The sequence below is a fragment of the Lepidochelys kempii genome, chromosome 10, assembly GCF_965140285.1.
Source record: "Lepidochelys kempii isolate rLepKem1 chromosome 10, rLepKem1.hap1, whole genome shotgun sequence".
Lineage (NCBI taxonomy): Eukaryota > Metazoa > Chordata > Testudines > Cheloniidae > Lepidochelys > Lepidochelys kempii.
The window spans coordinates 33150439-33221232 of record NC_136389.1 but is presented as its reverse complement, the minus strand read 5'-3'; the positions used below and the strand labels follow the sequence as shown (position 1 = coordinate 33221232).

General features: G+C 46.4%; 2 protein-coding genes and 1 long non-coding RNA gene across 7 annotated transcripts in view; 2 read left to right on the top strand and 1 right to left on the bottom strand.

Annotated features, from left to right (window-relative positions):
- TRAP1 (TNF receptor associated protein 1) overlaps positions 1–16299 on the top strand; it is a 79826-nt gene extending 63527 nt beyond the window's left edge. Inside the window, exons 12-18 of one of the 2 annotated variants that reach the window (XM_073362771.2) lie at positions 796–943; positions 4449–4634; positions 6276–6414; positions 7441–7526; positions 14175–14320; positions 14739–14811; positions 15441–16299. In XM_073362771.2, coding sequence (XP_073218872.2) covers positions 796–943; positions 4449–4634; positions 6276–6414; positions 7441–7526; positions 14175–14320; positions 14739–14811; positions 15441–15542 — 880 coding nt within the window. In that variant the 3' untranslated portion in view covers positions 15543–16299. Of the gene's footprint in view, positions 1–795; positions 944–4448; positions 4635–6275; positions 6415–7440; positions 7527–9415; positions 9636–10436; positions 11017–14174; positions 14321–14738; positions 14812–15440 lie in introns of those variants that run through there. The other variant, XR_012161182.2, reaches the window with a different exon arrangement.
- Positions 16300–29617: 13318 nt separating this feature from the next.
- On the top strand, positions 29618–69578 carry SLX4 (SLX4 structure-specific endonuclease subunit). 4 transcript variants are annotated; one of them, XM_073362752.2, is made up of 16 exons: positions 29618–29717; positions 38938–39570; positions 41192–41893; positions 42778–43026; positions 44831–45008; positions 45888–46103; positions 47414–47631; positions 48636–48949; positions 50591–50813; positions 53127–53215; positions 56563–56709; positions 58858–59027; positions 60667–63176; positions 64666–64768; positions 65065–65565; positions 66250–69577. In XM_073362752.2, exons 3-16 carry the CDS (start codon positions 41524–41526, stop codon positions 66581–66583), a joined length of 5622 nt encoding a protein of 1873 aa, XP_073218853.2. In that variant the 5' UTR covers positions 29618–29717; positions 38938–39570; positions 41192–41523; the 3' UTR covers positions 66584–69577. The 4 variants fall into 4 exon arrangements, with proteins under 4 accessions (XP_073218853.2, XP_073218854.2, XP_073218852.2 ...); XM_073362753.2 differs by lacking the exon at positions 38938–39570 and having other exon boundaries at positions 50594–50813; XM_073362751.2 differs by lacking the exon at positions 38938–39570.
- On the bottom strand, positions 44506–49088 carry LOC140918419 (uncharacterized). The gene is made up of 3 exons (XR_012161181.2): positions 48933–49088; positions 47206–47543; positions 44506–46341 (listed from the first exon to the last, which is right to left on the bottom strand). It is a non-coding gene; the product is annotated as an uncharacterized LOC140918419 (long non-coding RNA).
- Positions 69579–70794: the final 1216 nt, after the last annotated feature.

Sequence of the window (70794 nt, the reverse complement as noted above, 5' to 3'; positions counted from 1 at the left end):
AAAGGTCTGACCAAATAGATCGGCTTTTACACCATGCCCTGAGGGTCAACAGAGCCAAGCACTGTAAGGCCGGCCTTCTCTAAGAGTGCCCTTGAATTTGGAATTCACTCCTCTTTACAATGTGTCCAAAAGGACAACAGACCAAGGCTCCTGTCATGGCTGAGTGTTGCCAGAGAGAGGTCAGGGTGTTATTTTGTATTCTATTGCCTGAGGTGGGGTTGTTGCCTTTGGTGTTGCAGCTGCATCATGTATTCTACTGTTGTTGAAGTGCTTTGAGATTTAGAATAGGTGCTTTTTTACAGTAATCAGAATAATTCTCCTTAATTGGAAGATAAGAAGCCTCCATCATTGTATATGTTCTTAATTAGGTAAGAACACCCCACCCCCCAAAAATGACTACATTATAGCCACCTCCTCACTGCATTTGATTTTGGCAGGTGTGGGGTGAGTTGCCTATTGGGAGAGTGCACTAAACCTCTTGTGCAGTGCAGAATGGTGGAGTCTTCTAGGTCAGTTGGAGCCAGGCTCCAGCAGTAGGTTTGGGATACTACCTCACCCCGTCTCTAGCACCAAGAGCTGCCCCTACCTGAGATGAGAGTGGAAACCGATTTCAGATCCCATGTGAAGATGGGGTGAGAGGAGGAAGGCTGTGGCTTGGTAGTTCTCCTTTGTTCTTTATGAGCCAACCCTTGTGTAGGAAACCCATGACTGTATACAGGGAAAGGGACATTAACCTAAAACCATTGAACATTTTGGCCTATCGACTGCTTTTAACAATACTTATTCTCCCTGCAGGAAACTCCGGGATGTTTTGCAGAAGAGGCTGATCAAGTTTTTCATTGACCAAAGCAAGAAGGACCCTGAGAAATATGCCAAGTTCTTTGAAGACTACGGGCTGTTCATGAGAGAGGGGATTGTGACGATAGCAGAGCAGGACGTCAAGGTACATACCATACTAAGTGTCTGGCTGGTGTGAAAGAGTGCAGACTACTACCCAGACTGGGGATAAAGCAGTGGTGCGGGAAGGTGATTCTCTTCTGGGGATCCTACCATTTGCTCGTGGCCTTTTGTGCCTGGTCCTTTGGAATTTTACAGATCCTCCAAAATATTCTGACCTCCACAGTGTCCTACAAGCTTTTAGAAAGGGGGATGTGTACAGGTGCCATTCCCCATCCCTTCTCAGACACAGCCCACACACTATACAGAGTAAACATGCCCTCGCTCTGGGGCTTGGTTTTATTAATATGAATATTAATACTCCCACTTCCCTAATTATAGGTCTGTCAGTCTGACATCGATCCTGGGCAAGGTAATAGAGCAGCTGATACGGGACCCGATTAATCAAGAATTAACGGAGGGTGATATAATCAATGCCAATCAACATGGGTTTATGGAAAATAGCTCCTGTCAAACTAACTTGATATCTTTTTTTGGTGAGATTGCAGGTTTGGCTGATAATAGTGATGATGTAATAGACTTCTGTAAAGCATTTGACTTGGTACTGAATGACATTTTGATTTAAAAACTAGAAAGATATAAAATGAATGTGGCACATGATTAAAAGCTGGCTAACTGACAGCACTCAAAATGTAGTTGTAAATAGGAATCCTCATTGAGTGGGTGTGTCCCTAGTAGGGTTCTGCAGAGATTGGTTCTTGGCCCTGTGTTGTTCAACATTTTTATCAATGACCTGGAAGAAAACATAAATCATCACTGATAAAATTTGCAGGTGACACAAAAATTGGGGGAGTGCTAACTAATGAAGAGAACAGGTCACTGACACAGAGCGATCTGGATGGGTTGGTAAGCTGGGCTCAAGCAAACAATACATGTAGAGCCCTGTGCGGATACAAAATTTGTATCTGCATCCGATCTACAAAGATGGTCCACGTATGTGGATATCCGTGAATATAAAGCAGATATCTGCAGATTTGCAGGGCTCTCAATATGTGTGTTTTATATGGTTAAATGTATACATCTAAGAACAAAGAATGGAGGCCCTACTTACAGGATGGGAGAGTCTATCCTGGGAAGCAGCCACTCAGAAAAAGATTTGGGGCTCGTGGTGGATAATTAGTTGTATATGGGCTTCCAGTGCAAAGCTGTAGCCTAAAGGGCTAATGCAATCTTTGGATTTATAAGCAGGAAAATCTTGAGTAGAAATAGAGAGGTGATTTTTACCTCTGTATTTGGCACTGGTTTGAATGCTGCTGGAATTTTGTGTCCAGTTCTGGTGTCCACAATTCAAAAAGGATGTTGATATATTGGAGTGAGTTCAGAGAAGAGCCACAAGAATGATTAAAGGATTAGAAAACATGCCTTGCAGTGATAGAGTCAGAGTTCAATCTAGTTAGCCGAGCAAAGAGAAGGTTATGGCGTGATTTGATTTCAGTCTATAAGTAGCTACACGGGGAACAAATATTTACTAATGGGCTCTTCAGTCTAGCAGAGAAGGGTCCAAAACAGGGGTGGGCAAACTTTTTGGCCCGAGGGCCACATCTGGATATGGAAATTGTATGGTGGGCCATGAATGCTCACAAAATTGGGAGTTGGGGTGCAGGAGGGGGTGAGGGCTCCGGTTGGGGGTGCAGGCTCTGGGGTGAGGCTGGGGATGAGGGGTTGGGGGTGCAGGAGGGTGCTCCGGGACCGAAGGGTTTGGAGGGTGGGAGGGGGATCAGGGCTGGGGCAGGGGGTTGGGGTGCAGGCAGGGGGGCAGGCTCCAGGCAGTGCTTACCTCAAGCAGCTCCCAGAAGCAACAGCATGTCCCCACTCCAGCTCCTACGCAGAGGTGCGGCCAGGCAGCTCTGCGCGCTGCCCCGTCCGCAGGCGCTGCCCTTGCAGCTCCCATTAGCTGCAGTTCCCGACCAATGGGAGCTGCGGGGACAGTGCTTGGGGTGGTGGCAACATGCGGAGCCCCCTGATTGCCCTTTTGCGTAGGAGCCAGAAGGGGGACATGCCACTGCTTCCAGGAGCCGTATGCACTGGGCAAGCCCCTGACCCCGCTCCCTGGTTGGAGCACCAGAGCAGGGCAAGCTCTGGACCCTGCTCCCTGGCAGGAGTTCGAGAGCCAGTTTAAAACTTCTGGAGGGCCAGATTTGGCCTCTGGGCCATAGTTTGCTCATCCCAGTGGCTGGAAGTTGAAGCAAGACAAATATAGACTGGAAGTGAAGCATATTTTTTTAATAGTGAGAATAGAGAACCATTGGAACAATTTACCAAGGGTTATGGTGGATTCTCCATCGGTGACCATTTTAAATCGAGATTGGATGTTTTTCTAAAAGCTCTGCTCTAAGAATTATTGTGGGGCAGGTCTCAGGCCTGTGTTACACAGGTGGTCAGACTTCATTATGAGAGTGGTCCCTTCTTGCCTTGGAATCTATATGTAAACAAGAACAGAACATAATGTTCAGCTCAGCCTTTCTCCCCAGGCTTTGCTTCTCCCAGGATTCCTCACTCAGGACTGCTTAGCCCACACTCAAGGGCCATTCCCACATCCTTTGTATCCAGGAAGGGCAGCGAGTCAGCAGAACCCACTTAACCCTTTTGTAGCAGGATCAGCGCCTGCTAACAGGGCTGGGTGTTTATGGCAAATGTTGCCAGTCTTTTGCTGACATGTATATACCATATTAGGAGCTATAGTTACCCATACACCCACCTTGCATAGTGGCTAAGGCAGTTGCTCATATTAGGCTTTGTTGGTCCCTGTGGGTTACAGTATGAGATGGCTGGGCGTAGCCTCAAACTGCTATAATCACTTGGATTTGTAAAGTGCAGAGGAGAGTTTCCTCCTCTTCCTCCTCGGTCCTTGGACTGAGCTCCCTTCTGTCTGCTCGTGGGAGGGCTGAAGCCCTATGGCATGGTGGATTATCTTGGTGTCCTGGCCAGCACCCCTCTCTCCCACATTAGTAAAACAGCTACTGACAGCCCATGCTTGTTCTGAGTGCAGAGTGGCTTCACTGCCCCAGAATGGCCTGCTGGCTAAGGTAGTTCAGAGACCTGTGCAGAACCCTAAGGCGCTCAACTACTGCGGGGACAAGTGCCATAAAAACGCCCTCTAAAGAAACCAAATTTCCCTCTGTGCTATGGGGGAGAAGCTCCTCCAGCTTCACTGATGACCCTTCTGCCCCCAGGGAGCTGCTCTGTACTGTCTGGCACTGCAGGAGACCTGGGCAGAAACCAAAGCAGGTTTCCAGCCCCTTGCAAGGGAGATCACACCTCTAACAAGTTTCAGAGTAGCTCACCTTACCTGATCACTCTCATTACAGTGTGTATGGTAACACCCATTGTTTCATGTTCTCTGTGTATATAAAATCTCCCCACTTTATTTTCCACTGAATGCATCCGATGAAGTGAGCTGTAGCTCATGAAAGCTTATGCTCAAACAAATTTGTTAGTCTCTAAGGTGCCACAAGTACTCCACCTCTAACAAGGTAAATCTCCTCTCCCAGGAGGACATAGCGAAGCTGCTGCGTTACGAGTCCTCGGCACTGCCTGCAGGCCAGCTGACCAGCCTGACAGAGTACGCCAGCCGCATGCAGGCAGGGAGCCGAAATATCTACTACTTGTGTGCGCCCAGTCGACACCTGGCTGAGCACTCGCCATACTTCGAGGCCATGAAGAAAAAGGATATGGAGGTGGGTGAGCAATGCACTGTGTCTCAGCAGGATGCAGTGGTGTGCTGCCCTCTGCTGCTGCCAATTGGCATCAGCACCACAGAGTGCTGTCTCTGCTGCCAGGCCTAGCTTCCTCTCTGTAGGGTCCCCTGTGTCTGGTGTATTTTATGGGCTTGCTGGCTACAGCAGATCTGCTGCAAAGGAGAGACAACCTTTGAGATACGTTGCTCCCTGCCCTCTGCATATGTTACGTCCTCTTCAGTTATTCTGTGGGGCCGGTGCAGCTTAGCAGCCCTCTGCCTCCTCTTGGCCTCAGATATTCACCCTGCGGTAGGGAGGGGATTATTAGAGCTGTCCCTTTATTCAGAAGCGAAGGGCAGTGGGAGCCTCACAAACGTATGAGTTAGTATTGGTCTGTACTGAGGAAAATCCGTTAGCTCTTGCCCTTCTCTCAGCTTAACACCACAGCAGTAAAGCTGCTTTGCCTCAGAGCCCAGCCATTGGTTTGCAATGCCTGTACCAGGGTGATGAGTGAGGAGCAGGTCAGTGTCTGGGCCTTTGGTCTTTTCCAGGTGTCCTAGGATGGTCCTCCTCACCTTTCACAGTTCCTCCCCAGGGCAGCAAGAATTCTCCATCTGCAGGCCCCTCCAGGCTACTTTGGGATCCTTCACATTTGGGGCAGGAGGGAATTTCACCTTACGCGTATTAGCAGAACCCTGTGGGATGTTCAGTTTCTCCTGGGCACTGAGCAGGGATCTGATAGGATCAGGTGGGCATATTCCACACAGTCCATTTCCTGGGACTGCTAGGGATCTGTGGTAGAGGGTAGGGATGAAATCTGGAGAACACTGAAGTACGAGAAGATGTATCTATAATCAGCAGTTTCTTGACTCAGCACTGCCCCTGCAAAGAGGAGACCTTTTCACAGAAGGCTGTTTTGTGCATGCTGAGACATTGTACGTCATGGCAGGGTGGATATTGCAAGGCAGGGATTCCCATGCTTTTTGCCGGCATGACCCCATTTTAATGAACCATTTCCTCCTGGGGTCACAGACTGTATGGAGGGTGCCACTTTGCAAAGCAAAATGGCATCCTCCCCCCTTGTATGACTGCACATGCACCAGACACGTGAGGTCTCACCACACAGAGGACACCATTTTGCTCTACAAAGTGGCATCCTCCGCACAGCATTACCTCATACGTATGGTGCGTGCAAAGTCATGCTGTGCGGAGGATGCCACTTTGTAGAGCAAAATGATATCCTCCATGCATTATAACCTTGCAAGCACCATGCATGTGAGGTCACGCTGTGCAGAGCAGAATGATGTCCTCTGCGCACTAGGGACAGCCGTGACCCCATCTGCTTGTGGCACGACCCCATTTGGGAACTGCTGCTGCAAGGGGAAGGGTTTGCACAGAGCTCAGCAATGTCGATCAACAAACCTGTTGGCCTGTTCAGTTGCTGTGTGTGTCTGGGGAGCCAGGGTGTCGAGGGGCGGGCAGTGGTGGATCTGCCAGCATTCACTTGTGATGCTCTTGCTGGCTAGCACAGCTTTGCACCCTGGGAAAGGGAAGAGGCTATTGTCCCTGCAGCTCTGATGAGCTGCTGGCAATCCTGTTCATCACTGGACACCGTGTTGCTTACTGTCCTTCCCAATACAGGTGCTGTTCTGCTATGAGCAGTTTGATGAGCTGACACTCTTGCACCTTCGGGAGTTTGACAAGAAGAAGCTGATCTCAGTAGAGACTGACATCGTTGTTGACCACTATAAGGAAGAGAAGTTTGAGGAGAGCCGCCCAGGTAGAGCATCCCTTCCCCCAGCACGTCCAGTGCGTGGCCTTGAGCTCAGCACCTACATTCTCCAGCTCAGCAGCCAGGTGGAGCTGAGCCTCCCACATGGCAGCCAAGATGGTAGCCAGTGAGAATACCCTATTTTTGTGCCCTCCCTCAAGAAAGCATTGCCTTTGTTAGGCATGTGAGCAAACTCTCTCTAGTTAGCATCCTGCCTCTGCAGTGCTCAGAGGCCCCCGTGGCAGCTCTGCCCCTGACCTGGGCAGCTGTCTGTTTGTATAGTGCCTGCTCTTGGTTTGTAAGCTGCTGAGCACCAGTTCTTGCAAGTTCCTTTCCTGTTACTTCCCCACCCTCCCTGAAGAAGGAGTGGGTGGGGATGCAGTGTCCCTTCCCCAACCAGTGCTGCAGGCCCACTCTGGGAGGCCTTTTAGCCAGCCTGCATTGTCCTACAAAGCTCCGTGGGCCACTGAGGATTCATGAGGCCAGTGACTGTAAAGGGCTATGAAGTGTTGATTATATTCTCAATAATAACACCGAGAACCATGAAGCAGGAGCATTATAGCATAGATGTAAATTCTTCTCTTTAAAATAAAAGAAATCTAACGTTGTCCTGTCTACACTGGGGTCAAAACCCTGTCTGGTAAGAGAGCAGGCCCTGGTGTGGACAGGACCCAAGCAGTTTTCTAGTTTAAAACAGTGATTAAAATATTGCATAGTGAGTTCATGGGCACCTCTGATCTATCGTAGTTTTAAAGCCAGCTTCATTTTAAAAGCAGAAACTCCTGATCCCAGGGGTGATATTGCAGCGTGGGGATTGGGGTGGAATAAGCTTGCCCTCTTTATGTATGAGGTGGTCTCTGGAATGATGCAGGCTGAGGTTGTGCGTTTGGCATGGTGCCGTATCTCTGCATCTCTGTTTGGTAAGAGAGCAGATGGATGGATATGAGAAAGGACAAAGCTGCTTTTCAGGAGCAAAGCACAGTGCTGCCCAGTGACAGACAGTACTGTAATGTAACCCATCCTCCTCCTCCCCAGCTGCAGAACGCCTGACGGAGAAAGAGGCTGAGGAGCTGATGGCCTGGATGAGGAATGCATTGGGCTCTCGAGTCACCAGTGTTAAGGTACATGTGCTATAGGATTCTAGTAGCTAAAGGTAGAAAAGACCTGTATAGATCATAACCTCTGAAAAGAGGAAGAATGGTTTTGTGGTCAAGGCGCTGAACTAGGGTCCAGAAGATGTGGGTTCAGCCACAGATTTTCAATGTGACCTTGGGCAAATCATTTAATCTCTCCGTGCCTCAATTCCCTACCTGTAAAATGGGTGTAAGAACCATTCCTTTGTCTGTCTTGTCTAGTTAGCCGTGTAGGTGCAACCAAAGGGCTAATGCAGACTGTCTGTCTGTCTGCTCAGCCTGAGCTGATTGGCAGCCCCACGGCAGCTGGGAGTATTAAAGGGCTGTATGGCAGGAGGGCAGGGTGGCTGCTAGAGAGACAGAGGTACTGGAGAGAGAAACTCCTGATAACAAAATGGTAAGAAGAGAAGCCAACACTCCAAAGAGAGAGAGGAGCAGAACAAGAGGCTGTAAAGCCCAAAGAGGTAGGGAACAGCAAGTGTCTTGAGAAGGGTTAACTCTGCCTGTGCCAAACAAAGGTCCTGAGCTGGAGCCCAGTAGAGTGGGGGGGCCTGGGTCCTCCTACCTCCTACCCAGACTAAGAAGGGAGATGGAAAATAGTCAAGGACAGTGAGCGTTAGTCAAGGTCAGAGGAGTGAGTCCAAGACCGCTGGACTTCGAGTTCCTTATATTTGGACCTTTCTGCTTGCTACAAAAGGAGACAGACTGAGCAGTGACTTAGCTAGAGAACTAGGCTGCATAAGATGACAGATTCTCTTGACACCAGAAGGGCTGGAGGGTTTGTTAGATTGAAAGGACCACTGCAGCACCACTCCAGGACACAGGAAAGCGCTCTAGAGGCCAGGATGTGCTCCTACAGACACCAGTTCTTTGGCTTGGCTCAGAGGTGTGATTGTAGTCGGATTGTTCAGGTACATTTGGGTTACCAAGGAGTAGTTAGGCTAGTAGTGAACATGCTGAGTGATCAATAATGTTTGCTGGTAGAATAATTCTTCAAGTTCTCACTCTGTGAACAGTAGAGTGAACTGATACAGCGCTTCATCTTCAGAGTGCTTCACAAACATATACACCCCTCTGGGTAGAGGATCTTAATTGTTCTGCCTCTGTACAGTGTAGGTAGGTGACTGGCTTGAGGTCAGAGAAAAGGAGTCAGTGGAGCACTTACATACTGTGGGGGGGGGGCAATGTAGCAACTCTTAGGCCTGGCCTACACTACGGGGTTAGGTCGAATTTAGCCGCATTAGATCGATTTTAAAATTAATGCATCCATACAACCAACCCCGTTCCATCAACTTTAAAGGGCTCTTAAAATCGACTTCTGTACTTCTCCTTGGAGGAGAGTAGCACTAGGAATAGCACTAAAATCGACCTTGCTGGGTCGAATTTGGGTTAGTGCAGATGCAAATCGACGGTATTGGCCTCCGGGAGCTATCCCAGAGTGCTCCATTGTGACTGCTCTGGACAGCACTTTGAACTCCAATGCACTAGCCAGGTACACAGGAAAAGCCCCAGGAATTTTTGAATTTCATCTCCTGTTTGGTCAGCATGGCGAACTCAGCAGCACAGGTGACCATGCAGTCCTCCTAGAATCGCAAACGAGTTCCAGCATGGACCGAAAGAGAGACACTGGATCTGATTCCTGTATGGGGAGAAGCATCTATGCGGGCAGAACTCCGATAAAAAAAAAGAAATGCAAATATATTTGCCAAAATCGCACAGGGCATGTTGAAGAGAGGCTACAACAGGGACACAAAGCAGTGCCGCGTGAAAGTTAAGGAGCTGAGGCAAGCCTACCAAAAAGACAAAGGAGGCAAACGGTAGCTCAGGGTCAGAGCCCCAGACATGCCGCTTCTATGATCAGTTGCACGGCATTCTAGGAGGGGACCCTGTCACCACTGTCTGTGGACACCTGAAAGGAGGGAGTCTCGCACAACAGGGAGGAGGATTTTGTGGATGAGGAAGAGGAGGAGGAGGAGAATGCGCCGCAGGCAAGCGGTGAATCCATTCTTCCCAGCAGCCAGGACCTTTTCATCACCCTGGAGCCAATACCCTCCAAAGGTGGGATCCCCGACCCTGAAGCTGGAGAAGGCACCTCTGGTGAGTGCACATTTGTAACTACAGTACAGGGTTTAAAAGCAATAGTGTTTAATGTTTGATTTGCCCTGAAGAATTGGGATGCATTTGTGGCCAGTACAGCTACTGGAAAAGTCTGTTCACATGTCTGGGGATGGAGCGGGAATCCTCCAGGGACATCTCCATGAACCTCTTCTGGAGGTACTCTGGAAGTATTCTGGAATCACTGCAGCACAAAGCATGGCAGCAAATGGTCCTGGGTTTTGGTCACATTCAAGCAACATTCGGTCTATATCTTTCTGTGTTAGCCTCAGGAGAGTGATATCATTCATGGTCACCTGGTTGAAATAGGTGAATTTTTGTAAGGGAACAGTAAAAGGACCCTGTTCATGCTGGGCTCTTTGCGCTTGGCTAAAAGGAATCATCCTGGAGAATAGCCACGCGGGGGGGTTGAGGGAGGTGTATGCTGCACATCCACCCTAAAACTGCAGCTCCTCCTTTTAAATGTGAAACCCAATCCATTGCTTGCTATGGGAAGGGATGGCGCTGCAGTTTGAAACCATTCCCATGTGTTATGCGTAAGAAGCCAATCCTGCGTACCCTTTGCCTTACCATGGCTGAATGGAAACCAGATTCTGTTGCCCAGCCGTGTGTGATGTGTCCCCATACCGGCAGGTGCGCAATATAAAAGGCAAAATGCGACCTTGTACCTAAAGCACATGTGCTGTCTGCTGTGAATTGCTTGATTCACTGTTAAAGAGTCTCCCTTTTGTTCTCAGAAATGTATCATCGTAAATTTTACTCTTCCTTTTTATCTCTTCCCAGGTGCAAATGTTTCTAGGCTCCCCTATCATCTCTGTCCCTGAAGTTATCGCAGATTAGAAGGTGAAAAAAATGCAATCGCAATGACATGTTTTCCGAGCTCATGCAGTCCTCCCGCACTGATAGGGCACAGCTGAATGCATGGAGGCATTCAGTGTTAGAGACTAGGAAAGCATTAAGTGAGCGCTAAGAGCATAGGCAGGAGAGTGGAGACAGGAGGCGATGCTAAGGCTAATGGGGGAGCAAACGAACATGATGAAGCATCTGGTGCAGCTACAGGAAAGCCAACAAGAGCACAGACCCCCGCTGCATCCATTGTACAACCGCCTGACTTCCTCCCCAAGTTCCATATCCTCCTTACCCAGACACCCAGGAACGTGGGGTGGGGAAGCTCCAGGCACCCAGCCACTCCACTCCAGAGGATGGCCCAAGCAACAGAAGACTGTCATTCAAACAGTTTGATTTGTAGTGGCTACAATAAGCAATGTGGACTTGTCCTTCCCTCCCCCACCCCCAACCCGGTCTATCTTGTCAGTTATCTCCCTTTTTTTTAATTAATAAAGAATGCATGGTTTCAAAACAATAGTTACTTTATTTCGAAGGGGGGAGGGTGGTTGGCTTACAGGGAATTAAAACCAACAAAGGGGGCAGGTTTGCATCAAGGAGAAATACACACAATTGTCACACCGAAGCCTGGTCAGTCATGAAACTGGTTTTCAAAGCTTCCCTGATGCGCAGTGTGCCTTGCTATGCTCTTCTAATCGCCCTGGTGTCTGGCTGCTCAAAATTGGATGCCAGGCGATTTGCCTCAACCGCCCACCCCGCCATAAAAGTCTCTCCCTTACTCTCACAGATATTATGGAGCACACAGCAAGCAGCAATAACAATGGGAATGTTGGTTGCGCTAAGGTCTGACCTAGTCAGCAAACAGCACCAGCAAGCTTTTAAATGTCCAAAGGCACATTCTACCACCATTCTGCACTTGCTCAGCCTATAGTTGAACTGCTCCTTACTACTGTCCAGGCTGCCTGTGTATGGCTTCATGAGCCATGGGAGCAAGGGGTAGGCTGGGTCCCCAAGGGTCACTATTGGTATTTTAACATCCCCAACAGTAATTTTCTGGTCTGGGAGTTAAGTCCCTTCTTGCAGCTGCTCGAACAGCCCGGAGTTCCTAAAAATGCGAGCATCATGTACCTTTCCCGGCCATCCCACATTGATGTCGGTGAAACCTCTCTTGTGATCCACCAGTGCTTTCAGCACCATTGAGAAGTACCCCTTGCGGTATACGTACTGGTTGGCAAGGTGGTCTGGTGCCAAGATAGCATCCTGTCTGTCACCCCACCACAGTTAGGGAAACCCATTGCAGCAAAGCCATCCAGTATGACCTGCACATTTCCCAGTCTCTATCCTTGATAACAGAACGTCAATGATTGCATTGGCTACTTGGATCACAGCAGCCCCCACAGTAGATTTGCCCACTCCAAATTGATTCCTGACTGACCGGTAGCAGTCAGGCGTAGCAAGCTTCCACAGGGCTATCGCCACTCGCTTCTCAACTGTCAGGGCAACTCTCATCTTGGTATTCCTGCGCTTCAGGGCAGGGGAAAGCAACTCACAGAGTTCCAGGAAAGTGGCCTTACGCATGCAAAAGTTTCGCAGCCACTGTGAATCATCCCATACCCGCAACACTATGCGGTCCCACCGGTCTGTGCTTGTTTGCCGGGCCCAGAATCAGCGTTCCACAGTATCAGTCAGCCCCACTGCCACCATGATGTTCCAATTGCCACAGCTCATGCTTTCAGGAACGTCTGTTTCCATGTCTTCATCAAGATCGTCCTCGTGCTGGCGTCTCTTAGCCCTGTTCTGCATATGCTCCAGGATAGTGCGTGAGGTGTTTAGAATGCTCACAACAGCAGCGGTGAGCTGAGCAGGCTCCATGCTTGCCGTGGTATGGCGTCTGCAGGAGAGCAGAGTTGCAGCAGAAGCGATGGATGATGACGGATGCCACAAGAATAGATATTTATATAGAACGACAAGAGGACCTGCGAGGTGGATTCATGGCACCAGGAGAGTAGTGTTGCAGCGGAAGCGGTGGATGACGATAACATGGAGAGATTTGCTATTGAGATTGAGCTCATTTACAAGAGCAGGAGAGCAGAGTTGCAACGGAAGCGGTGGATGATGACAGTTAGCAGTCGTACGCACCGTCTGCTGACAGCAGCACCCAGGACACAATAGCAGCGGTGACACTGAGCTGAGCGGGCTCCATGCTTGCCGAGGTATGGTGTCTGTCATAAACATACAGCTATGGGTAGCATAAAATCCCTCCTTTGCCTGTCAAGGGTCAAGAAGCTCAGATAACCTGGTTGGCACCTGACCAAAAGGACCAATAAGGGGAGAAGATACTTTCAAATCTATGGGGGAAGGTTTTTGTTTTGTTTTTCTTTGTGTTCTCTCCGGGTCAGCGAGGAAGCAGGGCAGGGAAAATACATCTCCTAAAGCCATACCTGAACTAAGCATCTAAGATTACAAATTGTAAGTAATAGGAAGGAAAATGCGTTTTTAGCTTGTGAATTTTCCCTAGGCTAAGAGGGAGGTTTATTCCTGGTTTTTTTGTGTGGTTTTTTTTTGTAACTTTAAAGTTTTGCCTAGAGGGGGAATCCTCTGTGTTTTGAATTTGATTACCCTGTAAAATTACCTTTCATCCTGATTTTACAAAGGTGCTTCTTTTATTTTGTTTTTATAATAAAGTTCTGTTTTTAAGAACCTGATTAGTTTTTAGTGTCCTAAAAACCCAAAGGGCTGGTCTGTGCTCACTTTGTTAACCTATTTGGTCGGTATATTATTCTCAAGCCTCCTCAGGAAAGGGGGTGAAGGGGGTAGGGGAGATATTTTAGGGAAAGAGGAACTCCAAGTGGTCCTTTTCCTGAATCTTTGTCTAACTCACTTGGTGGTGGCAGTAGTACCCATCCAAGGACAAGGAAGTATTTGTACCTGGGGGAAGTTTTTAACCTAAGCTGGTAGAAATAAGCTTAGGGGATCTTTCATGCAGGTCCCCACATCTGTACCCTAGAGTTCAGAGTGGGGAGGGAACCCTGACAGCGTCTGCACAGAAAAAAGGCGCGAAACGATTGTCTGCCATTGCTTTCACAGAGGGAGGGGCGATTGACGACGTACCCAAAATCACCCGCAACAATGTTTTTGCGCCATCAGGTATTGGGAGCTTAATCTAGAATTCCAATGGGTGGCGGAGACTGCGGGAACTGTGGGATAGCCACCCACAGTGCACCACTCTGTAAATCAATGCTAGCCACGGTAGTGAGGATGCATTCTGCCAACTTAATGCACTTAATGTGGACATATGAAATCGATTTCTAAAAATGGACTTCTATAAAATCGACCTAATTTCATAGTGCAGACATACCCTTAGGTAGGGAGATAACGGCAGAGGCAGAATTAGACCCATATCATCCAAGCTTCCCGCCCTGTGCTCAGTGTCTGTCTGTCTCTCTCACTCACACACACGCACTCAAAAAGGTACTGTTCAGGCCGTGGGCTTTCACCCCGTTGTAGGCAGTTTCTTGAGTGTGGGTGTCAGTTCTCTTGGAGTTTTGTGTAGTTTCTGCACTGAGGAGACATCCTCCTCCTTGGCCGAAAACCAGCCTTTGAGCCCTTCGTTATCCCTGACTTCTGAGCTGCCTGCATTTCCCATCCCATCACTGTTTGTTGTTCCTCTGACAGGTGACTCCACGACTGGACACCCACCCGGCCATGATCACTGTGCTTGAGATGGGGGCTGCCCGCCACTTTCTGCGCATGCAGCAGCTGGCCAAGACCAACGAGGAGCGTGCCCAGATCCTGCAGCCCACACTGGAGATAAACACGGGGTGAGGTGGGGCAGAGCCAGAGCGCTTCAGCTTGGATGTTGTGCAAAGGCAGACACCGGCTGGCATGGCGAACTTGAACCAGCTGGGATCCTCCATTCTCTTAAGTGCTGCAATTATGTTGCTGTGTCTTGGCCTGTGGAGCTGTGCACAGTGACGGATGCAAGCTCACATGATGTCCAGCCTCATGGGGGTCCCACATCAGCTACCCTCTGCATTATCCACCCCACAGGTTATGGGGCTGGGATGTGGAAGGAGGTAGGAAGAAGATCACAGGTAAAGAGGCAGAGAAGGGAACTTTTGACCATAAGGGAGGCATTTTGCTATTCCTCCATAGCGCCTTGCTCCTCTTGTGATCAGTGGTGTTGTCATGCGTCCAAGGGGCACTGCGACGCTGTGTTGATCTCTCATTCTGTTGCAGGCATGCGCTGATCAAGAAACTCAGTCAGCTGAGGGTCAGCCAGCCCGACCTGGCCCAGCTGCTGCTCGATCAGGTGAGAGCCATGTCTGCACCACCATGCTCCCTGGGCAGGCTGCCATATCAATGGGCAGTAAGGGAGTGGGCCAAGGCTGTGCTCCTGACCAGCTGGAACCAAACACCCAATGGTCCCCATTCTAGGTATTTTTAGTCCTGCATGGCCCAGGGTCCATTTTTTCGAGAATGTTGTGATGTCATCCAGGAACGTGGCTCAGTGTTACCCACTCTGACCCTACTGCAACTCATGTCTGGTGCAGAGCTAGGAGCTATGCTGTTCACGCTGCGGGGTGGACTGGGCTTGGGAAAAAAGGGCAGGGAGGGAAAAAGCAGAGAGAATTCATAGGCTTGTCTGTTGGAAGCACCTGGCATTTAAGATGGGTCTTACCATCCCCTCCCCACTTCAAAAGTCTGTCTGAAACCGACCAAGACTCCAAATGGCACGTCACACTCACATGCACTCCGGGGCATGGGGTGCTGGAGAGAATCCCTGGGCAGCACCTCTTCCTATCATATGATCCCCCCAGATGTGTCTTGATGTGTATCCCATGATCTTCTACAGAGGAGCTGCACTTCTCCATTTCATACCAAGGTGGCTCCTGCTGCTAATAACATTCCTTCTCTTCTCTGTGCCCTTGTCTGTCTCAGATTTATGAGAACGCCATGATAGCAGCAGGACTGAATGATGACCCCAGACCTATGGTGAGCCGTCTGAATGAACTCCTTACCAAAGCCCTGGAAAAACACTGAGCCCAAACTGATCGAAAGGGCAAGCTCTGTGCCAGATGCCAATCACTGTTTCCTCCAGCACAACTGCTTTTGTTGTTGACAGTTGGAACATCGGTCTGTTCCCAGACTCTGCTGCATGGGGTAGAATATCTGCATCTCTGCGTGACATCTAAATATGCTTCCAAGTTTCACTTTATAGGGAGGTTGCAGTTGTAATTACTGGACTGCGTGCCCACACAGAGTCCCATCGTCCTGCTGAGACAAAACCTGGAGATTACTGCTAAAATGGTTTGCCAGGATTTCTACGTTTGGCCCAAAAGTCTTAATTTCATATTGATTTTAGAAACAGCCTTTCCCAACAGAGCAGTTGACACCAGGAGTCCAGATTAGCTCCCCATATGCCCACCCAGGAATTAGCCCTTGGGCTCAGAACACCAGCCTTCAGCACTAGCAAAATGCATTAGCTTGTCAGGAAACCTCCACCTCTGCCTGGCACCTAGGGCTTAGCAGGCACAAGGGTAGACTGTTGCCATTAGCAAACACAGGTACTACTAATGCAACAATGATCTGTCAACAGAGTAGTGTAGCGGGTAAGGCAGCTCAGCTGCTGGATAACTAAACTCATCCCTGCAGCTGGGGAAATATTTGACAAGACCACTTGACTTTTTGGACAGTTTCCAGGGTTTTTGCTTCCCTTGTGGTATAATTTGCATGCCCCTGGTAATCTCTGTTGTTTATTTATGTTAAATAAATTCCTCTTCATTTCAAGGTACCTTCATCATGGGATTTTGCCTCATTTTGTTCTATGCTGTGTCCCAGGTCTGATAGAATGATAGTTCTTAACCCTTCAGACAGTCCCCAGTTCTGAGAGGCAGCAGGATCCTAGAATGGTGGACGAGGGTTCCCTCTGCTGGTGGGAACATGAGTGGATTAGGGGAGGCAGCATAGAGGGAAATGGAAGGAAGATAGGAGGCACTTTAAGTTCTTTGCTATGAACCCTTATTCTTGTCCTTAAGGGTATAAGAGCTGAACTCCAGATTTCTAATGTGTGCTTGCTACCCAGCAGAAAGGGCCTGAGATAGACGAGTCATCATGGTCTTCCAAGTTTGTTTCTCAGTTACACATGGACAAATCAGTGTACAAGATTTTTTTTAATAACTGAAAACTCTGCAAACTCAGCATGGGCTCTGAGAGTCAGGCCAGGGTCTTTCTGGTTCATCCTTAAATCTCCAGTAATAAGATTCTGTAAGTAGAACTTGGTTAATGATTCTGGTGCTATGTGAGCCAGAATAGATGTCAGCTCTCTCCCAGAGCTATGTGAGCTCGGCAGGTGAACACAAATAAGTAGTAAAAACTAGTCACTAAATCAGCATTTATGATGCTGACCAGATAAGATCCAAGAGTAATGTAGTGTCATTTTTACATACTTACCTTAGCCTTCAGTTTTACTCACATGAGGAAGAGTAGTAACTAATGGCTGATTGGTCTGGGGACTGATAATGAGAGTAGAAACTTTCACCTCTACATCTCCAGGATTAACCCAGACCAGATAAATGATGACCAGTGTCATCACTGACTGAAGTCTGTTCAGTGGCTTATATGAAATGAGTGGTGGGTCATGGTCCAGCTCCCAGTAAGATACATGTGGTATCTTGTCACTGTTTGTGATGGAATTCCTTAGTCATTTAAATGAGAAGTATCCAGTAAACTATTTTACACCTAATCTGCGTTATATTGTGTATAACAGTAAGAGTGCAAATGAGCTGGCATATATAGGCCTCTACATTTGCAGCCAGTAGTTAATCTGTCATTAAATGCCTCCTTCCATGAACTGAACCAAGACTGCACCGTTGTTTAAAATATATTCCTTAAAGAGAGGCAACCTTCTATGCAGAGTCCGTTAATAGATATATTGGATCATTCTACCAACAAATCAGTGCAAGTATATAGCAATGACAGGTTATTACTAGATGCTACATGTATATCCAGGGCTTGTTAGAACTCTGTATGATCACTGGAGAAATAGTATGCTGTCCTGTACTGCTGGAGAAATAATATGCATCCATGGAACTAGACTGTATTGTAATGTGTTGCTATAGCTTTTTATGGAAACAGAGTGAAGAAATGGAAATTTCTGGTGAATTCCTGATAAGTACTCACCTGCACTCTGGCCATTCAGAGTTTGCTGACAATTGCTGATAGTGGTCGGGGAAGGTGTTGCATAGTGGAATGAATCCTTTTGGCTAAGTTGAAGTTCAGTGTTGGTTTACAAAACCTATGTGTTCTATCAGGAACTAAATCCTCCCCTGGGAGGGGCATAAACTCTTATCTAACAGGCTATGATCCCATGAATCCTGTTCACCAACCAGCCTTTAGGGCCCTAACTTTGTGGTTGAGAGGTGACTGACTAAAAGATAGAGCAAAGTAACAATTGTTCAGATGAAAACCTGCCCCCTAGCCTTTGTTGTGTCAGTATGAGAAGGGGCAATAAACGGTGTGTGAAGGCAGTACCAGCAGCATGCAGCAGAGGGTCAGACTTTAATCAGAAAGTCACATTTATGATCATGCTATATCAAAGCAGGAGATGTATCACGTATTCCTTATTCCTGACCCATCCCATCCTTCTGCATTAATGATGGCTGATACCAGAGCCCTGAAGAAGGGGAACAGAGACTGCCCATGCAGCAAGAGAAGGGAAACAACTGAGTCATGATGTGATAGAATTAAAATGATCTATTGACGTATCCTTTTGATGCAGGACCCATATGTTTGCAAAGGTAAAGCTGTGCCTGACAGGAGAGGCAATGAGTAGCTGAGGCAGGCAGGCTTTGTGAACATTTTATGCACTGTTAGCATTACAAAGCATAGGTGGGAAAATGAGATGTAGCACCATTAGGGGATGAACAAAAACTACTGACCCGTTGGCACTGCCATGCTATGGATGCAAAGGATTTGCTTGACAACTGGTCTGCAAATTACTTTGAGTCTGAGGGGGGCTCTTCATAGTGAACAACAGAGGCTCCTTCATTAACAAAAGTGGTGTAAAGGATGAGCTGCTCCAAACATATAGGTAAAAAAAGAGGCACTTGAGCTAGGAATAGACAGCCTAGTTTCCTACTTCCACTCCATATGGGAACACTCTATGCAGAAAAAAAAACCATTGTATGGAACATGCACATTACAGCAGAAGTTCAATATGGAGGGTGGCAGCAAACCAGCGTTGTCAATTGTTGTCTTCTGACCACATTCCTTTCATGCAGAGGTACTAAATTATTCATCCTCCTTTGCATTTGCACCAGCAAACTCTTTCCATCCAAGCAGGTATTTTTTCTGGACTTTGCAGACAGAGCAGAGCAGCCTCTGTGATTCCTCTAGCAAGCAAAAATCAAACCTCCCAATAACATTTAACATCCTGCAATGTTGGTGGGTAGTTTTGATGGATGGGCCACTTGGTTCATCCTTCCTGATGTATTCTGCTTTCAACTGTGCTGCTTAATTCCATGTCAGATTTCACCAGGACCCAAGGTGGGACAGCATTAGGGTCCTCTGAAATGCTCAGACCCCATCCATGTTGTTTTGATTCATGGCTACAAGCAGTAGTAAGTCCGGGCCTACACACCATTATATTGATAAGGTGTGATTTTATTCCAAGTTAGTTAAACCACTGCAACTTGTGTGTGTGGGCAATCTATTGATTCAAAACTGGTTAAGATTGTTAGATTGTGCTTTAAGCTCCACTGATCTAAGCACTGGTTTAACTACATTGGAATAAGTTTAAACCAGTTCAGATTCTGTGTACAGATGAGCCCTAAGTGTTTATGTAGTTCACAGAGGTAATAAATTGGGCTCTCAAGCCTCCTCCTTTTTCTGAGGCTGGTCAGCTGACCCACAGGCAGCACTGAGGAGTCACATACATCCTCAACACAGGAGACGTAAAATGTTTATGGGCAGTGAAATCCAGTTTGGAAGGATGTGTCTGAGACCCTGTGCTTTAAGACTTGGACAGAATCCCTTGCAGGTCTAGCTGGGACCTGGAAACTGGACCAGCTCATAAAGTAGTTCACTGGGCCACATAACTGAGAACAGAGCTTTCTTCATCCAGACTTCCTGCTGAAACATTCAAGAGAGAGTCTTGGGTAGAGTCCAGCTTTGTGATTTACAGACAAACCACAAGCCAGGAATCTGCAGTCTAAGCTCCTCCACCAGCAACTGTTTAACACATTAAGGGAAGAAGTGGCCATTGTTTCCAAAAGCAGAGAACTCAGGAGACATTAATACTACTTAGCACTTCTGTCTTGCTTTACAAACACTAATTCTCCCAACCTCTTGTGAAGTAGGTCAGTATTGTCTGCAGGTAGCCATTTCAGAGATCTAAAACTATCCAGAGTTTCTGGCCTAGGTTGGGTAGACAGCAGCCCAGGAGCCTGTTTCCTAAGAGAATTCCTACCCATTCTCCAGTTCAGTTTAATGTTTGAAAGCTGTCTTTAGGGGCAATTCTGAGGTCTGCTATGTGATCGTCAACCCATAGGGATTGTGTGTGCTTTCTGAGGAAACAGGTTTTGTTTAATAGGAATGTCTTAAGGGTCCCAGAATGCCTGGCACTTTAAAGCATTGTTGTAGCCATGGTGGTACCAGTATATGAGAGAGACAAGGTGGGTGAGGTAATAGTTTTTATTGGACAAACTTCTGTTGGTGAAAGAGACAACCTTTAGAGCTACACAGAACTCTGTCTACTTCAGGTCTAAAAGGTAATCAGTGTGTCACAGCTAAATACAAGGTGTAACAGATTGTTAAGCAGAAGGAGTTAACATGTATGACAAGAAACCATTCAAGATGAAGTGGGCAGTTAACACCTCTGCAATTGTTACCTGGGGTTTTCTGAATCTGAAACTATGGTAACTAGTCTGTGTTTTCCATGCCCTGTCAGGACATAAATCAATAGGGACACAGTTCCTCTGTCTGATGAATGATTGGTATGCACAAGTGCTTTCACCCCAAAATCCTTGTTTTTATTGAGTCTACAGCACACATCTAAAATAGCAATAATCTAGAGCCCCTACATACAGTTACCCAAAGTCTGAGATGGTGTTGAATGCTCAGTATCAGGGTTCCAGTGCCCAGCCTTCCTCCTAGCCACCGGGAAGTTAGATATCAGTCTTCCGGCTTGTAGAAATCCTCTCCGAACTTCTCCCAACTATCTCCAAATTGAAAAGGAGTACTTGTGGCACCTTAGAGATGAACCAATTATTTGAGCATAAGCTTTCTTTTTCTTTTTGCAAATACAGACTAACACGGCTGTTACTCTGAAACCTATCTCCAAATAGCACACACTTAACTAATCCTTATAGGTTGCTCAAAACAAAGCCCACAACTCATAGTAACCCCTAATGGGCTGACAATTTCCCTAGCAACAACAAAGAACTCATCATTTCTACTTATCAGCAAAAGCAACTCCCAGCAAGAAATTCAGACACCCACATCCAAGGTCAGCTATCCACACTCCCTTTCATTCTCATGAGTCTGTCACTTTATCTGTCCTTATTCATGACAAAGCAGCTGTGCAGGTCTTTTATCTGCCTCAGAAAAAGCCAAATTATTCCCGATTATGCGGTGTCTTGCTTCCAGTTAATGGTATCTGAACACACAAAATGGCTGTTGTTATGTCAAGTCCCATTCTCTCATAACACAGGCATAGAACAAAGAGGGGGGAGGTCTAGTGGGTTACAGATTGTTGTAATGCAGTGGTCTCCAACCTTTTTAATCACAAGATCACTTTTTTAATTTAAGTGCAACCCAGGATCTACCTCAAAGAAAATGTAGAAATAAGCTGAGATCAAGTGCTTAATATACATAATTATACATTTTCCCTACTTACCGAGTCTCAATGTGACACTTGTGACTACACATTATCTGCCAGTGTCTCAAAATTCAGGTTGTAATTTGAAATAGCTAGTCACATGCAGTCCTGCAGATGAGCATCTGTGAGACAGGTGTGATACTTGGACTTGATCATCTTCATTTGTGAGAACACCATCTCATACAGATGGGTGGAACAAAAGTAAGCTTCCACTTTTAAAGCAAGACAATAGAAGGGGGTACTTTTCTCAGTTTACGAGTCCCCAAAATTTGCTGTCCCTTGATCTGGCTTTCAGCTCAATGTCACTTTGCATGGTAATTTTCTCTGTATCAATTCCACTACTTTGTAAATCAAACACCTGATGGAATGTCACAGCCAACGCACCAATGTCTGCTGGAAGGAATGGATTTGAGATACACATGACGACTGGCTCCATCATGTCTAATTCTTGAAATCGCCTGTTGAATTCCTCTGCTAATTTGGTCAGCTATGCACAGAACATTTCTGGATGGAAGCATTTTTCTTTGTCTTAAATTTTTTCTAGTATTTTCTCCAGACTCAGGAAGTGTTGCAGCATATTATCCTTTAACTGGGAGGACCACATGTGACGTTGCACTCCATATGTTTTATGGAAATATGCTTATGAGTGTGAATGTGATGTAACTGGAATATGCTTTATGCAAAAGGTCTATTGTAAGGTATCATAGCAAAGGTTATAACCTACTGAATATATTCCTCCTATTTGTATGTATGTATCATTCTTGTATCTGAAGCTAGAAATATGAAGTATAACTCTGAGGTCCTATTGTAATTATGCAAAGTGTGGGCCATTAATGGTGGTTTAGAATCTTGATGGCTCCCATTGACTCGGACAATTGGTTGTAAATGGCTCTGTTTACTTTCAAACCTTCCTGTGTGCTTGTGGGCCAGCCCAGGAAGAATGGAGTCTGGGGACTCACAGGACATGTGATCATGACACCTGATACTGGAATCCATCTTAAATCTGTTACTTTTCCATTTAAAAGGGGGAGGGTGGTGGGAGGGACCCAGAGAGACAAAAGAGTCCCACCTTGTGCCAAAGCTATGAAAGGGGGTGGAACAGAACAAAGAGGGTTCCAAGTCATGAGAAAACCCCTGCTTTCCACCTAAGATGTCTGCTGGAACTAACAAGGACTGTACCAGGGGAAAGGATTAGGCCCAGACTAGGAAGGAGTCTAGTCTGTGAAAGAAGCTTATTGGAACATCTCTGAGGGTGAGATTTACCTGTAATCAGTTTCTTAAGGTACTAGGCTTAGACTTCCGTGTTTTTGCTTTATTTTGCTTGGTGACTTACTTTGTTCTATCTGTTATTGAAACTACTTAAATCCTACTTTTTGTACTTAATAAAATCACCTTTCTTTATTAATGAACCCAGAGTAAGTGATTAATACCTGGGGGAGAAAATAGCTGTGCATATCTCTCTATCAGTGTTATGGAGGGCGGACGATTTATGAGTTTACCCTGTATAATATAGAGTAAAACAGATTTGTTTGGGGTTTGGATCCAACTGGGAGGTGGGTGTCTGGGTGCTGGAGACAGGTAAACCTGCTGAGCTGTTTTCAGTTTAGTCTGCAGGTTTGGGGGCATGGCCAAGACCCTGGGTCTGTGTTGCAGCAGGCTAGCATGTCTGGCTCAACAAGACAGGGTTCTGGAGTCCCGAACTGGCAGGGAAAATGGGCTCAGAGGTAATCTCAGCACATCATGTGACAGTCCCAGGAGGGTCTTTGTGACTGAACCCATCACACTACCGACCCAGTATCAATTTGAATGTATTCACTGCACTGATCATATGTGATAGGTCTCTGTCCTTTCTCAACAGTTCACTGTTCAGCTCGTTCAGTTAGGATGTTATGTCAGTAAGGCGGAACCTGAACTCTAGCAGCCATGCATTGTCTGATGGCTCATTGCACACTTCGTTCCTTGATTTTAGAAAAGTGATGATTTCAGGCATTAGATCCAAAATTCGATCCTGCTTAATCACCTCACATCCACATAGAGGAGCAGCTCACCATAAGCAGAATCCACTTCTTCAAGTAAAAACAACGAGGAGTCCGGTGGCACCTTAAAGATTTAACAGATTTATTTAGGCGTAAGCTTTCGTGGGTAAAAAACCCACTTCAGATGCATGGAGTGAAAATTACAGATGCAGTCATAAAATACTGACACATGAAGAGAAGGGAGTTACCTTACAAGTGGAGAACCAGTGTTGACAGGGCCAATTCAATCAGGGTGGATGTGGTCCACTCCCAATAATTGATGAGGAGATGTCAATATCAAGAGAAGGAAAATTGCTTTTGTAAGGATTTAAACAAGCGGTGCTGGAGGGCTCTTGCTCAAATTGAGTTTACAGTTCTGACAATGATTTTCATTACATGTGAAAAATCCGTTAACTTCACTCGCTAGTGCTTGCTGGTGGATTACACAGTGGTAATCCACAAATGAAGGAAAATCTGGATCATGTCAGCATGTGTGTCAAGCATGGGGGGTGCACCATCTGTTGTGATCGAAACAAGTTTCTTGACTGGAATGATTTTCTCAAGCATGTACTTTTTGAATTTGTCATAGATATCTTCACCTTTTGTTCTTTCTTTAAGGGTCAAAACAGTCAGAAGGTCCTCTTTAGTTGTCACATCCTTAAAAACCATTTGAACAAAAACAATTACCTGGGCTGTGTCGGTCATGTCGGCTCATTCATTGAACTGCAGTGAAAAGCATTCGCAGTCATTCAAATCCTCTTGTAGTTGCAGAAGAATGTCTTCAGACAAAGATTCCATCCGTCTGGCTACTGTGGAAGCACCGAGTGATATGCTCTGGATTGCTGTCTTTATTTCCTCTTTGTTTTTAAAGTCTTTAAATAAGGAGTGCCACAGTCATTGCTTCTTTAAATACTTCTCCATCTGTAAACGATTTCTTGTGTTTTGCCAGCAGATGGCAAACATGTAACGATGCTTCAGCAGAGACCTTCCCTTTTGCTGCTGGTTTAGTAAAAAATGACAGTTGAGTTTTCAAAGCAGCCTTCAATTAATTAACTTTATTTGTATGAAGTGCGCTGTTCAAGGGGAAACTGTTCTTGAATTTGCTATGCATTGTTTGTGATGTCTTTCTAAATTCCCCTTTTTACTTCTGGATATACTTGTGTGACAGAGAAGACATACACACTTACCTTTTACTGTTGCAAACAGAAATTCATTTTCCCATTCCGAATGGAAAGTTGTAGGTTTTTGGTTTCTTTTTAGATGGCTCGGGTTCATCACTCTTTGTTAGCTAGGTATGTATTTTTTATTATAAAAAGAGAAAACAGGAGAGCACTAGCTACGACTGTAGTCTATAGGAAGCGCTTCTGAGCGGTAGACATGCATGCCACGCACGATAAGCTTTTTTTCTTTTCTTTTTTTTCAATTCTGCATTTGCAAACAATAATAAGTGCTGGTTTCAGAGTAACAGCCGTGTTAGTCTGTATTCGCAAAAAGAAAAGGAGTACTTGTGGCACCTTAGAGACTAACAAATTTATTTGAGCATGAGCTTTCGTGAGCTACAGCATCCGATGAAGTGAGCTGTAGCTCACAAAAGCTCATGCTCAAACAAATTGGTTAGTCTCTAAGGTGCCACAAGTACTCCTTTTCTTTTTGCGAATAATAAGTGCTGTTTTAAAAGTAGTTACAAAGCTGTTTCAAATTAATAACTTGTCATGTTGAGGGGATCAATTCATCATCCCTAGCTATCATGGGCAGTAGGTAAAGCTTCCCAGCGGGGAACCTAGCTCCCTGTCCCACCTCTTCTGTCCATGGCCAGCCCACACTCAACCCCAGCCCCGCCTCCGGCCCCACTCACTGCATCTTGCCACAAGACCTCCCCACCCAGTCCCTCCTCATCCCCCGCCTGCTGCAAGACCCCCCTTCCCGTGTCCAGACCCCCTCTCTCCTGATGCTAGTCTCTTCACCCAGCTGCCATGAGATACCTTCCCCACTGTCTGCTGCTCACTTCCTCACCCCCCTAGCCTGCTCCCAGATCCAACCCATCTGCCGCGAGAAACTCTCCCCGCCTGCCACAATACCCCCCACTGCCTTCCACTTGCCTCCTCACCTCCCTGGCCCGCTGCCGGATCCCCCCTGCCTGCTACTGGCCTGCTGCTCACCTCCTTCCCCCCTCCCCTCCGGCCTGCCGCCAGATCCCCCTCACCTGGTCACTCGCTTCCTCCCCCGCCCACCACAAGACCCCTCCCCCGCCTGTTGCTTGTCTCCTCACCTGCCCACCACAAGACCCCCTCCCCTTGCCTGTTGCTCGCCTCCTCAGTCCCTGGTCCACTGCCAGGTACCCAGCACTTGCCACTCACCTTTTCACCTGCCTGCCGCTTGCCTCCTTGCCCCCCGCCCCGCCTCCAGATCCCCCTACCTCCCACTCACCTCCTCACTTGCCTGCCGCTCACCTCCTCATCCCCTGGCCTGTCGCCAGATCCTCCCGCCTGCTGCTTGCCTCCTCACCCACCAACCACAGGATCCCTCCCTTGCCTGCTGCTTGCTTCCTCACCCCCCGGGCCTGCTGCCAGATCCTCCCTGCCTGCCACTAACCTACTGCTCACCTCCTCACCTGCCCACCACAAGATCGCATACCCACCTGCCCACCGCAAGGCCCATCCCCCACCTGCCACTTGCCCGTGGCCTGCCACCAGATCCCTCCCACCTGCCGCTCACCTGGACACCCAGCTGCCGTTCACCTCCTCACCTGCCTGCCACAAAACCCCCATGCCTGCCACTTGCCTCCCCAGCCCACTGCCAGACCCCTCCCCCCCGCCTGCCGCTCACCACCTCACTTCCCTGGCCTGCCACCAGATCCCCCCCACACCTGCCACTCTTCTCCTCACCGCCTCCCTGCTGGATCCCCCACACCTGCCCCTGGCCTCCTCACCCCCAGCCCGCTGCCAGATCCCCCCTGCCTGCTGCTCACCTCCTCACCCTCTGGCCCGCCACCAGATCCCCCCGCCTACCACTCACCTGCTGCTTCCTCCTTAGCCACCCAGCACAAGACACCCCCACCTGCCACTCACCTCCTCACCCCCTTGGCCCGCTGCCAGATCCCCCCTGCCTGCTGCTCACCTCCTCACCCTCTGGCCCGCCACCAGATCCCCCTGCCTACCACTCACCTGCTGCTTGCCTCCTTAGCCACCCAGCACAAGACACCCCCACCTGCCACTCACCTCCTCACCCCTTTGGCCCGCTCCCAGATCCCCCCTCCTGCCAGTTGCCTCCTCACCCTCCCGCCACAAGACCCTCACCAGCCCACGGCTCTCCTCCTGACCCCCCTACTTACTGTGTCCCTCTTCACCCCCCTAACTCCGCGGGGGTGGAGGAGAGGAGGGACCTGGTGAATGGCGTGGACCTCTAGAGCAGGTGTGGAGTGGAGGAGGAAGAAAACGAGATGGGAGACTGAGGATGACTGTCAGAGGTTCCATGATCAACTAGTCGATCATGATCTACTGGTTGGTGACCACTGTTGTAGTGAGTGAGACATGAAGTACTGAAAAGCAGTCCCGCCTTTGGTATGAGATTCAGAGAATGAGTTTTGCAGGCCTATGTTCAGTGTCTATTGAGTCCGTGGTTTTTAGTGTCTAACAAAGTTATGGAGTACTTGTGGCACCTTAGAGACTAACAAATTTATTTGAGCATAAGCTTTCGTGGGCTACAGCCCACTTCATCGGATGCATACAGTTGGAAATACAGTAGGACGATTTTATATACATAGAGAACATGAAACAATGGGTGTTACCACTAAAACCTCTCCAGCGCACTATCAAGGATCTACAACCTATCCTGAAGGAAGACCCATCACTCTCACAGATCTTGGGAGACAGGCCAGTCCTTGCCTACAGACAGCCCCCCAACCTGAAGCAAATACTCACCAGCATCCACACACCACACAACAAAAACACTAATCCAGGAACCTATCCTTGCAACAAAGTCCATTGCCAACTGTGTCCACATATCTATTCAGGGGACACCATCATAGGGCCTAATCACATCAGCCACACTATCAGAGGCTCGTTCACCTATACATCTACCAATGTGATATATGCCATCATGTTCCAGCAATGCCCCTCTGCCATGTACATTGGCCAAATCGGCAGTCTCTATGTAAAAGAATAAATGGACACAAATCAGACGTCAAGAATTATAACATTCAAAAACCAGTCGGAGAACCCTTCAATCTCTCTGGTCACTTGATTACAGACCTAAAAGTCACAATATTACCAAAAAAACCCCTCCAAAAACAGACTCCAACAAGAGACTGCTGAATTGGAATTAATTTGCAAACTGGACACCATTACATTAGGCTTGAATAAAGACTGGGAGTGGATGTGTCATTACACAAAGTAAAACTATTTCCCCATGTTTATTCCCTCCCCCCCGTTCCTCACACATTCTTGTCAACTGCTGGAAAAATGGCCCGTCTTGATTATCACTACAAAAGATTTTTTTTCTCTCCTGCTGGTAATAGCTCACCTTAACTAATCACTCTCCTTATAGTGTGTAACACCCATTGTTTCATGTTCTCTGTGTATATAAAATCTCCCCACTGTATTTTCCACTGCATGCATCTGATGAAGTGGGCTGTAGCCCACAAAAGCTTTTGCTCAAATAAATTTGTTAGTCTCTTAGGTGCCGCAAGTAACCCTGTTCTTTTTGCGGATACAGACTAACACGGCTGCTACTCTGAAACCTAACAAAGTTATTAATTTAGGACAGGCTTGTCTTTTGAAGGTGCTGTGCAGATTTCCTTTGAGAATAAGAAGTCAGAGGTCAGATAAGGAATGACTGTTTTGTGAAAAGCGTTCACCCAGGGGAGATACGATGTTTCTGTCTTTTATTATTTTTCTGTGTGAGTTCATTTGAGAGTGCAGTGATTGGTTTCAGCTGGACATTGGGGCATTTGATGCAGTGAATGAGCTACACCACATGTTGTGATAGGCATGTGTAGGACCTATGGATATTGAAAAGTGGAAACTTGGCTTATTTGAATCCCAGGAACCATCCCCCAACAAAGCCCCAACACATAACCAAGCTGTGCATGTGTGAAATAAGGGCCATTAGGGATTTTTATTTCAGATAGTCTTGCCAGAAGGCCCAACATAGTTGTTTCTCAATGCTTAAAATGTAAAACCATTGCAGGAGTCTGAAATACTGAAAAGCATTCAATGGCTCCTTTGGTATGAGATTGAGAGAATGAGTTTTGCAGGTTTACATTCAACAAAGCCACTCAGGCCCAGATCTTCAAAGGTATTTAGGCTCGTAACTTCCATTGAAAGATTACCCTTGTTTTAGTATGCATAATTATCATTGGTGTTAAAATAATCTTCCTGTGACAGTGAGCTACCCAGCTGCTGAGACTATATTGTACAAGGGGTATTTCTTTTCTTTTCAGTTATTGGGCTAGTAATGAGATTCCTTATTGTCAGATCACAGGGCTCGGCGAAGGGAAGCGAGTACTCCATTTTCCCTGCACGGGTAACTACAGATAGGGCAAGTTCCCTCTAGGGCTGTGTCTACACTACAGACCTTGTCTCATGGGTAACTGCTCTTTGCTGGCAGGCGAGAGCTCTCCTGCTGACTTAATTAAACCACCTCCAACCAGCGGCGGGAGCGATGCTGGCACGAGAGCCCCTACACCACACACCTGCACGTTTGTTGGTGAAACTTATGTCCATCAGGGGGCTGGTTTTTTCACACCCCTGACCAACAAAAGCGGTAGCGCAGACAAAGCCGAACTTCCCTCCTTTCCGGACCCAGGGCCACTTCCTGCTGCGACGACCCCGCCTGCCCAGGGCACGAGGACAGGTGCGCCGCCGGGCAGCTGAGCGCTCCAGCACCAGGAGCCGCGAGCCTGGGGCGGGCGAAGCGGCCCCGCCTCCCGTGACTGGCAAGAGCCGAGCGCGGAGCCCCTGCCCGGGCCGGGCCGGGCCGGGCCCCCTCTCACGTGACTGACAAACGGCCGCCGCCGCCACCACTGTGGCCCCTCCCCTGCCTAGCTCTTCCCGAGCATGCCCAACAGGGCACACAGGTGTGGCTTTGCGCATGCTTACAGAAACACGTTTGGGAGGTGGGCCTTGTGACGTGCCGGTATGCTTTACGCATGCGCAAAGGGACAAGGCGACGGAAAGCGCTCTAGTGTTCACGGGCAACCGCCACCGTGTGTTCTACGCATGCGTGCCAGATCATGCGCGCATGCGCCTCGGACGGAATTTGTTGCCGCCTGGCTGTTTGCCCCAAGGGGTGCGGAGCGGATGGAGCCCGCCCCTGCCAGCAGAGGTCAGAGGGGCCAAGGGAGGCCGGGGAGAGCCGGTGTAGCGGGAGGGGGGGGCCCTGCCTGCACCTTGGGGGGAGGTTTCCTATTGCCCTGACAGCCCTGACACCACTGCTTGTTCCGTGACATCAGCACGTATAGGTGATGTCACTACTGTGCCGTTATACCATGGTCACGTCAGGCTGTGCTGCTTTGATGTCATCGTACCATCATCACTGTGTTACCCAGCAGCATGATGTCTCCCCAGCACCTGCTGGGAAATGGGGCAAGACTAGTGACAACTCGACGGGCAGCCTCTGCCCGCCAGCAGATGAGGCACTTGACACAGCACTGCGCAGGTTAAGATTTCCTAATGTGCATTCCACGCCTACCAGTGTTACCTCCTCCTTTCTGTAGCTAGTATACCTGCAGAAAGTCGAGCTGGCCTGATCACCTTAAACCTTTCCTACCTCCCACGGCCTAGAAAGGGACGAAGGACAAACGCTGGTTCAGGGGAGCATAAACAATACTAGCTCACTTTCTTTTTTTTAAGCATAGATAAAGTTATCTGTAACTCGTATTTAGGGCAATGGGAAACATTGCTATACAATTCAGTCTGATTTTCATGGATTTTAAAAAGTGGCAAAACATCTAACTGGAATTGTGGAGTAAACATATTACAGTATGGGATTTGGTGAATAAATGCCCTTTAAAAGAAAGAGTAAAGCCACTGTTAAATTATTCTCTTTTTATTATACCTTTTAAAATGCTCATCTCTTTTCTAAGTGGATTGTGATAGTACATGATAAAAGTCTATCAAATAATTACTGGTATATAGAATCTAGATCAGGAGTTTCCATTCTCCCTGTCTTCCAACACAGGAACAAAGGGATATCAATGGAATTAAATTATGGCAAATGCAAAAAAATTTCACAGGTGTAATTATACTGTGGAACTCATTGCCACAGGTTGTCTTTGAGGCCGTAACATTAGCAAAATTCAAAGAGAGATTGAGCATTTATATGGATAACAAGACCATTCATAGTTACAATAGATAATGGTAACAAATTTTGAAAGAGAGATGAAAATGCTTCAGTGCTCAAACCAACCTCTAACTATTAGGGATTATGGTGAGGTCTTCATGGGGGCAGATAATCCCATATCTTCATACTGAGTGGTTTCATGCATCTTTCTCTGAAGCATCTGGTACTGGCCATTGTTAGGGACAGCATATCATACTGGATGGATCTCGGGACCAATCCAGGTGGCAACTCCTATATTCTGTAGTAATTGTTCTGTGGATTGAAGATTTCAGTATTCAGTGTGGCATCTATCCCTAGGATTAAATTCACTAAAAATTAAATTTATATTACTAAAGTGAAGCCAAAACAATTGCCATATCTAGGGCGTGCTTCTCCTCTCTTATCAGTATATATCAGAAATAACTCCGTTGACTTCAGTAGAATTAAACAGGCAAGAGAGGTGAATCAGGCCTTTCATGCAGATTCAACACATAACCAAGCGGTGCAGAGATGAAATAATAAATGCCTTTAGGAATTTGCAGTAAAAATTAAAATGTGGGATATTGTTAAAAATTGCGTGGATTTTTCCTTAAGCTATTGCAGCACTGTCTTATGGTTACAGATATTTATAGTAATCAAATTCATGGTTTGCTACTTCACTCACTTGTGCTGTTCCTTAAAAATAGGTAATGCACGTTCACTCAGGCCACATTACCTGGGGATTCAGCAGTTGAGGACTCTCTCTGCAGCTTCTTCAAGGCAGCAAAGTGGAAATCTGCCTTTCGCTTTCAAGGACAGAAGGGACTGGGTACAGAAAGAGCTCATCCTGGGTGGAAAAGCAGAGGGTGTGGTGGTTTAAGACAGTGCTACTCAAAGTGGTGGTCTGTGGGCCGGTGCCGGTCCACAGGCCATCGGCCGCCGGTCTGTGCGCACATTGTGGGAATAAAATTGCCGGTCCCCCACATCAGATAGCTTGAGAGGCACTGGTTTAAGACAAAGTGTTGGCTTTGAGCCTGCAAACATTCTCATGCTCAGCTTTATTTCCAGCTTAGGGTTACTGTGCTACTGGCCTAGTGTGTGCCCTTGGGCAAGTCACCTTCCCCCACTTTATGCTTCAGTTTCCTCATCTGTAAAATGCAGTTAATGATACTGACATCTTTTGTAAAGTGCTTCAGGATCTATTGATGAAAAGTGCTATATAAAAGCTAGGTCTTATTATGATTTATTATTACTATCACAGGTAGTTGAATTGACTTCAGTGGGCTACTCATGGTAGTAAAGTTAAGCACAAGTGTTTGCAGGGACTTTATTATTATCATGAGTAAATACATATATTATGATAATACTCAAAGGCCCTAGTCCTAATTGGGGCCCCATTGTGCTGGACATTGTACAGATGTTAGAAAATCTCATGTCTCCAGGTGGGTGCGGTCATTGCTTTAGCACTGAAAAAGTCCCAAGTGGGATTGAAGTTCAGATCTCATTGAGATCCATGGAGTGGGGATAGGTAAGTTTCCACCTTAGCTGCCTGCTGCTGGTGATCGGCTGGAGGTAGTTTTTTGCATGCTGGTTATTAGGACACAATGCTCTTTACAAAGATGTATCTTTGTTATTGAAACATCTAGAAACTTTTTAAAGATCAGCTTTAGAGTCCAAGAAAAATAGACCACAGGTCCTTTTACATATGATTTTCCCCCCCAGCCCTAGCCATATGTGATAATAGGGATATCCAGTGGAAGTGCCTAGTGATACGGTACAGCAACATAAACAGGATGCTATGATTAAATACTTTGTTCTAGACGACTCAATCTCAAACTATGTTTCAGGTGTGTGCAAAGCCCTTGTTTATGGTTTGTAGAATTAATATTTTTGAGAAGCAGGCATCAGAGCATTTCAAATGAAAGTCTGTGAGATGGTCTCTTGTTCTTTTGCAGTAGTCTGCAGAATGGAAATAAGTGGGAATTCCTGTTCTAAACTGAAATTGTTTGTATGATATCAGAGCTTAACAATAGCATTCAGATGGGGTGTGTAACAATGGTAAGTAACATTGCAATGGGATACAGAGTGGTCTGGAACTTAAGTTAGTAAGAGAAAAAGTAGTTTACTTGAGAGAAATGTAAAAATACATTTTGGGAGCAATGAACCAAATCAGCAAGTCTATTTTTAATAGACTTGGTCAGCTTGATGAGCAGGTGAGGTTATTAATTACTTCTTAAAGCTATTTGACTTGAATGTGGTACTGATGGTATTTTGTGGTTGCACTTGCACATGGATTCATAAGAACATAAGAATAGCTATGCTGGGTCAGACCAATGACTGATCCATTTGTCCCCGTATCCTGTCTTCCAACAGTTGTCAGTGCCAGATGCTTCAGAGGGAATGAACAGAACAGGGCAATTATCAAGTGATACATTTCCTGTGATCCAGTCCCAGCTTTTAGCAGTGAGTGGTTTAGTGACACCTCTGGCCATCTGAGTTAATAGCCATTGATGGACCTATCCACCATGATCTTTTTTGAAGCCAGTTATAGTTTTGACCTTCACAACATCCCCTGGCAATAAGTTCCAGAGGTTGACTGTGCGTTGTGTTAAGAAGTACTTAATGAAATTAAGGGACCCCTGGTTCTTGTGTTATGAGAAGGGGTAAATAACACTTCCCTATTCACTTTCTCCACACCATTAATTATTTTGTAGACCTTTATCATATCCTACCTTAGTCATCTTTTTTCTAAGATGAACAGTCCTCATTTTTGTTGCTCTTTTCTGTACCTTTTTCAATTCTGATATATCTTTTTTGGGATGGGATGACCAAATCTGCATGCTGTATTCAAGGTGTGGGCATATTATGGATTTCTGTAGTGGCATTATGATATTTTCTTATCGATCCCTTTCCTAATATTCTTTTAGCTTTTTTGATTGCCATTGCACATTGAGATGTTTTCTGCTCACCCAGGGCCATAGAGAAGCCATACCTTGTGGACAGTCCAGCAATATAGTGAGTCTGTCATACTGTGTTTACAGATAAGTGCATGTGCTGGAGATACCACTGTGACGAGCATGGTATAAGAACCTGTGTAGAACTGGATAGACAGAGACTGCATGAGGGAAGGTGTGTGAGAGGCATAGGGGTCTCTGCTCCTCAGGAAGGCCTGCTTTGTATTTGTGAGTTTCTTTCCAGCAGGAATGGGAAGTAATGAGGACTGTAGGAAAGTTTTTAGTTGCAGTATTTGGGTTGGAAATATGCCAGGGGGTCTGTCTCTTTCTATGTGGTTTCCAGCACAAACACCAATTCTTTCCCCATGCTGTGTTTTGACTGGCTTGATTGAAGACTCTGCTACCAACCTTCCAGATCTTTTGTAACTAGCCTTCAAGGGAGGGGAAGTAATATTTATGGTGCCAGCACAGCAGCATGGAGCAACTCTTCATTGGGAACTTTCTATAATTAGAAACCTGCATATGGAAAAAAGAAACATTTAATTTAATTTTTGAAGAATGAGGCGCCTCCAACCTTCCCGCTACTTAGACCCTATCCCTTGGGACCTCCTTAAATTATGGCCACCCTTGAGGGACCATCAGTGCCAATACTTTATTGATCTGCTCTTGAGTGAGATGATGCACTCCCCCAGACATGGGTGAGCTGCTTTTTTAGCAGTCCAAGCTATGGCTGTCACACAGACTGTGATTTGAGTCTGGGTCTCCTGCTCTTCAGTGTCAGGCACTGCAAATGTATCAGTTGCTCCCAGTTCTCTGCATCCCACATCAGAATACGCACTCTCCTTCAAAGCTGTGCTGCTGATGGAGCCGTGGGCATATGGAACCAGCATGGCTCTCTGTAGGATGGTGTAATCTGCACTATCTCCTCAAGGGAACAACAAATAATGATGTCAGAATCAGACCCTTAATTTTTAAAGGGTCTGATTTTGCCACCCTTACTGATGTTTCATGCTTTATTCCCCAGGTAATCCTGTTCAAATTAAGGAATAATCACAGAGTAACATATTATTTATCAGTAAGGGTGGCAGAATCCGGATCTTTGAGAATGAGGCCTTCATGAATAATGGTCATGGAAGTGTATTTAGTAGCAAGGTAGAAAACAGGTGTCTACAGAATACAGAGGAGGTTTCAGGAAGATATCTATCCCAGACCTGCACTTTTCTGATGATAAAGATGAGATGACTGAAGAAGAGATCCTGGAACAAATTGATGATTTAAAGACAATAAGTCACCAGGCCTAGATGGTGCATCAAAGAGTCCTGAGGGAACCGAGCTGCTAGGAAAAAATGTTCAGTCTCATTAAAAACAGCTACTGCACCAGAGGATTAGAGGGTAGGAAATGTTTTACGTTATTTAAAAAAAAGATTATAAGGGTGAGCTGGGGAGTTACAGACTAGTAAGCCTTGCATTTGTACCTCGTAAATTGGTTGAAATGATATTTAAAAATATAATGATAAAACCTGTGGAAAATCGTAATGTGAGGGTCAAATCAGCATGGTTTCTGCAAAGGAAAATCATGTCTCACTAACCTTTTGAATACTTTGAACATGTCAGGAAAGTAGTGGATAAAGGAAAACCAGTCAACATAGTTTACTTAGACTTTCAAAGGGCTTTTGACAATGTCTCTCACAGGAAGATGCTAAAGAAGCTAAGCAGGATGGATAAAAATATTTTTTGTATTTAACTTGGCATTTTAAAATTTAAGTTAAATACAAGTTTATTTATTTTTTAAATAAACATAGTTAAATTTGAAATTGATAAGTTATATTAAGTCCGAAACTTATAAACTATTAAAATCAAATTAAAATAAAAAAATAATGGTAAGCAGTACATGTTTGCTGCTAAGTTTTAAAGAAAGTCAGACCCCTGAATTGGTGGTACTCACTGGTTGAGCATCTGGAACCAGAGTTTGTTGAAGTGCTAAACTAGTCTTTGACAGCAGCAGCCTCCTCTTCTGCAGGTGCAGAGAGAATATTCTTTTCATATCAGTATATTCAGTTAGTTTAGGTCAATGACTAATTCATTCAAAGTTGAGAAACTGAATGGGAGCTGAAAAAGCAGGAAAGCTTGTTTTCCTCTTCCAACTTATGAATAAAAAGTAGGTAGGAGAAAACCAACTCTACTAGTTCTAAAATCTTGATGGACAGGGTGACTGGAAACAATCAGTTCAGTTCACTAACTACAGATAATACTTGTTTTGCTTAGTAAATCAGTTAATTTTAAATGCAAAATATATTATGATATATTTTTTTCCTTATGTGTCCAGAACATTTAAGATAATTTTATTTATTATTTTTTTAAATGCTGTTTTGGTGCATTTTTAATTGAACTTCAATTTCCATCCAAACAGAACTTGACACAAATCACAAGTGAAAAATTAATCATCTAGTAAATAAGAAATCTATCGTTCATCATTTTCTAATATAATAAAAAATATAAATGCTAAGAATCTGAATAAATGGGAGTTGAGCTGTGTAATTTAAATAAATGTGTATAGATATAGTGTATCCTCCTGGTTATCAAAAAGAAGGACCAAATTTAGTGTAGAGGCTATATTTAGTTGCAAATCAACATGTGATAATGGTTACCAACCAGTGAGAATCAACCTTTCTTTAGGAAAGTAACTAAAAAGTACAAAAGCAAAACAAGATTAAAAATCAATGAGTTAAATCAAGGTTTCCTGATTGCTGATTTAAATACTGATTAAAATTGCAAAAAGAAAAGGAGGACTTGTGGCACCTTAGAGACTAACCAATTTATTTGAGCATGAGCTTTCGTGAGCTACAGCTCACTTCATCAGATGTTTACCGTGGAAACTGCAGCAGACTTTATATACACACAGAAATCATGAAACAATACCTCCTCCCACCCCACTGTCAGTGGGGTGGGAGGAGGTATTGTTTCATGATTTCTGTGTGTATATAAAGTCTGCTGCAGTTTCCACGGTAAACATCTGATGAAGTGAGCTGTAGCTCACGAAAGCTCATGCTCAAATAAATTGGTTAGTCTCTAAGGTGCCACAAGTCCTCCTTTTCTTTTTGCGAATACAGACTAACACGGCTGTTCCTCTGAAACCTGTGATTAAAATTGGTGATTCAGATCACTTTGATTTAAATCAATCCACTCTGAAGTTAAGTAGTTATGGTGTGAGAAGCAAAGTATTGTCATAGATCAGAAACTGACTAGGAGACAGGATACAAAGAGTAGAAATAAGTGGTCAATTTTCATCAAGGCAAAAAGTTAACAGTAGGACTCAGGGTTCGATACTAGGTCCGGTGTATGTATATTAATGATCCAGACAGAGAGGAGAGCAGTGAGGTAATAAGATTTTCCAGATGACACAACATTATTTAGGTTAGTCAGGACCAGACAGGCCAGTGAGGAAATTCAGAAAGATCTAATCCAGCTGGGTTAATGGGCAACACAATGGCACATGAAGTTAAAGGTTGATAAATGCAAAGGAATGCACATAGGAGGGGAAAGTGTAAATTACTTGGACATAGACAGGCCATTTGTCTGATTTTTAAGCTTCTGGTCTTAAGTTTTTGTGTGGTTTGTTCCCTGTCTGGTAGTACTATAAAACCTTTGTCCAGTGTCACATGTGGAGGAAGCAATTTTGAAGAGTGTGCCGCTTAGCCTCCACTGACATGATCTCATGCACCAGTACCAGAATACCAGGTATTTTGTGGATTTGTTGGTGACCTAAGTTCCCTGTAAGCTGCACAGCTGGGTGGCTGCGCAGCAGCCTATTAAGCGCCGTACGGACACTCAGCGAACCCGCCTGGCTGGGACCTGCTGGGGGAGGGATATCCCTCCCCCGGCCCGAATCTAGCCCCTGCCCGGAACAGCCAGGGTAGGAGCACCCCTCCATCGGCCTGAACCCAGCCGCAGCCTGAACCTGCTGGGGGTGGGGCGCCCCTTCCTCGGCCCCAACTCAGTCCCGGACCTGCCATGGCCAGGGGAGATGCGCCTCTCCCCCCAGCCCAGGTGCTGCTGGGGGGGAGTCCTCTCTCCCCACTGTGGCCCTGGGACAGCCTGTACCTCGAGACCCTCATCCTCACCCCCACCCCAGAGCCCACACCCCCAGCCAGGGCCCTCACCCCGCCACCCCAACCTTCTGCCCCAGCCCTGAACTCCTCATCCCCTGCCCCACCCCAGAGCCTGCGTCCCAACCCTCTGCCCCAGCCTGAGCCGCTCATCCCTGGCCTCACCCCAAAGCCCACACCCCCTCCTGGAGGCCTCACACCCCTGCACCCCTACCCTCTGCCCCAGCCCTGGGCCCCCTCCCACACTCCGAACCCCTTGGTCCCATCACACATCACCTCCATATTGGTGCACATAACAAAATTCATCACACACATGTGTGGAAAAAATTAGAGGGAGCACTGTTGGTGACCACCCTACTTGAACACCTTACAGGGTTTTAAATTAAAACCTGGTGAAGTCAGAAGTGATAAAAAGAAATACTTTTTCACACAGCACCTAATTAAATTGGGGAATTCATTGCCACAGGATGTCAGTGAGTCCAAAAATTTAGCAAGATTCAAAGAGGGATTGGATATTATATAGGTAACAAGAATATCCAGAGTTGTTGTCATTACCGCTTACACATTTTGGAAGGGATATTAAATTTCATGGTTCTGGGTTTAAGATAATCATTAGGGATTAGGATGAGATTTAATGTGGGGTGCAGATTATTCCACATCTGCCTACTGCATGATTTCATGTACCATCCTTTGAAGCATCTGGCCCTCTGTTGGAGACAGAATACTGGACTAGATCCAATGTCAGAATTCCTATGTTCCAATGAGACAAGAAGTCATCTATTTCAGGAGTAAATAGAGAAATAAAGTATTTTTATTAATAATAATTATTATTTTTGTGGTGTCTAGTTTTCTTTCTCTTCCAGTAGATTTGCTCACTGACTTTTTCATGCTTTTCCTCTTGAGAAGGGCTCTTGGTTCACTTTCTTTTTGTAGTCATAATTTCCATAGAGTACTTCACTACTTGGAAAAAAGAAAGCCTAAAGCAGCTGAACCTTCAAATCCCTGAGACCCTTATAGCTGATCTCACAGACAATTTTAAATAATTTACACTATTTAAAGGAGATGGCAAATTCTTTGAAAAATCTAGCACCTTTAGAGTTGTGTTCCCTGTCTGTCAAATAGCCTAGGTGAGAGAGGCACTCAGAACATAATTAACTCTTACCTTTTCCCCCCATATTTTTCCAGGTCCCAACATCCACCTTTATTGGTCCCATTTTGTATGACATCCCAGCATGCACTACCCTAGTGATGGGAGATCAGTCACAGGACCCACCTGGATCATAGAGTTGGCACCTAGGTGGTCTAAGTGATGGTGTTTTTATTTTATTTTGCTAGTTTGGGTGGCTTTGAAAGATTTTTTGATCCAATAGGGGAAGAGCATATGTTATTTAAAAGAAGCACTTTGTAAACCCATGAAGTGTTGTGAAGAAGCAATACTTCCCTTCCCTTTTAAGCCAATGCCCAAGGATTTCTAAGGGCTTGTCTACATGGGAATACTCAGGAAAGTTAATCTGAATAATTTTTTAAAAATGGATTAGTTAAACTGCATTGGACCCCTGTGTGGACACTCTTATTCAGATTTAAAGCAGCATTAATTTGATTTATCTTAATTCACTTTGGAAGTGAATCAGAAAACATGCAGGGATTTAATGCAATTTAACTAATCCACTTTAAATTCACACCTTTTTCATTTGGATTAATTTTCTGCGTGTTCTTGTGAAGACAAGCCCCAAGTTTCATGTGATACTGTCAGCACAGTGCATGACCAAGAGCCTGCAAATCCAGACTTTGAGACCTGAAAAAGAAGTAATATAAAAAGTAAGTTCTACATCAGTTTTGTGCTTTGCCCATCTCACATTGAACACATACAGTAAACAAAGAAGTGCTGGATTTGTTTCAAAGTACAGTATTTGAAAGTCACCATTAAGTAATGTGACAGCACTAGTTTGGCTGTGAGGACTGTGTAGAAACTTAGAGGCTGAAGATTCAGTTTCTCTCTCTATGCTGTCTTTTACTTAGAAGAATGTGGTCAATTTGTCGTGACAACTGCCTCAAGACTCTGTCCAGGAAAATAAATTTAATGAACTAGATACAAAAAAAAAAATCTGTTTCTCTCTCATAAGAAATTAATCTAAGATTCACAGCAAAATCTCTACAGGTTTGGGAGACTGTTGAAAGAAAAATATCCATTAACATCTGTCATTGCTTATAGGAGAGGCTGACCCATAAAGTGTGTAACCAGCATTCCTTCGCCTTGTGTGTCTGAAGCCAAGCCATTTGAGAAAACAATCCATCTTGTGTTTTTCCTGCATTTTGACTCTTTTGGTGCCCAGAGTTTTGCTGGAGAAACTGAACAGTGACTGCTGCCATTCCAAGTGAAACGCTCAGTAGTAGGAATTGGGAGCAATATAAAACCTCTTGTAAATGAATCATGCCCATACCATATTCTGGGACTAGGAAGAAGTCAGTCTAAGAATAGAGATCTAGCTGTAATATCACTTGGGGTTTGATCAATTTCCATCTGGACATGTCTATCCAGGTAACCCCTGAGTAGTGTGTTATGTTTACTATAACTCAGAGAGATTAAAGTTTTTTTCTTAAGTATCAGAGGGGTAGCCCTGTTAGTCTGTATCCACAAAAACAACAATATTTGTTGATATTTTTTAAAACGTTCTCAGATTTATTGTAAATAAATTTGTTAGTCTCTAAGGTGCCACAAGTCCTCCTTTTCTTTTTGCGGATACAGACTAACAAGGCTGCTACTCTGAAACCTCAGATTATTTAGTCTCTGTACTTTGATGGAACTTTGTAGAGTGGCCAGTGTCTGGTTTGCTGAGTGAACCTTCCTCAGGCCCTGCAAGGCAGTGTTTACCAGCAATGACCACAGCAAACACTAAAAGTGATCAGACAGCAGTAAGTATCTGTGTATAGAGAGAGTGGAAAGGGAAGGGATGTTGGTTTGACTATGTATAGTGGGGTTGTTCCCAGACACAGACCAGGAGCAGAAAAAGCCTTATCCATGTCAGGGCATCCTATTAAAAGGTGCTCTGACAAAAACCTGAATTTCACACTACGACGGCATAGGTGTTCAATCTGAAGTGTGTGTGTGGTTTTAGTTCCACTCCCTGGCATTCACTTCCAGAACTTTTTTTTTTTTTTTTTTTAAAGTCACTCTTAAGTCCTGAGCTCCAGCCCATTCATAAAGTAGGAAACATGCTTCGGTGTATGTGATAATTGTGCCTAATGTCAGGGACCTACTTTGAAATGCTTGTCTCACCTCCTAACACGCCCTGTGTCTGTTGGCAGTTCAGTGGTTGATCATACTTTGTGTCAGTTATATACCTTATCTATTCAGGGTTTTCCTGCACTGATCCTCAAAGCTCCACCTTATTCCAGACCATCCTTCATTTACACTCTTTTTTTTATCTCTTTTGTTTAGCTGCTGTGATAAAGCTCCTCGCAAAGCCTTCTTCGCAAAGAGCAAGGAAGTCCCCTAAATATGAATGATATCAAATGGACTCCTTGAAGATTGTACTAGACTTAATGGCTAAGTTGTAATTATAGAGGGCGAAATATTGGACCAGCCAGAAACGTGCCCACTGTTGATCTTGTTGGAATCCAGAGTGTGCAGATCTCCGGGATGGTGGAAGGCACAATGAGGACTAGGTCATCAAAGGAGGCAGATCTGTGCTGACCCTGCTGTCCCAGTCCAGTACTCCCACATGCTCCATCACACTGAAGCCAAGCTGAGTGTCTTGAGGCTGGTGGCTGATGGATGAGCTGGACAATGATTTTAAAGAACTCTGTGCTAACCTATTGAGCAGGGTCAGGAAAAAGGCTGGAGATGCCGAGGGAGGGAGGAAGGTTCAGAGCGGGACAAGGAGCACTGTAACAAAAAGCAAATTAAAAAAGAACAAGTCAGCTGCTAAGAGCAAAAGCCAGCATGACTCCTCTGTTGGAAAGAGAGTGGGCTTGCCAGGGTGCACGAACCCCAATGAGCAGGCATTGGGGCATGAACCAGAAGGTGAAGCTACAGCCTGTGGAAATGATGGGCCTCCACTGGGAGAAGGAAATGGAGATCCTCCTTCTGCCATTCAGTTGTATGCTGTGGCACCAAACTGTAACCAGAACAGCCTGGCAGGTAACATCTCCAACCTCTGTCTCCTTCCCTCACTCTGAAATGTTTCTAATGGAAAATAGCCTGGGGCTGGAAGGACTCTCCTGTTCAGTGGAACTTTTCTAAACTCCACCCGAGAGGGGTACCAGGCAGTTAGGATGGCACAGAGGGTGCATTTTGCATTAGACAGTGCATTAGACAGTATTCAACTCGTTAGTCTGACACCTTTGACTGTTCCTAGTAACTGTTCTTCAACAGTGCTGTCAGATAGGAGAGGTCTCCCTCGGTCAGGTGAAGCACAGAGAATGGAGGGTTCCCCAAAGCAGCCAAGGCTGCAGTGAGGTGTTGCCCTGGCAACTCCTTCTGCCTGCTGCTCCCTATTTCTCCTCTCCAGAAACCCTTCACCCCTACTGCTCAGCATCTCTCAGGCCCCATCATTGGTAGAGGTTGGAAGTCAGATCCTAGAGTGCTGGTTGGGAGTTGGTGTGGCCCAATGGATAGCACATGGACTGGAATTCAGGAGATCTGAGTCCTATTCCCAGCTCTGCAACTGACCTGCTGCATGACCTGGGGCCAGACATGTCACTGCTCAGTGCCTCAGTTTCCACATCTGTAAAATGAGGTTGACGACACTGACCTCCTTGGTAAAGCACTTGGAGATCTACTGATGATAAGTGCTGTAGAAGAGCTAGGTATGATTATTGTTATGGGGTGAAACTCAGTAGCTAAGCAGATTGTGCATCCAGTCCACTCAGAATCAGCATACTCCAAAATCAAGAATCTCTCAGGCTGCTGTAAAAGGAGGCTTCTCTGAAAAACCTCTCATCTGGCCTGTTAGCTGGGTGTTTAATGCAGATTTGCAAAGCCCCAGATGGGACAGTTATTAGGACTGCTTTTTTCCCCACCAGGCAGTGGCAAGCGCAGATCATCCTTTGCTGCTGCTGCAGAACCAGCAACCTCCACCTCATCCCCTGCAAAGATGCACCAGATCTCAGGAACCAGGCTGCGGGTAGCAGAGCTGGTGCTGGAGAGGATGCAGCAGTTTAAGAGAGTGGAACCAAAACAACTGAAACACACCCTGGGCAGCATCTTGCCAGAGACAGTAACAGATGGAAACATCCCTGATGTGAGCCAGGAGAACCACCAGCCAGGAAATGGTATATGTCTCTTGCAATCTATCCTAAACATACAGGGACTGTTGTCTAGTGGTTAGAGTGCCAGACTGGGAGTCAGCTTCAGGAGTCCTGGATTTTATTTCCAGCTCTGCCACTGGCTCATTATGTGGCCTTGGATAAATCCGTTAATCTCTGTGTGTCTCACTTTCCCCATCTGTAAAATGAGGCCAACAATACCTGCCTCACAGGGCTGTTGTGTGGCTTAGTTAATGTCTGTAACAGGCTTTTAGATCCTAAAGGGGATGATGATCTAAGTATCCTGTTTGAAATAAATTTCTTGGAAGCACAGATTCAAATCCCAACAGGATCAGTTCACTCTTTCGTCCTTCCAGTGTAACAATAATGATAACAGCTAACTCTTATATAGAGCTTTCATCAGTAGATCTCAAAGCATTTTTTCAAGGAGGTCCATATCATTGTAGATAAACTGAATCTTTGAAAACTAAGGTCATCTTGGCTCTGTGTGGACATTAAAAATCTCCTTGGCCTTCATGTAAGAGCCATGGTTTGCCCTAGTGACCCTAGCCAAAGTTCCCCATCTCCTCCAGTGGTGCAAATAGAATTCATTTCTCACTAATACGTTGCACCAGCTAAAGGGGGGGGACATGTGACCTGCACATGTGACCTGCCCCCAGCCCAGACCCCTGCGCTCTCTCTCTCTCCATGATTCATCCCACGTTACCTTGGGGAGGGGTGGGGGGGCCCTGTCCTCCTTCTGCTGCGCCACAGACTTCTGAACTAGAGAGCTCTCCAGAACCGCAGCAGCGAAAGCCGCAGAACGTGGGGCCACTGGGCAGCCCCCCGCCAGCAGCTCTTCCAGCGTGGCTGAACCGCCCCCAGGCCTTCCACGCAGCCGTTCCTCCTGAGTCCTGTCTGGGGTCTGTACAGCAGCTCTGCTGGAGGGCAAGGCTCGGGGGGTAAGGCTGGGTCGGAACAGCCATGTCAGAGGAGCTGCCAGCTTGGAGTTCTGCTCCTTTTGCCACTGCTGTTCCCGGGAGAGCCCTGAATGGCAGGGCTCTCCTGGGAACTGCAGTGGCAAAAGGAGCCCTGGCAGCCCCACACCAGCAGCTCCTCTGGTGCGGCTGTACCGTCCCCAGCCCTGTCCTTTACAGACCCCGGAGAGGAGAAACAGGCATGTAGCTACGTGCAAGGGCTGGGGGCGGTATAGCCGTGCCAGAGGAGCTGCACATTCTGCTCCTTTTGCCACTGACCTTCCTGGGAGAGCCCTGCAGTTTAGGGCTCTCCCGGGAACCGCAGCGGCGAAAGGAGTGGAACGTTGGTCCCACGCCGGCAGGTCCTCTGGCACGGCAGTACCCATACCGCCCTCAGCCCTGCCCTCTGGCAGGACTGCCTACAGCCCCAGACAGGAGACACTAGACAAAGGTGTGTGGAGCAGGGTGGTGTTACAGGTGGGGATGATACAGCCGCGCCAGAGGAGCTGCCCTACTTTCTGCTCCTTCTCTGTCTTTCTGGTACAGCGTACCAGCTATAAATATCTTACTGGCAGACTGGACCAGACCGCCCTCCTTGCACCACTGCTCGCTTCTGCTGTATTGTATAGTGGTGTGCTGATTGCCACCATCCACCCCAGAAGTGGCTGCATTTCAGCGATGCTGGGTGTGTAGTTTGCAATGCACTTTGAGACCCTTTAGAATGAAAGGTGCTAGAGAAAGTTCACATTTTCTTTTTAAGTATCCAATTCAATAAACTAACTGAATATAACAGGTTCAAGCCTTTTATAAAAATGCTTAGTGCTGTCTCTGAGAAGATCTTTCCTTCACCCTAGTGACCACTCCGGATCTGCCTGCGAAGGAGCCAGATGTTGCCCTGGCAGTGGCCCTCCAGCAGGAGCTCAAAGAAGAAGTACCTGGAAGTCTGGAAGAGGCAGGCTTATTTTTTTGTCAGATCTGTCAGAAGGACCTCTCAGCCATGAATGCAACACGACGGGAGCAGCATGTTAACAGGTGAAAGGCCAGTGTTTATTATTGCCCTCTCTCCCCTGGGCTCCTAGACTAGAGACTCAGCCAGCCTAACTACTGTAGAAAAGGATAAAAGCTGAGGTTGTGTCAGAGTAATTTTAACGTTGAAGATGTAAGTAAATATAACCTGTTGTGAGGGTCACAGCGTGGACTGAATTCTTTGTCCTGTAGCACAAAGTTGTTTTGTTCAATAGGAACTAATTATTCCTGGCTATAGGTGGTGTTTCTTTGAGGGAGCTCACAATGCAACTAGGCAGCTTCAGTATTTTGGATACCAATAAAGGATTTATTACTAGAATTGGTCTGATACTACTGAGCTGGGTGTGTGCAGGCGTGGGTTCATTAACATCTGGAGCAGAGATTCCCCCATCATGCAGTGCTTCCCTGCTTTTCTGGTCCCACAGTTCAGTGCTGTTCTTGCCTTGGAATCTCTGTTCTCCATTCTGTATGCTAACTAATGGAGGTGCCTCCCTGTCCCATCTTTGATGCAGATGAGGCTGGGGGAGTTTCCTTAATCCTGTCACCCTTGTCCCAGGGGTTTAGGTGTGTCTTCCACTGCCTTTTCATTGCTTTTTGTAAATCTTTCTTCTGATCGGCTTTGGTTCAAGCTGAGGGGGTGGGGGTAGAGGGAGGAGGTCTTTTGTGAATCAGACAGGCTGGATACTGTACCCTGGTTCCCCAAGAACACAGAGCTGCTAGGTAACAGTGTATAATATGTAACACACACTTCTTTAGGGAGTGTTGCTTTGGTTGTTTCAGGCATTAGAGCTGATTACTCCAGTTCTTCTTTAATGTGGTTTAAAAGTGTTAGTGTGAGCAGAGTTTAAAATACTTTTAAGAGCAAACTCTACTGTTTTCCTGCAGGTGTCTGGATGAGATGGAGAAGTCACAGGCACCCTCTTCCAGCAACCCACAGATCCCTGAGTGCCCCATCTGTGGGAAGCAGTTCCATACACCCAAAAGCCGAGCCAGTCACTTGAAACGCTGTGCTGTCAAGATGGAGGTCCCTCCGCAGTTGCTTCTCCAGGCAGTGCAATCACAGGCATTGGCCCTGAGTGATGGGCTCCCTGTAACACCCAGGTGAGCTGGAGCAAATAAGCGATGCTAATAGCATCCTTTTGATTGAGAGAAGCACTAACTCCATGTCCATGAAACCAGTTTGTAGAGCCAGGGTAAGTGCACACACTGTGTGGGCTCTGAAACCAGGAGGAATCGGACAGGAGCCAGCTTCAGCACCGTAGTTGAAGAAAGCTGCAGTTCAGTTGGTGAGAGCACAGTAGGGCAACCAAGATGATCAATAGGGTGGAGGGGCTAATGGCTAAGAAGAGAGGGGCAAAACAGGGATTAGTCTTGCATTGACTTGGCTGAGGTGTTTACACTAGCTGAGGTAATTATGAAAATTAAACTGAATGGTCCATTGGAGTTTATTAGACAGACTGGAGCTTAGGAACATTTTGTACCTAGACATGAAGAGGGAATACGCATAAGAATTGGATGTATAAAAATTTATTCTGAGAATGGGGGCTAGGTGGAACAGACTTTTCTCTGAGCAAGTGCCTCAAGTAGTGTCTATATAGTAAATCAAACACTGGCTGACTACTAAATTCAATACGCGGAAAGTCTGTTAGTCCCATTGGGTTGGGGAGAAGCTGATTCCTGTCCCCCCAGCCAAGTTGGAAATGGCAGAGCACTTTTTGGTGTTTGGGCTTTTTGCCCCACATTGACTTGTTTTTTGCTGTTCTATGGCACCAAGTTTTAAAGGATGTGGGACTTAAAAGGCAGAATTGCAAACACAAGATTCCAGAAGCAGCTGTGAAGCACTTACAGCCAGCTTCTGGTACTGTGTAACACGCTTCTATGTTTTGCTTCAGTGGCGTCCTCCCTGCCCTTCTCTTAACCTCCTAGATAGTGAAATTGAGGTTTCCCATGCCTGGGTGATTTTCTTTCTAAGAGGATAGTCCTAATGATCATCCTTAAAAAGGGCAGATCAGTCAATTAGAAACCGAATCAGGTTTCCAGTCTGCATCATAGAATCATAGAATATCAGGATTGGAAGGGACCTCAGGAGATCATCTAGTACAACCTCCTGCTCAAGCAGGACCAATCCCCAATTTTTGCCCCAGATCCCTAAATGGCCCCCTCAAGGATTGAACTCACAATTCTCGGTTTAAGTGCCACTTACCCTTTCAAACAGTCTCCAGATTGCTCTAAGGGTCCACAGATGATGATAAATGCTTCCCTCTGTTCAAGAGTAGTTTACTGTGAATGTTTTCCCCTTATCCTGGAAATGGGAATCTACCTAAGTGATTAGAACAGCTGATGTGGAGTGCTCCTTGTCTCTGATCCAGTTGCAGTTAACTTGTGTGTCATGCTGCATTCTTACATTTCAGCAATCAGCTAGGTAGGTCAAAGCGAAAAGGCTCCTCCAAAGAGAAGGAGTCAAAGAAAAAGCAGAAGACATCCAAGGTGGAGACCACCGATGAGGATCTTCTGGTTGCCATGGCAATGTCACGATCTCTGCTGGAGCAAATAAGGCAGGAGGAAGCAAAATCGGTAACAAGCATTAAACTGGAGAGTGCTTTGCAGATCAAGTGGAAGCCTGGAGCAGGTACCTATTGAAGTGTTTTAGTGTCAGTGGCTGGCAGTGTTTTTAGAGCAATGTAACACAGTATATCCTGGATTAAAACCTAAGTGGTTTGTACGTATGACAACCCTGCTTATATCTCATGTCAGTTTCTAACGCAATATATAATTCCTACACAAAACTTAGTTAAAAGGGATTCCTGGTCGTCAGTGAGTTTCAGTGGAGTCCCCTTGTAGTCTTACACTTTCTTTCTGTTGTTGGGAGTTTTGAAATTTGTAGACTTTTTTTTTTGTACAGTGTAGAAATGAACAGCTAAGGGGTCACTCCATTTTTCCACTGCCACGTCCTCTGCATTACTCGTTATCATCCAACCTGAATCACGCTGCTCACCCAACCTTACCTGCGCTCCATGTTGCGGCTGTGATGGACATGTGATGGAGAATGGATAGTGGGGGTTGCATGCCTTGCTTATGCTTCATGCAATAAATATTTTGAAAGAAAGCAAGTTGTCTGGAAAATAAGGAGGGTGAAGATACTCTTCAGGAGTGTGCTCTAATTCTTAGCATCATCCTGCCAAGGCTCCAGTTACTGAGCTCACAGCTGCGTTGGGGAATGCAGAAGAGCCTGGCAGTGGAGAAAGCAAGCTAGTAAGGCACAGAGATTGGTGAACGGCAGTTGTGTGGAGTTGGGGACCTGGTGTTGGGCATCTAGTCACAAAGAGACAGTGACAGTGGCTGCAAGATGCTGCGCTGTTTTCCTGCGGCAGGGACAGGCAACCAAAAGCTGCATTGGCATCTTGCCATGAACCTGGAAGATGCCCATAACTTCAGTAAAATAGAGAGATTGCATATGATGAAAGTGGGAGCTGTAGTTTCAAGGGGGTTGTTGCTCTGTATTAAAAATGAAGGCAGCTGCAGGTGTTGTGGAGCTCTGTGAGCCCCATTTGGCCTGTGAGCTGCAATTCATGTTCCCTGTCTTCAGCTCTCAGAGGAGCTTGCATGTTCTATTCTACACTTTTTTTTTTATAGAGAAAAAAAGGCGTAAGAACACCCCCCTCACTCCTCCTCCATTGTTACTTCAAGATCCAGAGACAGCCCATAAACGGATCCAAAACCGGATGGCCATGCTATTAACAGAGGAGGTGGAGTTCCCGAGCACCCCTCCGCTCCCTGCCAGCAGGATTTTGGAGGAGGAGCCTAGGAAGGCAGCCTGGCTTCTATCTTTGCCCAAAGAACAGCGCTGCATTTTGTGGGAGTATAGTACTTTGACGGGACCCTGTGTCCCAGAGTCCTTCTATGCAGTGGGATTAACCCCTCCTATTTTACCTTGGAAACCTGTGCAGGTGAGGAATCCTTCTGTTCTTTCCTCTATTACTTATTCTCACCAGTGGCTTGTCCCTTCCACCTTCTTTCTTTCACACTTGCAGTTGTGCTCCTTTGCTCTGGGGCCCTGCCGCCCTCCTGAGTCTGCACACTCATTGGCACTGCGTGTTTACCCTTCCAGTTTCCACCACTGCCCTCTTGTGGTCTGACTGTGTACATCTGCTTTTAGAACTGAAAGCAAAGGAACCTGCCCGTCTGTTTAGAGTCTCTTTCTTTTACATTTCAGAAAAAGAAGCTGTGCAGTGATAGAGGGTAATTAGATAAGGAAATCTTAACCAGTCATTTTGACCCCAGTTTAGGTGTATGTTTGCCTCCTGCATTGCTGCGGCCCAGAGAGTTCCTGGTTCTTTGATTGGCTCTGGCATGCTCACCACCTGCTATATCTATTTCCTAATCCATATACAGTACTTGACTAGATAGGAATTAAGTTGCACCTGTGTTTTGAGGACATTTGTTAGTATTCCATACAAAGAGTATGGCCCAAGTAAATTAAGGTTGCAAAGTGAAGCATTCAAACATCAGGCTTTGCCAAATCTGAGGTTGCTCGTGCAAACTTAACTCTGTCCCCTCGTGCATATGCTTTATGGTACACTCTTTAATTACACAATCACAGACTGTTTTTTTCACAGATCTCCCGCCTCTTTCATTGCACTTCATTCAGTGTAAACATTGATAGGACTCCTTCAGAGTTCTGTCTTTTTTCACACTTACTCTCCAAGAGGGAAAATTTCCCTTTGCTGCCTTCCTTATTCATGGACACCAGAAGAATAGTTGGACATTCTTTTTGAAAACAAGAAATGTGGTGTGCATGTGCAAGGACCTTGTTTCAACTCTTATAATTTGGTTAAATCCCAGCAGCTTTTCAGTTGGTGACTCAAAGGCCCACATCTGACCTAAGAGCTACTTCTGTGCCAGATTTCAAGTGTCTAATGATGAGGCACTAGAGCTGTTCAAAAACAGGTTACAAACCATTTTAAATAATGGCAAGAGTGTATTTTTCCCTCATAATTTTCATTCTCTGAAATGGCTGAGCCATTTTCATTGAAATAGCAGGGGAGACCCAAACACCACAAAACCTAAAGGAGAGACCAAACCTGGAAAATTTCAGCCCAGAAGGTAAAAGTTCTAAGTTATAAGTAACTGCAAAAAGACCCTTCAGAATGGAGCCATTGGCTGCCTTAGCCATAGCTGTCGCCATGAGCTCCAGCCATAATGAAATGTTCAGCTGTTAGAGTGGGACTACTTCTACCATCCATCCTCCCTCCTTAGCAGCTGCTGTCACACAGGTACACTCCCAGGGAAACCCCTCTTCTCACATTCTCCATTGCAGTCAGCTTGCTTCTGATGGTGGTTTGAGTTCTCTTATCTCCATAGACCTCTCCGTATGCAAAGAAAATTTGCCTCTGTAGGTAGCAACGGCATCTGGGGACTGTTTAACCTTTACACTAGGGCTTTAAAACTGAACTAGAGTGTAGTCCAGCCACTGAGTGATTCCCAAGCGTATGAACACACAAGACAGGAACCAGTTCTTTCTGTCTGTCTGTCATAAGTCAGGGACTATTTTGCCATCAGTGAGATCTGACCAACCACAACTATCTCAGCAGTTACAGACCAGCAGCAATCATCCTGATCCTGCTTCTTTGGGACTTGGAAACAGAACTTCTGATGATCCCCAGGCAGACCCTGATGAAGAGCAGCAGTTTCTGTCTTGCAGCCAGAAGGATGTTCAGACTCTGGAGGACCTGGTGGAGCTGGCTGGAGAAGGACTTACTCTCACGCAGTGGAACATTGACGTTGACCACACTGGGGCAGTGAAGCAACTGAGTAAGTTCTGGCAGCCCTGTGAACTGATCCCTCAAATCACATCAGCTAAGTAGAACTGGGCCTGGTCAAAACTTGGATAGCAGAGGCTTGACCAGAGGCTGCAGGAAATAATAAAGGTGATTCAGTAGGTGGCACTTTTCCCACAGAATCATGAATGTGCCAAGCATGGTGTATGGGGCACTGTTCTGCGGCAGGTGCGAGCCTGGGAGACTGTCAACGTGACACTTTTTAAACTGACTTATTTTTCATACATCCCAGTTTGTATACAGTCCCTTTTAAACAGCATATCCTGAGTTTTATTTTTACAATGCCTTAAAAAGTGTTTTTCTGCTCTTCAGCTGATGCCCAGGAGGGTCTTTTGGACACATCTAAGAGCAATGCTAAAAATACCTGGCCCAGCCCTCCTCACCTCCCCCTTTTCTTTCCATGCACACCCCTCCCTGCTCATGTCTGTTGGCGGACACTGGCAGCACGCTCTTCCAGAGTCCACGGAAGGCCGTGATGTTTGTAAGCTTCTCCCAAAACAGAGCACAGTAGTGGTGTCATGCTGGAATGTGAGCCAGGAATTGCAACTGACCATCAGCAAAATAGTGAGGCTGACCATACACAAGGGAACTGTAACAGAAAACAGAATATTTCTTTCCCTCTCATCTCACAGTTATAGTCCCCTAAGGCAGTGGTCTCCAAAGTGGGGTGCGCAAGACGATCAATTGGGGGGCGCAGCAGGAGGAGCACCACTGGAGGGGGAAAAAAAAAGGGTGGGGGGGTGGCCCTGAGTCCCCTGGCCCGTGGAGGAGCAGGGCCAACCACACAGCCAGTGGGTGGAAAGAAGCGGCACTTCCCCCTTCAAAGCCAGCTGGAGAGAAGTGGCACTTTGAAGGGGAAGGCGCCTCTTCTCTCCAGCCGCTGGCTGCACGGCTGCCCCTGAGTCCTCTGGCCCGTGCTCTCAGGGCCACATTCTGAAAGGGGCTTTAGAGCTGCAGGCCAGGACTGTGGGTCCCCGAGAGCCCTGAAGCCCCTAAAGCCCCTGTGTTCTGGGTGGCCCTGCCTGCTGGGGGGGACGGGGGGGGACGGGGAGGAGCTCGCAGAATCTTGGCCATGGGGGTGGTGCTGCGCTGCACAGAGCCACCTGCACACCCCCCACACCCCTGCTCTGCACTTCCTGCCTGCCCCAGCCCTGAGCCTCCTCCCGCACCCCCACCCTGAGAGCCCCCCCACACCCTAACTCCCTCCCAGACCCCGCACCCCATCCTGAGTGCCTGCTGTATCACAAAGTGTTAAACCAAGGTTTTCAAAAATAATAAAGCACATTCAATCACATTGCTCTCACTAAAAATATTATTATTAATAATAACTTTTTTAGTGAGAGCAAAAAGGTTTTTTGTACTGTTAATAAATAAAATTAAAAATTATTTTAAAAATATTGTTTATTTCATCTTTATCTCATCGTTTTTTAATGTCTGTTTTTTGTGTGTTTTATTATTTACACAATATATTAGTACAGTAGTACATGTATATAATTTATACATAAATAAATATACATAGATTGGGGGTGCGTGCTCAAAAATTTTTTACTGATGGGGTGCATGATCAAAATCGTTTGGAGACCGCTGCCCTAAGGTTTTACTTAGAACAACAGCAGGTGCCAGATTTTCAGAGGGTGAAGTGATTTTCAAGTTGACAGTGGCCCTTGAAAACTGAGGATCTGGCCACTTGTCAGGAATGGTTATATTATGTATTTCCTGTGTCCCTATAAAGGAGAACTCAGTTAATAAATTGTGCCATCTCTGCATTTTCAACTGGGTGTAGTATTCTTCACTTCCTGTTGTGTAGCACTGCTGGGCATGTTAAACTGCAGCCATTGTCCATTTTGGAGGGGACTTCACTTTGCTAGTGATTGAAGTAATTCTCATGCATATATGTATTTTGGCTTGAGCCCTCTGAGATGAAAGGCATTAAATAGATGCTAATGAACTTGTACCAGTTTCTCCAGACTTAGGTTTCTTCCGCCACTCCCCGTTTTGTTCTGCACACCACACTTTGAAACCCCAGTCTCAGATTCACTCAGGATCCATGGTAGGTGGGTGCCGCCCACAGCCGAATGGGATTCAGACATCAGCAGCCCAGCCCAGAGGCTCACTGTTAAGTAAGGGAGAGGGAGGCTGACATGTCAGGACTAGTTCACGTGTGAGTGGGGGGCATCACAAGTTTGGGGTATCTGTCAAAGCACAGGTGCCATTAGGAATGTTTACGTTGCAGCTTGTCTTGCACAGAGGTTGTGTTTGAGTTTTGATTTGTATTTTCTTCCTTGAGGAGGAGAATCAGTGGCCAGCGACATTCCACTTAGTGGCTTTGTCCCTCCATCCAAGGTGAAAATGTGTCAGAGCGGCAGCCTTCACACAGTAAGGACTGAGCCTTGTTTAGTTCTTCTTATTTTTTTTTGTATTTTTACTGTTGTGTATTTCAGGGGTTGAAGGGCAGTGAAGCATACATATTAATTCATGTAAGAGCAGAAATACCTAGAGAGTGACACAAAATACATCCCTGTCTGTAGAAAAGGAAGAGGTGCCCTGAGGTCCCATCCTTCTGTGGTAGGGATCATCAGAAAAGGCAGCTGATGTCAACACACCCAGTGTCTCACTAATGCCCACAAAGAGGCCTGTGTATGTGACCAAGACTTTGTCCTACAGGGAAATGGAAAGATCTAAACTATGAGAACATTAGGTAAATATCCAGGTGATTTGTGTAAAGACAAGTGCCTTGTGTACAGGAGGTAATGCACTTAGTTTCTAAGCTTTTCAGGGCAGAAAACCATGTCTTCTTATCTGTCTATCCAGCACCTAGTTATATAAATAAAAATAAAGAGATGGGTTCCTACAGAGTCAGGCTGATTTACACTGAACTCACGCCATCTGGCATAAGAAGCTGCAGATGGGATGGAATGCTGGGAGATCTATGGATGATAAGCACTTTGTAAGAGCTCAGCACTATTATTACTCTCCAAGAAAATCTTTCTGTGGTACCCTGAGTCCGTAGGTGAACACATTTCAGAGAAGATAGCTGGATGGGTCGAAGTGTCCTTTGAGAGCTGCGGCCTGCCAGATTCTGCACTCCCACATGGTGCGCAGTGGTATGCAATCCCCAGGGGGTTTCCCATCAAGCCTGTAATGCTTCATCGATCACATTTAACCCCAGATGCAGGGACCTTGCCCTGCAGAATCATACTCAAGTTCCCACACTTGCAGTATATGTATAATTTTGTAGAGGTTTCTAATTCTTATCTTTGTTATCAAGATCATCCACTTTATGTAGTGGAAATTTGTTATCCTTTATTTATCTGGTGCACATGTCATGGCGTCTTGTGGATTTTCAGGCCAGATATATTTTGAATCCTTGAGGATGAAGACTTTTGTTTTTGGCTGATAGCATTAAGAGACTTCTGAAAGGAGTCCAGTCTCTTAGGGGTCAGTGGTAAGCTCTGGCATGTAATCTGTTGCGGGTTTGGGAGCCCCACTTCTCAGCCTGAGGTTCTCGCTGCAGAAACTCCAGCAGAAGTTCCAGTCTGAGACTGTGATCCTTTGGGGCGATCAAAAAATCCTTGAAGATCCAGTTCTCTATGTGCCCGGAATTAGAGCAAAGACAGAGGAGCTCAGGCTTCCTCACACTGCTCAGCCTCTGTGCCTCACGCCAGAGCCTTTTCTGTTTTATGCGGCAGTTCAGTTCTGTGGCATATTGCAGAACTTGGCCTTGCTGTTGATGCTGCTAGGAGCAGTGTGTGGGTTCTGTGATGTGAACAGCTGTCCACTCAGAACTGGATTGAGACCCAGCCACTCACTTTTGCCAGGCTACTGTACAGCCAGGAGAAGGTTTCTAGTGTGAATTCATTTCCCTTTTCCTCATTCATGATTTTAGCTGCAGCAGGAGAGCCGATCTTGGCTCCCTGCCCGGAATGTGGCACCAGTGTGTTTGGTTCGATGGCATTGTAAGGGAACATCTTGCCAAGAATAAGACAGCGAGAAACATCTGATTGGTTTCCAGCCTCTGCTTCCTGTCTTCCCCCTTCCTCCACGTTGCTGCCCAGACCCATGAAGCCTTCTCTAGCCAACCTAGCAAGTCCAGGAAGACTGTTTAGGATGTGCACTGATAGTTCAGTACTATGTAGTATCAGCCGCCCATGAGCACGTACTGTGTCAAATCAAATGTTGGTTTCCACAGTCCGCTGCAGAATACAGAAACTGCTAAAATAAATTAAAGAGCTGTGTTGTTGCAGATGGAGCTGCATCTCGCGCAGATGTCTATAGGAATAACATTGGCAGTTCCTCAAGCTACTACAGGTTAAAAATGTACCCGGTCTGTGACCAGTGCTTCAAGTGTAAGCTGATTCCTAGTTGGGTGGGGGAAGCCCCTCCAGTGTACAACTGACAAGATGAGGATTTTCACTTTCCTTCAAAGAACAGGCGGTGTCTGGTGGCCAGATATCAGACTAGTTGGATTCAGTCTCTTAAAGATCTGACTATCTGGGGCAGTTCCAAAGCTCCTAAAGGAGAAATGGACCATACGCTGTTTTCTTTTCCTTTGAATTTCATGCTAGTGAAAAGCACTGGTTTGGCAGCCTGGGTACTGAAATTCTCTAGCCTCAGAACAGGTGCAGCACAGGAGGTGGCAGGGCAAGTTTCCCTCACGTGATGCCCTGGCAGTGTGCCCCAGTCCTGACCCGGGGCACCATCACAAGCCATGTGAGGGAACTCAGTCTCCATGTCTGCCCTCTTCAGCCTGCCAGCGAGGGACCCTATTTCTGCTAATAGTAGGGGTGTTTTTAATGACAAGTGAGTAGGATTTTCAAAAGTGCCTGAGTGACTGGACAAACGCCTAAGGTCACTTAAGCACTTTTGAAAATCCCACCCAGTGTACCTATCCATTGGGAAACGGAGTGAGAACACAAGCCATGGAACACCCAGTTAGATGGTGACATCGCTCAGCTCAGATCAGTGTGAGCCAGACTACAATGAACTAGAGAAGAAAAGGCTCTGTATCCCATGATGCAGTCCCTGAGTCTTCCACTTTCCTTTGTGCCCTTTCCCATTATTCTGCATTCAGTTAAAATAATTCCAGGTAGACATTGCAACCAGAGAGGTGCTATAAATTAGCATGCTGATGTCGCTTGGGAAGGCCCTGTGTTGATATGCTTGTTGCATTGGTTGGGGATAGGTGCACCTCATGGCATGACTTTGTTTCTAGCTGCAGTACCAGTCAGAACAATTTCAGAAGTCTGCTCCAGCCTCACCTCCCAAGTTTGGCTTAGATGCTGAGTACATCCCAGTGAGCACTGCTTACCCACACTGCAGTCAGCCTGTGGGTCAAATTCTCTGCTGGAGTAAATGCAGCTGTTTGCCGCTATGTCTGCAGAGAATTTGGCCCAGTGTGTTTAAGGCCAGTTAAACTGAAGTCTCACTAAAATTGTCCTGTCTGCCAGAACAGGCAGGGTAACAAAGCTCAGCAGGAGGCATGACTCCAACTGCAGGGTAGTAACTCCGAAGGGAAAGCTTGATACTAGTTGCTTCTGAAATTCATTATTGTTGGCTTAGAAGTGAAATTTAATCGAGGACATGAATCATCACAAGGGGGAAAGCTAAATCCATCCAAACCTGGGCCCAGAGTACAGCAGCACTGACAAATTGGGTTATCCCCTCTGCCTTTGTTAGGGAAATGAATTACAGCGTTTTTCTCTCTCCTTCCTTCTTTGTTCTAGTCCTCACTCAGGTCGCTGGCTGTCGATTTCAGTGGAATGGTCAACAACCCCCATCTAAGTGATGTCCAGTTCCAGGTAGACAGTGGGGAAGTCCTTTATGCTCATATGTTTGTGCTTTATGCACGGTGCCCACAGCTGACTGAAGTCGTAAGTATGGCTGGAGGTGTTTGCTTTTGCATTTGTTTGCTGTGCTGCCTTCCTCTTCCTTCTGGCAGTGCTGCTGTCTCTGGGCGCAGCTGCCATGCGGTACTCTCCTCCTAACTAGGAGGGGATTGGCTCCAGTCTCTACAGAGAGTACTGCTTCAGAGTCAGGAGCAGGTGCTAAAGCCTGGTGCAGAAGACACTTCTGACCCAGCTGTGAATTGCAGCCACCCGCCCCTCCCCGCAGGCAGGTAGCAAGAGTCCTGTGGTGTTGTCAAAGAGAGTGCGTGGCAGTTTGCTTGAAGGAGTGAGGGGGATGGTAGACGCAGCAATCTGCCAGCAGTTTATATGGGAGGGTATCTATCTAACTATATGTTTGCCCTCTGGATTTCCATAGCCTCCCACCCCACACAAGCCTAGGCTAGTGTGTCCTGATGGGTACATCTGTCATGCCCTTCTCCTAGAGCTGAGCTTGGGTGACACATGAAATCCAGGGACTAGACTGTGGAGAGTCTAGCTATGCCTGTGCGTGACCTTTATGAGGGTCGGTCTCCACCCGTCCCCCAGAGTAGAAACCATTTCCCTGTACAAGGCCTCTCCTCCCACAGTTGCCATTGCGCTAACAGTGCTGAACAGAACTTCTCACCAAGGACAGTGAAATGCTCCTCACGCTCCCCAGCAGGGTGTGCAGTCGAGCAGCCCACAATACATCCTCAATAGCATCCCACCAGTGCAGTGTGACGGGCCCTGAGTCTAGGATCTGAACCCTAGGTCGTAGTACCAAGAGCTGCCACCAGCATCTGAACACATTTTGAGTTTCCTTAAATGTTGTTAACTCAGAGGCACCTGTACGCCCTGAGACCCCTTTGTAAATGGAGTTAGGAGACTGAGGTCATGGTTTAGCCCCATGCACACTCCCAACATCACTGATCCATAGCCCAACCCTGCAACCCTTTCTTACCTGAGTAGTCCTCATTAATTACTTGTGTGCATAGGAACTACTTGTGTGCATAATGGTTGTAGGATCCGTCCCCTACGTGATGTGTTTAATCCCTTCTGTGTGGATCGTTTCCCTTTTCTGCAGTGTGGTGTTTTCCATTTAGTCTCTCTGTTGGCCAGGGGCGTGTTGTAAGAGCCAGGTCTTGCAATTTTCAGAGATCTTGAGCCACCGGGAGTTAACAGAGGAATCAGAAGCAACTGGGAGCCTGTGTTTTCTGTTTGGCTATTTCTACACTTGGAGTTGGGGGATTGATTCCCAGCTTGCATAGGCAAACTCATGCTAGCTCTTGAGGAGCTAGTGCACTAAATATAGTAGTGTAGTCATAGTACCGTGGGTGGTGGTGAGCAGCAGCACGGCTAGCGGCCAAGAGTACAAGTCTGTGGGGTCTGAGAGGGTTTTTACTCGGGCAGCTGGCCCATGCTTCCACTCACTGCTACCCTTGCTACTGCAACTACACTGCTGTTTTAGCATGCTAGCTCAATAAGAGCTAGCGTGAGTATTTCTGCACAAGCTGGGAATCACAGCCCTAGCTCTAAGTGTTAGATGTAGCTTTTGGGTGACATTCAGTACCATAAGAGAGAATCTCAGATACTGCAGTAGATGCTAGGGGTGGACAGGGTGGAAGCATCCCAGCAAGAGAGGGGAGCAGGGTGGATCCATGTGGGTGCAGCGGGTATGATTCAGGTTGCGAAGGATATGGGAAAAGCTGATCAGTCCCTCCTTTCTGTGCTGTCCCATAACTGGAAAGCAAGAGGCTGCTCAATGCAACCCATGATTGGTAAATTTAGAACCAATCCAAGGAAACTTTTCTTTATCCAGCATATAGTCAGCCTATGCAGTTCACTGCTCTGGAAGGTACTGGATTTAGAAAGGGGCTGGATAAGGTTATGACTGATGTGTGGCAGTTATACAGAAGGATCATATGGCTGTAGGGGTTAGGAGGAACACTCCCCCGCCCCCATAAAGAGCATTGCGTCTTTGACTTTTTTAGCTTTCCTCTGAAGTCTCAGGTACTGACTACTGCCAGAGTCCAGATGAGGATTTGGTGGATGAAAGGTCTGATCTGCTGTGGGCATTCTGGGGCTGATCCCCCTGCGCCCCTCTCTTGCTGACAAATGACCCTGCTTTGGCTGTTTGATTCTTTTCACTCTCAGGTTCACGGTGAAGGTTTCTTAGTGGAAGAGGATGGGAATTTGCAGACCCGTCGAGTGCTGCTGAGTGAAGTGACGGTCGAGGCAGCCCGTGCATTTCTGCAGTACCTTTATGCAGCTGATACCAGTATCCCTGCCGAGGTGCTCTCTGATGTGGGAGCTCTTGCCATCAGGTGTGTATGCTGCTGTCTAGTCACTTACACAGTGAGATTTATTTAGGGTCCCAGCCTGGGAATTTACACCCAAGTTTCTGCAGAGGTGACTCCCCCAGGCTGCATTGGTTTAGGTGAAGTCCTTTCAGTTCAGATGGTCAGTGTTTTACAGTTTTCCTGCACACATCTAGCCTGCCATCTTCATTCCTGGCCTGAGTGGCTACAACTAACTTTTTAGTTCTCTGTGTACGTTTCCAGTGTGACCATTGTCACAAAAGTGTCACTCCCCTCATCTTCCCACTGGGTGTATCTGCCAAGTTACACCTGTCAGCACAGGCCCATTATAGTCTGGGGGAGAACAAGCCATTCCATTCTGTCCCAAGTGTCCTCAGCAGCATTTGATTCCATGGTCTCTGTTGTTGCTGCTGGTGGCGATCTAATAATAGTTAGAGAACCTCAGATGAAAGACATACTAAGCACTTCACTAAGTATAGTTAGTTAATCCCCAGAAGACCTGCTGAGAGAAGATCAATACTGTGTGTAACACTACCTTGCGCTATCAGCCTTACTGTCATTTCGTGACTCTAAGTGCACTTCAGAAATAATCCTTAAAAAACAGACAGATTCAAGGGATTCTGTCAACTTAAAAATCACCCCTCTGAAAATGTGGACCTGTTAGTTTTACAATTAACACCTAATGACTCGGAGTGAAAGAAGTGAAAGAAAAACATATTCTATATTTTCTGTGCATTCATGGTACTTTCCTCCGTACCAACAACTAGTCAGTCAGTTTCCCCTGACGTTTGTATATTCCTTCGAAGTAGTGAGACAGAAACAGATTTTTAAAAACGGGAAAAAAGTATGATTCTAAAACCACAAAAATGGACACAGGGAAGGTGTAAAACTTGACCTTTTGACTGAGTAAATTTCAAATTGATTGTGTCCCGCTAAGGAAACTGCATCTAATTTGCAAGGACACATTCACAAACCAGGCCCTAGTTCTTATGCCTAGTGAGCGGCAGGAGAGATAGGTGGAAACAGAGCAGACTGTGGGTTGGAGTTGCAATGTAGCTACAGCAAGGCTGATGAGTTTGCATGGATGTTGTATGTCCGATCGATGGAATGTATCAAGCATATTTTCTAAGCCTATCAGTTTGACTGAGGCTCTGTCCTTGATACCTGACCTTCTGCCCCTTTTTGCAGTGTGGCAAATTTAGACCCTTGAGAGCATTAAATGTTCTCTGCTTTGGGGGGTGCTATACTGAGCCTACTAGCTTCTCTTTCAGGGAGAAGCTGCTCAGACATCAGAGCCTTCTTAGCAAAGGAGTCCATGATGGAGGCAGAAACACAAGAAGTGTAATCATAATGGTCCTGCTCCTTGGGAGGGCTCTTGGTTTGCCTCTTGATTTTGTCTGCGGTGCTAGGAATTTTAATTCCAGCCATGTAAAGTCTTTTACCTTTAAATATAAGCTTTAAGGAGTGGGACTAGTGCTTTCGGGTATCAGCTGGGAAAGGGGATTCTGAATAATAAAGTTAGGTTTGAGCTGATGCACCTAATGGAAATGAGACACATGATTCTTGTAAGGAAATCTGCTGAGGATGCTGGTGAACCAGCTAACTGGTGGAGGAAAAACAATAACTTTCCATTGTATCATTGCAGGTTTGGTGTGAGTGAACTGATTTCTATATGTGGAAACAGCCCTGGGGAGAAGGAGGAGCATGCTGGGGTAGACTCAGGAGATGAACTTTTCTCCGTGGGGGAAGAAGAGAATTGTGAGAACAGAGCTGAGAACTTCCAGGAGCTCTTGAGGTCAATGTGGATAGATGAAGATGAGGAAGAAGTAGCTTTGCTGAAACCTGAAGACCAGGAAGAGGAAGACAATGAGAAAGTGGATGAGCAGGAACTGGAGGAAATTTATGAGTTTGTTGCCACTCAGCGAAAGACTGTTCGAGATGAAGCAGAGGTGGAGGAAGGCACAGGCAGATGCACTTACAGTGAAACAGAGGAGGCCCAAAATGTGAACCGACAGACTGAGGATGAAGAGGTGGTGGTGTGTGAATCTCCCTCAACAAGCAGCAAGATTAAAGAATGGAAGGAAAATTTTGGCCTGGGAAGATCCAGCTGTGAATCACCTGGGCAAGAAAAGAAAATCCTAGGTATAAGTAGGAGTGAGAACATGAGCATTACACGAATTGCGCCTGTGCACTTGCAGGGTAAGCCTTGTGAGTGTGGTGACGTTTCGGCTTCCCATGGTGGAGCCTCTGATGAAAGAGAGGGCTGTCGGAGAATGCCCAAAGTAGTGAAGGTTTCTAGATTCTCTCAGATTTCACAAGGTGAAGAAGAGGATGATGCCTGGGAAAAACTGTTCCCTAGTTGCCAACACAATGATGCTGACCTCAGTAAAAGTTATGATCCCATGTTTTCCGCAACCCAAGGGGAACGTTGTGAGCCTTCTCCACTAAATGAAGCCAACAAAGAGTCAGGAGAGATTTCCAGTGGAACACCTGTTGAGGTTAATAATCCACCTGTTCACCATCAGTCACAGAAAGACCTCCTGTCAGTTAGGAGTGATTTGTGTAGCAGTCCTCTTATCAACCCTTCCTCACCAGTTTTGCCAGCTGTTGGTTCATCACCTATGTCTCCAGAATCAAATAGGACATTTTCCAGAGTATCCACAGAAATTTCTCCTGTATCAGCACCAAAGCAAAAGCAAAATAAAGGACTCTTTCAGTCTGATGGTGCATCCTTCCAAAAAGCCAGCGAACGGAATGATGATTCAGGACTTGAGAAGATCATAAAGAACACACTTTCTCCAGCAAAGTCTCCCTGCATTGATTTAAAAAAGCAAAAACATGTCCCAACTTGCTCATCGTTGGTCCTCACAACTCAGAATACTGCTTCTCATGTGAACCAAGAGGCTGAAGTTATTCTTTTGCTGGATTCTGATGAAGAAATGGAGTTAGAACAAATGAAGGAGAAATCAGATTCTGAACCTTCCCTGAGGGAAATGGAAATCTCCAGGCGATTGGATTGTAACTGTAAGAAAGTGGAGCAAGAGCACGAGGTACCAAACTCTGGACCTGTTTCAGTTGCTGACATTGCAATACACCAGAGACCATTTCAAGTGTCACTAGGAAGTCAAGACAAGGTGCACAGTGAGAATGCTGTAAAGCTGTCAGGAAAGATGTCTCTTAACAACCAGGTTGGGACCTGTATTGATAGCAGACTGAATTTGAGCCATGAGGAGAGCTCTAACATGGACACCTCATGGTTGGTGCCAGACACACCTCTTCTTACCAGAAGCAGGAACTGCTCAACACAGACCCAGGCAACAAGTTTGAGTTGTTTCAGGAGTCAAGGGTCTAAGCACAGGACTAAAGCTTTATTGGTAAATAATAGTGACCATAAACAAGCTGGGGAAGCTATGAAGATTCCAGAGATAACTTCAGATCTGTTACTTGCAACTTCCTCACAAAAACATTTGCTTACAGAGTACTCCTCAGTCAGCAAAAAAACCTCTCCTGGAAGCCCTTTAGGTCACTTTTGGAAGGATTCTCTGCGAGTTTCTCCAGCTCCACTCTCACCTGCCTGTGTTCGTGTGAAAGAGAAGTCTTCAGAAAACCTGTCTTCACCCAAACAAGGCCTTCCATGCCGTGAGCTGTCTTTGGAGAATAAAACAGACATTAGTGTGGTTGAGGTAGAGGACAGTGAGGAGGAAAAGGAGGTGGCTCTGCTCCATTCAAGTGGCAGCTTCCTGCTTGGTGATGAGCCACCAATTCCAGTTGATGACGACTGCTGGAGTGTCGAACATCTGTCACCAATCAAAGATAACAACAAGGTGCTTGAGGGGGTGGACTGGGCAAATACCAGCAGTCTCATCCACGGAGAAAGTGGCTTTCAGCACGACCAATGGAAGAGTCCAACCAGAGCCCTGGAAATTACAGGTAGCACTCCTCTTCGAGGAAATCCTGTTGGTAATAGAAAGACCTTGCTCTGTCATGAAGAGAGTCCTATTGAGGCACATTCTTCAGTGAGCAATAGGCTACGTTTTTTGAACTCGAAAGTCTGTGATGAGTGGGATGAAGATGAAGTCCCCGAGATTCTTCCTCTCACACAGAGGGTGTCAGCTGCAGCAGCTGCCCAGAATACCCAGCCCCTAAAGACTCCTGGTAAGTACTTGTATGAATCCTAGAAACATTGCAATGAATTGTGCTGTTTTCATTTGAACTTGTCACTCTGTCTGTAGTTCACCTTGTTGTGTTCAGGTGGTTCGCCTGCTGGTCTGACATGATTTTCAAGGCCAGGTGCCAAAGAGGTAGTGTCACCTTCACAGTTCCTCGTTGCTAGGTAGGGGGTTCCACCTGACACTCAGTATTATTGGAATAGAAAAAGTGTTTTTGTGTTTCATTCACATTGTTTGTTTCATGAGTCCCATTCCTCAGGGAGGTTTCTGCAGTGAGCGATATCAAGGTCACAATACAGGTGGGTTTTTTATCTAAATCCTACTGGATGCTTGGCTGCTGTGGGTATGGTTTGGTATCAGTATGATCCTTACTGTTCAAACACTGTGTGACCCTTCCGTTAACAGCACGTGAGGCCTTCAGACCAGCTACTTTGTCAGTAGAGCAGTTGCAGTTGTCTTTCTTTTTACGCATATGAATGTGGCACTCAAGAAATTGGGAGATTTATAGCACTGGCAAGCACTAGGCAGCCTGCAGATGGGCGTCATGCAAGCTTTCCTTTAAAGCTCAGACAGTGCCCCTCAGTCCTGACCTGCAGCCCCAGTTCTGGGCCCCTTCCCAGAGGCTCTCATAATACACCCAAATCTTGACCTGTGAATGGGGAAATAGTATGAACTATGGATATGAGCGGGAGGTTGGGCTCTTCCCATCTCTGACACCGACTCACTGTGTGATTTGGGCAGCAACTTCACATCTCTGTGCTTCAGCTTAAATATCTATACACGTGACCTGACACTTGCCTCTCTGCATTGCTGGAGAGCTTATTTGATTACAGTTTTTAAATCTCTGTAGACTGATGTAGCTCCTTCTGTCCAGGATCTCATAGTGTTAATTAGTCATGCTATTTTGGGTGATAGTTTCACAGTAAGGGATTAGGAAGTGGCCAACAAACTAATTTTGCTTTAGACCCAGCTCAGTGTTCTAGACCAAACTCTACTCTCCAGAGAGGTAAGACCCATTTGTTTACCTCTGGAACAACAGCCCCTCTCCTCTGAATTTCACCCTCCTGTGCTACAGACTTGGCTCATGCCAGCCGTGGTCTCTTTACAAAGTTCAATAACACAACCTTTTGTTAACTGGCAAAAGGTGCCTGTCCTTACTGCATAGGGACTTTGGGTCCAAAATTTGTCCTTTCTTTTAAATTAAACTGTTTTCTTAGGTAAAGTGAGTAAAAATAAAACAATAAAAGGCCGACTTGAGTCCACCAAAACCTCCCCCAAAATTTTCACAGCTCTGTCTAAAATGAACATAAGATAGCTGGTAAAGGGCTGTGGGATCTTTTGGGGGAAAATGATGCCCTAGATATTACTATTATGTGTCTTTGTATTATCTCTCACAAAGACTAGAAATCATCAGCCAGTCCCAGGACCCTCCATGTTGATATATTTATTCTCATTGTAATTTCATTTTGCTGCAGACCCGGCCTGTCACAAGAGAAACCAGCCCCCCAGAGTTCCCATAACACCAGTACCAGCTTACTCCATCATGGAGACCCCAGAGCTGAAGAAGGAACTAAACAGGTTAGTGTTGCCTCCATTAGCACCTTGGAGAGCAAGGCCAGTTTCTTAATGTGCAGATATCTGCAGGGAAGTAGCTTGACAGAGAAGCCCCTTTTCAGCAAGAGAGAAACATTTGATGGCATTCCAGTAAATGTTGCTTGAGACCCAGTTAGTAGTGATGGCTGGACTGCAGACTTCATGTGGGACTGGAGCCTTCAATTCCTCCACCCATGCTGCGACGCCACAAAGATGGGGCGTCACCACATCAGCCTAAGTTTACCATACTGCTTAACTAAAGTGTCACCTTTGTATTTTAGATTTGGAGTCCGTCCTCTCCCAAAACGGCAGATGGTGTTAAAGTTGAAGGAGATATTCCAGTATACTCATCAGATCATGTCCTCTGACTCGGAGGATGAGATCCCATCCTCCCAACCACCCTTACGGAAAGCCACTGCCAAGCACCCCAGCCAACCCCAACCGGACTTGATTGAACTGAGAGAAGAGAATTCCAAGGCCTCCAGTGTAGGGGGCGAGCAGCAGCTGGGGGTTTCGGTCCCTCCCCTGCCAGTTCTGGGCAGTGGTGATGCTGACAGCTCAACGGGCCCCTCTACAACAGGCTATCTGAGGACTAAGAAAACAGCTGAAACTAAAGGCCACCCAGGAGGAGCCAGAGGGCTAAAGGGAGCTACTTTATCTCCAGCTACATCTCCAGTTAAAGATTCTCTGGTGGGCAGTGCTGATGGACAGGTCCTCTCAGCATCTCAGGAGTCTGCAGCTGCTTCAGCAGCTGGAAGTGACAACTCCTTTGGGTCACAGAGGTAAGGGACTGAAACCGCAAGGAAAACCTCATTACCGGTGTGGTCCAGGGGCGTGGGGGAGACACCTCAGCTCTCCTGCAAAGTTGAGAAGCCCTGTCCTTTGTCCTTGGCTTAGGTCACCCACATATCCTTTTTGGGGGGGGTTTCAGTTTAATTCCTAGTGATCTCTTGTCAATCACAAAACCGTAGTTTGGCATATCTGATATTCTGAGCTTGGTAAAGGCCCACGCCTGGGATGTCTGGGCTCTGTAGGTCAAAAGTGAGAAGCACTGGCAGAGCTGAATGGAGGCCCAGAACTGGAATAGCAGGGGTCCCTGCTGGTCACAGGAGGTGCGGTAACAGAGCTGTGCATAAGGAGTCCAAGAGTAGAATAGAAGCAGGTAGTGCTAGTCAGGTGTGAGGAGCACCAGCACAGCTATGTATGAGGGGGCCAAGCCTGGAATAGCGGGAGATGCTGCCGGTAAAGCAGGAGGGGTATTGGCAGAGCTGAGAATGGAAGTTCACTGAACGCTTGCCCACGCTGCCTGTCCCATCAGACAGTTATTTTCATGAGACCTAAAATGTTAGAGAATTCATAGCACTAGGGAGGGCCACACAAGGGCGTTTAATCTATAACTCCACCATGTTCCCTGTTGGTCCATGATCATTGGCATTTAATTGATCTCTCCTCTCTCTCATTTTCAGTTCTTCTTCCAATGAGTTTGAGACAGGTGTGCTTACATCTGAAGAGGACGAGGAGTTCCCAGCATCTCAGGCTGCAGCCCGAGAGGCAGATAAGCTGGAGGCAGTGAGACGCTACATCCATTCAAACCCCGGCCTGTACCAGAAGATCCTCCTTTACCAGCCCTTTGAGCTGACTGGGCTGCAGGCAGAGCTGAAGCAGAATGGCATTAAGATTGCGCTGGGAAAACTGCTGGACTTTTTGGACGCTCACTGTATCACCTTTACCACGGCTGGGGCACGGAAAGAGAAGCAGCAGCAACGTGGGGGCAAGAAAAAGGGATGCAAACGATACTGACTGGAGCCTCCTCTCCCTTCCCTGCTGCCTTGGTGCATTCACACTTCCCCACTGCAGGCTCTAAAACTCTTCCCCTTGTTCCGTGTCAGAGCTTCTTCAAGAATTGCTCTTCTGTTTTGCTACTAAACATTCTCCCTGCCCCGGTAGAATCTGCTGCACACATGTGCTTATGCTGCTGGTTTTTCAGTCAGAACATTGCTCCCGGACGTGCTCGAATGGCTTGGAACTGTGAGGGAAGCATCTGTCCCCAGTCACTCTGCTTTAGAGGTGCAGAGACCCTACATGCTTTCAGCACTATCCATCCCACTCCCTGCTGAAAGAGTGCCTGCCGGATCTCTGGACACCAAGGCCACTACCAGTTATGCTGGAGTTTCAGCATACGGTTAATATGATCCCTCTGCCTGTTTTCCTAGTTCTTTAGCCATCAGTTTCCTTTTGCCTTTTCTGTCATCTTTTCCCCTTCCATTCCACTTTCTTTTATCTGTCCTCCTCTGCCTTTTCCTGTTCAGTTGTTTCCTCTCCTCTTGTCCTCCCCTCTTGCCTTCCTCTTTTCAAATAGATTTTATTTCAGCCTTGCTTCTAACTGCTGCTTCTAGAGGCAGAACTTCTTCTAAGTGCCTGACAGAGGGTGCTACTCCCAAGCTCCTCACTGAGTGCATCAGTGTTGGAACATAAGGTCCTGCCTGAATGGTAAGAGTTCCATAGGCCGTGCTGGCCGTGGAAGGAAGCAGGTCAAATCCCCCTGGATTGTTCTGTCCTAGAATAGAAACAGACCTGCCTACCTCACCACACTAGCAGGAAACAAGTCACTTTGCCCTGATGTGTAAAGCAGTGAGAACAGCCAGATGTTCAGGTTTGTCTTTGGGACCACATTGTTTTTTCAGTCTGTTTATTCAGTTTGAGATTTCACTCTACAGATTGAGGGGTAGGGACAGGGAGTGTTGTGGTGGTAACATTGTCTAGTGGGTAGTTCAGGAGACCTAGCTTCTGTTCCTGGCTCACTTTGTGATTTTTGGCAAGTGGACTCAAATTTTGGTTGCTTCATTTGTTGTGTGCCTAACAGTGGACACTTAGGGCTTGGTTTTTCAGCAAATACTGAGCACCAGCAGATCCCACTGACTTCAGTTGATGGTACCGGGTATTGAGCACCTCTGAAATTGTCCACTGGTGTTTGATGTTGGGCACCCAAAATGAATGGCTGCTTTGAAAGTCTGAGCCTTAATTTCTCTGTGCTTCACCTGTAGAAGAGGGGAATGAGGGCTGCCCACCTTTGGAAAGCATTTTGAATGGCTCAGAATGGAAGAAAGTGATACAGAAATGCAGAATGTTACTTACTGTATTGAAAGGTAACTTACTGGTAACAGCTGTGTTGTGGAGAATGCAAGGAAGAGATACTGTTTACATACAATCTACAAACACTCTTATTCTACAGATTTGAGATGGGTACCAGGAGTCCTGCAGCCCTCTTATATTTAATACAGTGATAAGGACCTCAGAGGCTACAGGTCCCAAGATGCAGTGGTGTGTTTTGACTGCTTGGACTGAGGTAGAGCATTGCGTACTGGAATCTGTAGGGCTAGACCTCTTTGTTAAAGATACTGTCGACTCTATTTTCTGAGAACTACAAGTCGTACTGGAACTCCTGTCAAGTTGCCATGTGGCCTGGGCTTGGACAATTTCCACTGCTACCCCCCCCCCCCTGTTTTTTTAAAGGAGACCCCCACAGTTCTGTTGCAGTGACCACTGGACACCTTCAGAGCCTCGTACTCATTCCTCACCTAACCACACCTTGCTACATAATCTAGTTTCCAAACTGGACTGCTGCCAGGTGCTTTGCTAAATTTGCAACAGGGAAATCGTGGATCCTAGAGAATTGACTTCTGTTTATTTAATCTTCAGAGATGTGCTGACTCTTTCCAGCCTTGGGAGTTGTGAATTGATGATGGCCTCACTTTGTAAAAAAAAGAAGCCAAGCTCCTCAAAACCAGTGTTGGTATTTCTGTAGCATAAGAATGTCTGTTTTTTTTAAATTTTTGATACAGTATAGTGTGTTTTTTATTGGATGTACATTATGTGCAATAAAAATTGTAAGAACCTTCAGCTGTAAACTTTGTTAACAGGTAGAATCAAGTAAAAGGCTTGTAGGCAATTTATTGTTTAAAATCTTGGGCCCAGCCTTGGAGCTGCAGGGGCATCCCAGCAACTAGTGTGCCTCTCATGCTGGCTAAAGATCCTGACAAGGAGTTGGAGGAAGAGGGAGGAGTCAGGTTACTGAGGGGAGCAGGAGGCTGGAGAGCTGCTGCAGCACCAAATGGGAGTCTGGCCTTGTTATATGGAGAGGACTGAGGAAGGCAAGCAAATCCATCTGATACGGGGAGCCAAGGGCAGGGCTGGAGAAGGAGTCTCCATCTGCCAGGATCAGAGGCAATGCTAGGAAAAACTGCGGGAGGAATCCAATCTGCTGGGCACTGAAAGTGGGTTGGTGGTAGGTGGAACTGGAGGAGGGGAGGCCGGAAGTGGAGTGCCCAGCTGCTGGACGCTCATGGACCCCAGGCATTTCTGTGAGTCACGGTGGCTGTGCACCAGGTTGACTGCTGCAGCCAGTTTGATGCTCTGGAGCTGCTACTACATCTCCATCTCCCTGGCTCTTCCTTCTCTTCAGGCACCCCACCTCTCCTCCCTCTTCCTCCACTCTCATGTATCCTCTCTCCTCCTTCACCCTGTCAAAGCCCTGCACAGGGTGAGATGGGAAGGGAGGTGAAGAGGACACATACAGCTGCGGTGTGACTTAGAAATTAGCCATTCAGATGTGCACATCATTGACCTGGCCCCCACGTCAGCTGATTTATTACCCTTGTCCTCCCTCCTCTGGTTTGGTCAGGTACTGGGACGGGCTGAGACTCTTATTTCTTCATCATGTAAGGCTCACAGGGCCTCCTTCCCCACATGCCTGCTAACTGCTCAGCTCTATGCCAACAGAAAGGGAAAGGCAGCTTCACCTGCCTGATGCCTGCGTTTCTCTCCCTTCCTGTAGGATTTGTGGGGAAGGGTGGATGCATGTTAGGCCACCATCCGTGCTGACGGGGTGTCAGACTAGTGTAACAACTCAGTAAAGCAAAACAGTCAATGTGGATGTTCCTGGAATAAACAGCTACAAGAATTGTCCCCCAAGCAGTCACATTAGTATAGCAACGCGGAAGACTGTTCTAGTGACCTCCCTCTGTAAATCACCTCGACATGGCCCTCTCTGTGCATAGGGACTTGCTTGCACAGAAATGTTCACCTGCACGCTATACGATGAATGCAAAGTATTTGCAGTTTGCCCACAGTTCTCAGCACTAGCTAATAACCATGGACGTAGTTTGATGTCTATATTTGGGAGGGCGGCTCCAGTCAGGCCAATGGGGCTGTGTGTGGCCGGGGGCGACAACAAATTCTGTGCCTGCAGGGGCGCCATTTCAGATGGGGAGGGGCACAACTTTAACAGTAATTCCAGGGGCTACTTAGGCAACTGAAAACTCTAGTGTTTTTGCAGATAACTTAGAAATATCTGGCAGGCGCATTATATCTAATTTCTATATTAAGAAAGAAAAATAAATAAATATTAGGCCCACTCAGCTCTAATACTATCATGTTCTGACATCTTGTGGCAAGTCACTTGAGGGTCACTGGATAGGTTTAAAATTGTATCTTCTTACTCAGATACTCTTACTAAAATCAGCCTGGACCATTGTGCTCATCTCGTCTGACCTCCTGCACATCACAGGCCATAGAATCTCACCCACTCACTCCTGTAATAGACCCCCTAACCTCTCAGTGAGTTACTGAAGGCCTCAAATCATGATTTAAAGATTTCAAGTTACAGAGAATCCACCATTTACACTAGTTTAAACCTGCAAGTGACCTGGGCCCTGTGTTGCAGAAGATGGTTAAAAAAAACCCTGGTCTCTGTCAATCTGACCGGGGGGTAATTCCTTCCTGATTCCTAATATAGTGATCAGTTAGACCCTGAGCATGTGGGCAAGACCCACCAGGGAGACAACTGGGAAAGAATTCTCTGTAGTAACTCAGAGCCCTCCCCATCTAGTGTCCCGTCTCCAGCCAGTGGGGATTTTTGCTACCGGCAGTTGCCGATGGGCCACATGCCATTATAGGCAGTCCTGTCATACCAGCCCCTCCATAAACTTATCAAGCTCAGCCTTGAAGCCGGT

Bases quoted from the DNA above. Each gene is read 5' to 3' on its own strand.
- SLX4 (XM_073362751.2), top strand. From the start codon at position 41,524: ATGGATGAGCTGGACAATGATTTTAAAGAACTCTGTGCTAACCTATTG. The intron at 48,950-50,590 runs GTGAGGAATCCT...CAACTATCTCAG, and splicing joins TACCTTGGAAACCTGTGCAG to CAGTTACAGACCAGCAGCAA. The intron at 53,216-56,562 runs GTAAGGACTGAG...TCTTTGTTCTAG, and splicing joins AGAGCGGCAGCCTTCACACA to TCCTCACTCAGGTCGCTGGC.